General features: G+C 38.0%; 6 protein-coding genes and 1 pseudogene across 6 annotated transcripts; 6 read left to right on the top strand and 1 right to left on the bottom strand.

The window, feature by feature from the left end:
* The first annotated feature begins 9720 nt into the window (after positions 1-9720).
* LOC130462375 (eukaryotic translation initiation factor 3 subunit F-like) lies at positions 9721-12683 on the top strand. Its single transcript, XM_056830509.1, has 4 exons — positions 9721-9793; positions 10270-10499; positions 10608-10664; positions 12635-12683. The coding sequence occupies exons 1-3, from the start codon at positions 9744-9746 to the stop codon at positions 10610-10612; spliced, it is 285 nt and encodes a 94-aa protein (XP_056686487.1). The 5' UTR covers positions 9721-9743; the 3' UTR covers positions 10613-10664; positions 12635-12683.
* A 670-nt stretch (positions 12684-13353) lies between these two features.
* Positions 13354-14925, top strand: LOC130463526 (uncharacterized). Its single transcript, XM_056832681.1, has 2 exons — positions 13354-14261; positions 14388-14925. Exons 1-2 carry the CDS (start codon positions 13354-13356, stop codon positions 14923-14925), a joined length of 1446 nt encoding a protein of 481 aa, XP_056688659.1.
* A 17154-nt stretch (positions 14926-32079) lies between these two features.
* LOC110802783 (probable LRR receptor-like serine/threonine-protein kinase At3g47570) lies at positions 32080-36000 on the top strand (annotated as a pseudogene).
* A 3184-nt stretch (positions 36001-39184) lies between these two features.
* Positions 39185-40789, top strand: LOC130463852 (protein bfr2-like). The gene is made up of 3 exons (XM_056833117.1): positions 39185-39297; positions 39957-39999; positions 40109-40789. Exons 2-3 carry the CDS (start codon positions 39958-39960, stop codon positions 40772-40774), a joined length of 708 nt encoding a protein of 235 aa, XP_056689095.1. The 5' UTR covers positions 39185-39297; position 39957; the 3' UTR covers positions 40775-40789.
* Positions 40790-40834: 45 nt separating this feature from the next.
* LOC130463851 (uncharacterized) lies at positions 40835-41726 on the top strand. Its single transcript, XM_056833116.1, has 2 exons — positions 40835-40914; positions 41010-41726. Exons 1-2 carry the CDS (start codon positions 40843-40845, stop codon positions 41709-41711), a joined length of 774 nt encoding a protein of 257 aa, XP_056689094.1. The 5' UTR covers positions 40835-40842; the 3' UTR covers positions 41712-41726.
* A 136-nt stretch (positions 41727-41862) lies between these two features.
* LOC110802789 (uncharacterized) lies at positions 41863-45462 on the top strand. The gene is made up of 11 exons (XM_056832682.1): positions 41863-41961; positions 42051-42194; positions 42454-43382; positions 43493-43676; positions 43762-43854; positions 44402-44526; positions 44602-44674; positions 44760-44864; positions 44984-45038; positions 45126-45206; positions 45389-45462. The coding sequence occupies exons 1-11, from the start codon at positions 41863-41865 to the stop codon at positions 45460-45462; spliced, it is 1962 nt and encodes a 653-aa protein (XP_056688660.1).
* Positions 45463-59468: 14006 nt separating this feature from the next.
* Positions 59469-62083, bottom strand: LOC130463528 (protein FAR-RED IMPAIRED RESPONSE 1-like). Its single transcript, XM_056832683.1, has 6 exons — positions 61792-62083; positions 61304-61540; positions 60682-61193; positions 60389-60529; positions 60149-60253; positions 59469-60047 (listed from the first exon to the last, which is right to left on the bottom strand). Exons 1-6 carry the CDS (start codon positions 62081-62083, stop codon positions 59469-59471), a joined length of 1866 nt encoding a protein of 621 aa, XP_056688661.1.
* Positions 62084-71815: the final 9732 nt, after the last annotated feature.

The raw sequence follows: 71815 nt of genomic DNA on the forward strand, positions 1-71815 counted from the left end.
CCCACTATGTCTGCAAGGAACCACCGATCCCGACTTTCCCGGAATTTCACATCAACAACATGAGGTTCACTCTCAGACTCTCGTCGCAATGGATAGACGCCAACCCATCGGCGATACGCCAATTCATGCTGGAACCACATTGGCTAGACTTCCCATACCAGGATATGGAAATGTAGCCAAAAAAGGAGGTATGATGATACCTGTCCATCTGCCGGATCTCAAAACGATCAAATCTCTATCCCCTGTTTTGGAGAAATTCTTGCGCTGGTGGATGCTAAGCAAGGAGGCACAGAAGGGGCAGTTCATAGTCCCACCAGAATTGGAATTTCTATGCGACCAAATTCCAGTACTACCTCAAGTCAGGAGGACTTGGCCATTGTCAGCAAGGAATCCGATCAAATGAACCTTTGGGGAGACAACAAATGCACTAATGGTACTTGCGACAACGGAGAAGTTCAACCAAGTGGAAATCAAAGCGATAATAGTAAAGGAGGTGGAAGAAGGGATTGCGAGATGGAACTGGAGTTCATGGCAAGGAAGGAGATCCTATGGAGCAGGAGGAACAAGGAGTTCATACACAAGATAGACCCTTTGACCAACAGGAAGTTCAAGGAGTTCTCTAGAACTCGAAAAACACCTGACCCCATGATAATAGTTGCTTGGAATTGCAGAGGAATTGCCCGCTGGGGATTCCAATCAAATACTCGCCATCTCTTCAAGGAACACCTCCCCCAAATCTTAATCCTAACTGAAACCAAAACCAACCCCAAAAACACTGAAAGAATTATGAAGAAAACCCCCCTCGAGAAGTATGTGCTAGCTGAACCTTATGGCCTCTCTGGTGGGATCATAGTTATGTGGAACCCTGACTTCATCAATTTCCAGATGATTGGAAGGGATCTACACACTATTCATGGTATTGTGGAAGTAAACACTTCCCCCCCTTTTAATTTTTGCTCGTCTGCTGTGTATGCTAGTACTAAATATAAAAGTAGGTTAGAAACTTGGCATGACCTAGTAGATATGTCTAAACAGATAACAATTCCCTGGGTAGTAATGAGGGATTTTAATGAAGTTACTTGTCAATAAGAGAAATTGGGTGGAAATTTGATCGAACAACATAGGGCAGATAGATTTTCTGATGCCATGAATGAATGTGGGTTAGTTGATGTTGGCTGTGTGGGTAGCAGGTTTACCTGGTTTAATAAACAGAAAGATAAACCCATTTACCAAAGACTTGGTAGGGCATGGATAAATATGCACTGGCTTAATCTGTTTCCTAACTCTACTGTAACAACATTGCCTAGAGAAGTTTCTGACCATAACCCAATCAAACTGGTAACTGAAAAAATTGGTTTTCAAAATCATGCTCATCAAAATGTTTTCAAAATGGAACCATTATGGTATTCTGAACGAGGTTTCTCAACCATGGTGGATGTTAATCTAAATGCTGATAAATCTGACTTGGTCAATAAACTCAATAATATCTCCAAAACCATGTCTTCTTGGGTTAAGGATAATATTGGAAACATTTTCAAAAAAAGGAAAGTCTTATGTGCTAGAATCATGGGTATCCAAAGAGCACTAGAACACAGGCCAACCAATAAGCACCTCTTGGACCTAAATGAGGATCTATCTCTCTAATGAGCTAAGCCTCATTTATGAGCAAGAGGAGGCTTTCTAGATGGCTAGAGCTAGAACTAGTTGGATTGAGAGTGGGGACAAAAACACTAGTTTCTTCCATAAGTCTGTCATTATAAGAAGAAGAAGGAATAAAATCTCTAGCCTTAAGTCAGAAGTGGGTCTGGAAATCCAAGGAGAAGACCTAGTGCCTCACATTGTTAGTTACTTTTCAATACTTTTCACCTCTGAACAGACCATTTGTGAAAACCACCATTACTCTAATGAGATTAGTATTGACCATGCCACTAATATTGAAGAAATTGGGAGAGCTGTGTTTGAGTTAGGACCTCTTAAGGCTCCAGGTATAGGTGGGCTACATGCACACTTCTACCAACAACACTGGGGTGCACTGTGGAAAGACCTGTATAACTATGTGGATAATGTGTTTCAGACAAAGTCTTTCCCTCAGTCCATTAATGATACCACTATCTGCATCATACCTAAGACTGCCCTCCCAGAAACCATCAAACAGTTTAGACCCATAAGCCTGTGTAATGTCAGCTATAAAATTGTGTCTAAAATCTTAGTCAACAGGATCAGACCCCACTTAAAAGACCTCATCTCCCCAAATCAGAACAGTTTCCTCCCTGGAAGGGGTTGTGAAGTTAACTACATTGCAGCTTCTGAAATCTTACACTCTATGAAAACTAAAAAAGGGAAATTTGGGTGGTTTGCTCTTAAGATAGATCTTGAAAAGGCTTATGATAGACTGGAGTGGAACTTCATTAGGTTTTGTTTAGCAAGGAAAGGTTTTGATAGGAATTCCACAGATCTTATCCTTAACTGTATTGCCTCTCCTGCCACCTCTGTCATTGTGAATGGAAAGCCTTCCCCCTCCTTCAAAACCTCTAGAGGAATCAGACAAGGAGACCCAATATCCCCATATATTTTCATTATTTGTATGGAGTATTTAGCTATGATTAGTGAGGCTGCCTCTAAGGATAATTGGAAACCCTTCTATTTGAAGAGAAATGGCATCCCCATCACCCACTTAATGTTTGCAGATGACCTGCTCTTGTTTGGAGATACCTCTGCCAAAACTCTCAATGGTATGAAGGATGTTCTTAGGAATTTTTGGGATTGCTCTGGCCAAAAGATGAATAACTCTAAGAGCAAGATCTACTTTTCCAAACACACTCCCCAGAACCAGAAAGAACTTTTGTGTAATACACTAGAGGTCCAACCAAGCCCTGACTTAGGAACATATCTAGGCTTTCCCTTGACAGAAAAAAGGCCAACCAAGAACCAAACTCTAGACATTTGCAGAAAAATTAAAAACAAGTTAGCTTCCTGGAAGGCTAAATGTCTTAGCAAAGCTGGTAGATTAGTCCTTATAAAGTCCACCTTGACTGCCATAGCTAATTACTTCATGCAAGTTCTGTATTTACCTAAGAAAACCCTCCAGAACGTTGACCAGACTTGTGCAAATTTCCTATAGGATTCAGAACCTCAGAAAAAGAAAACTCATCTTGTAGCTTGGCTCAAAGCCTGTGGACCTTTAGAAGTAGGAGGTCTTAGTGTTAGATCTGCTGTGATGATGAATAAAATGCTAATGACCAAACTCTGCTGGAAATTCAACACAGGCAAAAACTTAGCCAGTAGCCTAGTTAAGGAAAAGTATGTTAACAATAGGCCTTATCCTGCCCCCTTCTCAAAAGTGTCCCATGTCTAGCAAAATGTTGGAAAGGGTGGGACATGTACAAGAATCTCACTGCTTGGTGTATAGGGGATGGAACTCATATAAACCTTTGGTTAGATAACTGGACAGGAAAAGGTTCCCTTAGATCTATAATACAAGGACCTCTAACCAGAGAAGAAGATGCCCACACTGTAAGTGACATTAGGAGGGATGGCCACTGGAACTTAAGCTGTATCTCTTTCATCCTCCCTACTGACCTAATCCAATGGATTCAGGCTATTCCCATCCCTCAATTTGGTGAGGATGCCCCTTTCTGCTCCCTTTCAAAAGGACTTCACTTTGACTCAAAAACAACATATAACACCATTTGGAACACACAGTTCCCTTACACACACTCAAATGAAAAGTGGAGTTGCATTTGGAAAGCTAGATGTCCCCCTAAACTGAAAGTATTCCTTTGGCTTATTCTTTGGGGAAGACTCCCAACTGCATCCCATTTATTCAGTAGACAGATTATCCCTAATGGAAATTACCAGTTTTGTCCAACTACCCAAGAAGATATGGCACATGTGTTCTTGCACTGCCCTAGAGCTACTGAATTTTGGAATAATATTGAGTTTAAACTTTAGTCATCTTCATTCTGATTTTGAAAAATGGTTCTTAAATAATCTAAATAATAATGATTTATCCCTGATTTTGAACACCACATACCAAACAGTGTTCACTTTTTGTCTTTGGAGAATATGGAATAGAAGAAATTTATGGATTTTCCAAAAAGAAAACAAAAGCATTGAACCTTGGTGTCACTAAACAATATGGTTAGCTAAAGAGCATGGAAATATAGAGAGTAAAGGAACACAATAGATTAAACCAGTGCATTTGGACTCCCCTAGTCCTTCAAACTACTCTGTTAAATGCGATGCATCTTTCTGTTCCTCCACTCTCCTTGCCTCCTATGCAGTAATTTGCAAGAATGAAGAACACACATTCATGGCTGGAACAGCTGGCACCTTCACCACAACATCAGCTGCTGCTGCAGAAACTCAATCCATCCTTATAGCTAGCTCCTCGATCATCAACAAGACATGGCAAAATGTTACTATATTCACAGATTGCAAATCAACAGTAGAACACTTAAACAATGACAACCCTCCTATTTCTTGGCTGTCTAACCTGTATGCTAAATGTAGGGAGTTGCAAAGAATCCACGGGAGCCTCTGGGTGAAATTCAGAAGAAGGGAGCACATCATGGAAGCGGATTACGTGGCAAAGAAGGCCAAGGACCGGATGAGTCTGTTGGATCAAGGCATTGAATTAGAACCCCCCCCTGTTTAGCTACTGATATCTCAACAAACAATGATACTAATTTTTTGAAAGCATGCTTGCTTCGAAGTAATTGGGCGATATGTGCCTGTATTTTGACCTCCACAAGGAGTGGAGTTAGCTGAACAAACTTATTATGTATGCGCACTCTTTAAGTAATTAAGTCACTCATTTTCACCAAAAAAAAAAAGAGTAATTGAGTTTTAGAGTTCTGAAAATTTTATTTTAACCGCCCAAATATTTTGGGCAACTTTTCATATACTGTAGCGTTATGTTCCGTTAACTTTGGACAGTTAACGTTCCGTTAACGCTTTTATCTTTCCATCCATTCAATGTTACTTTTTTACCCTTATTTTTGCTTAAAATAACAGCGCTGCTCCCAGATTAAGGCTCTTGGTTAATCGGGTGGATTGTTTAGGAATTATTCCGCTTTCTATATACCAGGAGTTTTAATAATAGTATAGATTAAAACTTTAAGAGCACATAATTAATTATTTAATCATTAAAATTTTAATGAGGTAAGATAAATTATGGTTCGATTAATGATTATATTTAGTAGTGATATATTCTTCAAAGTCTTCTTATATTGGGGAAACAATATATTATACATAAACTCAAGAAAAGTACGGAGTATGTATTTTCTTTCAACGAAATTGTCAAAACACGTGCACATAAATGTCTAAAAATGTCTGTGTTTTTTCATACAAGTGTTAAACGTTAAAAAAGAAAAAAAAAAGATTACAATCAGCATGGCAATATAGTAATAATAAACAAAGTAAAGGGGGTATAATGGGCAACAAAAATGACGCGAAACCTAAAAGGCCGCAACAAAAATGACATAAAACCTAAGAGGACTTGCGGCCTTTTTAGTATAAGAAGATTTTTTTTAAAAAAATTTTTTTTAATCACTTCAAATCTTTTGAATATATATGCTTACATAACCTGTATTTTTGTTAATATTCTTAACGTTGTATATAAATCTAATACAGTTTCAGTTTGCCACGTTATTAATTTATGTATCGGTTTATGTAGACTAAATCTGAATACTTTTTTTTTTTTGGTGTTAACATCCGTTCATCCTAAGAGTTAATCCGAATTCGACATGAGTTTTGGGTAAATAGGTTCCAGTCTATTTCCAAATGTTGAGTCCGATATCTATTTTTATCAATTAAATTAATTGACAACCAATTACCCATTTAAACCGGGTAATAAATGGTGTAGTAATTTGTAATGTAAACAAATATTTATTTTTATGGTAATTTCAGTGCACTACCAAATTGTTTCATTTTCTTCTTACATTTTCAATACCATCCATTACGTAGGGCGTGTTCAGTGGTTGCGTTTGAGGTAGTGGATAGCAGCTTCGGCTGAAGCAATTATAGTAGCTCCTACACCTATTTGACTTAGTCAAGACGCTATCAGTAAAATCTGTAAGTGATGTGGCCTAAAAGAACGCCACCTGGCTGTACCATGAAAGCCTAGAAAGAAGGCCCAAAGGCCCATCAGCAGGCACACTCAAATTGTCTCATAAACCCGCATGCACACACAGGGCCAAGACCCATCAGTAGGTCATGAGACCCACTTGCTCAGGAGGAGCCCATTCCGCTATTTCCCAAGAAAGCCCAAAACGCTTAAGAGGCCCACCAGGTCTAAATCAAGTCCCCGAAACTTAGCGGGACACGTGTCCTGATCTTGCAGAACATCCAATCATGCAGGACCAGTTCCCAAGAAACTCTAGCACTATAAATAGTGCAGATCCCTAGGTAAAAGGGGCAATCAAATCATTCTCACCTACCTTAAACCATTTTTTGCTCTGCCTTCTCTCTATAATTACTTCTCTCTCTAGCCTATACTTACTTAGGCATCGGAGGGAATATTCCTACGGGAATATTCTTGTTTTGCAGGTTTCCAGAAGTTCGTGCCAGGTCATACTTGATACCTCCGAGGAACGCTTGACACGTCATCACCGTAAAAGATCCCACAATATTTGGCGCCGTCTGTGGGGAGGTATAGTATCATGGCCGAACCACACTCTGACAGAGAGTATACTGGTGAGGAAGAAGAGAGACGGCCTCTCGAGAGGAGTCAACGTCATATAGAAGAAGCCAATCGAATCGCAAATGCAGGAAGCACACCACGTCGGGTGCAGGAAGCTGAGGTGGTCGTAGAGGAAGAACCAATTGTGGAAGCGTCTCCGCCGGGTGGCCACCTAAGCCCCAGCGTCCGAGATGTCGTGCTGGATGAGAATTTGGACTTGCCAGTCTCGGTGGGGTCGCTGCGCGAGATCTTAGCAGGATTCCAACAGCAAATGAATCAAACCTTTCGACAGCAGATGAGCACCACATTACAAGATGAAATTCGGAAAAACATGCTAATCTACAGCACTGAGAGGACGGCTCCACAGAGGCCCCTCAACCTGGGCGTCAATCGGATAAACAGAATGCCACTTAGATCCAATGTATGGAGAGCTGGAGAAAGCTCCCGTCCGCAGGCTAGCCATGGAATCAGCCCTGTGCCTGAGTGCTCGGGGATTGACCGCGGCCTCCCAACTTCTCTACTTCGAAGGGACCAAGTCATACGACCACGATCTAGGGAAAACCCACCAGCCGTCTTACAGTCCGCCTCGAGGCGTCAAGAATATTATGAAGCTGAATCTGAACTATCGGACACTGGGTCCACCCCTGTGATGGAAGATCCGTCATTTTACCCCTCTACTCGAGGACAGACCCAGATAACGCCCAACAGGGTAAGCCTGCGTCCCCGCCTGCTCTCCTGCCGCCGTGAACCAACTTACCACATTCAGCAAGGGTTTAATAATCTGACGCTAAGGCACATGAGTACTCCCTTCTCCGAGGATATCATGAACGCCCCGAAAGAGCCCAAGGTAAAAACTCCTACCATTGAAGCCTACACTAGTAGAAAAAATCCCTGTTGCAGCGTACATGGATAAATACCCTGCAACAAGGAATCGGTCAAACCATTTAAAAGGTTGTTGCAGCGTACAATTATAATGTTCGCTGCGATACCTGTTTTTGCAGGGGGCTTTTTCGTGTTCGCTGCGATAGCCTATTACGTGTTGCAGCGTACATGTATTTGTTCGGTGCAACAGGTCTGGATAAATTTTTTGTTTGATTATAATTCATTAACACCAAGCCAGTCGCGTTTCACTTTGAAAAATTTTAGCAAGCTTTCACCTTCTTCCTCCCTTCTTCGATCTTCAATGGGATGCCAAAGAAAAATTTCGATCTTCGATCTTCTTCGATGGACTACCAGTAATCTTGTCCCGCTCCTCAGCTCTCTTCTTTATTCACCTTCCCCCTTCTTCTTCCCCTCTGTGTTTTGGAACCTGGTCCGACTACCAGCCTGCCGTAATTTTTGCAGACCTAGCTTGCCGGGATTTTACAAGCAGACCTAGCACGACGGCGCCGTTCCCTTCTCTTGTCAAGATTTTTAGAATTACGTTTAGGAAATTAGGGTTTGTGAATTTGAATTTGGGGATTTTGGAGTTAGGGCTTTTCGTATTGGCGGCAGAGCACCACTCGGAACCACTCCACAGCAGCGGCATGAGTGACTGACGACAGCCCGCAGTGGTGGTCGACGGAGCAAGCTAGGTCTATTACAGGTACGCCTTTCACGTTGATTAGATGTTATTTACTCTGCAGCTCTATTGTTGACTTGGTGATGAGGGACTATATTAAAATTGATTGCATTTACTAAATAAGTAATACACCGTCTGATTTAAAGTAGCACAGCCTAATTAGAAGTTTTCTTAAATTTCTCATAGCTTGTACGTTTCAGAGTGTAGGGTATACTAATTAAGTAATTGTTGGTCAGTTTTTAGATTCCTAAACCTTTCATTTAACTTTGAGAATCATTTGAGTAATACAATTGTTTGTGCAAATTGCATTTCAATATGATTTAAAGCAATGTAAAAACTATCATGGGTCCTATGCCTGATGTTTCGTATCTGTGTTAAGTTGAAAACTAGCGGTATATGATTGATACCCAGTGTTGGATGCCTTTAAGGAAAGACTTATGTTAAGAAGTGAAGCGAGCTCTAGACGAGGAGCTCTCATTCCTCTTTAATGTTGTTTTCCTAAAGAGGACTTATCAAGTTGTACTGTGCTGAGTGCAAAACAATATTTTCCTATTTCTAATCTTTCCTGGTCTAAAAGTATATCAGCAGGATTAGACATTAGAATAGCATGTATCTAATGTCAATGAAAAATGAAATCTATGTGGACTGTTTAGTTTAATCCTATCTCCATAGCTGCTTGAATATCTCTAGCAAGGACTTACTCCACCCACTTTGCAGCGATTACATCCTCAATTCGAAAACAAAAGCAAAATTAGTATTTAGCTGTTCTTGTCGTTAAAGATAAATTTGAGGATATGCTAGTATTCGGAGATAGATCAATCTCATACACATAAATAGTAAAATTGTTAGAGTTTGTGTTTTTAGTGTTTTTTTTACAAAACGTTTTGTTGTTAGTTTTCAATATTAACATGATTAGTATGCGTTTATGTACATTATACAAACTACATTATGTAAAAGAACGGAAAATTGGCAAATGGGCTGTGTGTGATTGAGTTATTCCATTTCCTATATGTGGTCTTAGATTTCACGCATGTGAGATTGATCAATCTTGGATATTAACATAGACTTTCACTGGAAATAATAGTCATATAAACTAATTGGGGTGTTTAGAAAAATCTGTCAATTTTTCTTAAGATGGTTTTGGTTTATGAATGATTTCCTGTAACACATTCCCCGTTTTGATTCTGAGCATGAAGCAAAGTGGTTGTGCGTCAAAGAGACCAGCTATAGTTTTCCTCCACAGCACGCACAAGTGCAAAGAATGGTTACGGCCTTTGCTTGAGGTGGCTATGACTATTAAATGGTGTATTTTACTTGAATTAATCTTGCATTGTTGAGCGCAAGCGTTTTGACTGTTCTCATATATTCCAGGCATACGCCTCACGCGGATATATTGTTGTTGCTATTGATTCACGTTATCATGGTGAACGCACATATAGTCTAACTATATATTCCCCCCCCCCCCTCCATGTTGCATTGCACATTGAGTACCACCACAATATGTTGACATCACACCAGAAAGGGAACCCAAAGGAAGTAATTGTTGGATGGTATGCTCTAACTCAACTCCTGTATTATCTCGGATCCTTCCATTAGGTTGTCATGTCATGTCATATATCTGAAGTAGGGTGGCTATCTATCTGAATATTGCTACATTGTACAGTTTCTAGTTTGCACACAGTGTAAAAGCTGCTTCTGCTGTTAAAGCATCCGATTACGCATATGCTTTTTATGTGGTTTTGACTGTTGGATGGATTTGGAGGATAAGCCTTGCACTTTAATTACTTTGCTGGATAGATTTGGAGGATATGCTTCTTAATCCTTTTGCGTTGGAACTTATACAATCTAAATATATCTTGTTACTTCATGAGTTCTGGTAAATTTTGAATCATAAAAACCTTCAAATTTTGGAATAAATAGTGCTGCCAAGGTCGTGATATTCACAAGCTGGTACATAGCTAATACACGCTTTCCTACCAATTTACTTTGATCTTGGTGTCTCATCTCCCCAATTTTTGTGCTGCAGGTATTCAACCGGATTTGGTGTTACGAGAGGTTCTGCTTTGATCCATGAATTCTACTCTAGAGAGGTTGCAAATCCTTTCCATGTACCAGTGGACACTACATTCAGAAATGGAGAGGCAACCATAAAAGCCTTTGTCTCTGTTAATTTATCTCTTGGAGACCAGTCACTTGCTGCTCAATTTCAGAAAATTCCTGCAGAACTTCGAATGTCAGAAGCAGAGAGGGTTGAATGTAGGCACTTAACCCTAGTTCTCTTGATTAATTAACCCTGCTACATTTGAAAAATACTCCAGTAGTCTTGTGGGTCCTATATTTTAAGCTCTCAATTGCTTCTTGCAGGTTAGATTGTTGCATCTACATGGGTCTTATCAACTTGATCAACTCATCATGTGTGAGGTAGGACTTTGGTCTGTTGCTCTTCTCTAATATCAGGCCCACTGATCTTATTAATGTTCTCTTATGCTGCTGTAGTGCTTTCCTCAGTTAATTCTTTGGCTCAATGTCTCTATAGTCTTCCTTAATTGTGTTCACTCGATTCAAACTCTTTTTTTTTTACTATTGTTGTTATGGCAATAGCTATTATTTGAGATTCATGGCTTGCTGGAAGGACTGATTCATATGATTAGTTTTAAGTTTCCAAGACTCAATCCAGTCTATTTATGCACATTTGAGACTTGTTTGGTCGTTATAGGTCATATTTAGGCTAAAATAAGGCATTTTCGCTCCCAACTTTGAAATAAAGAACCTAAGGACTCATTTTAAGCATTTTACATGATTAATATGATTAGTTTTAGTTAAAATACTCATTCCAATCTATCTTTGCACTTTTAAGGCTCATTAGGCCGTTATAGGTCATATTTAGGCTAAAATGACATTTTCGCTCCCAACTTTGAACTAATGAACCTAAAAACTCATTTAAAACTTTAATAAATGATTCATATCATTAGTTTTAACTTTCCAAGACTTAATCCAATCTATTTATGCACATTCGAGACTTCTTTGGCCGTTATAGGTCATATTTAGGCTAAAATGACATTTTCGCTCCCAACTTTGAACTAACGAAATTAACAACTCATTTCTAACTTATTAAATGATTCAAATGAATATTTTTAACTTTTCAAGACTCAATCCGATCTATTTATGCACATTTGAGACTTGTTTGGTCGTTATAGGTCGTATTTAGGCTAAAATATGGCATTTTCGCTCCAAACTTTGAACTAAAGAACCTAAGGACTCATTTTAAGCATTTTACATGATTAATATGATTAGTTTTAAGGTTAAAATACTCATTCCAATATGTCTTTGCACTTTTAAGGCTCATTAGGCCGTTATAGGTCATATTTAGGCTAAAATGACATTTTCGCTCCCAACTTTGAACTAACGAACCTAAACACTCATTTCAAACTTTAATACATGACATTCTTGGTGTTGGGGTCTGTTTATTAGAAAAGAGTAATATGCATAGTTTTAACTTTCTTAAACTAATATGCATAGTTTTAATATGCATAGGTTTAACTTTCTTAAACTAATTCAAATCTATTTATGCACATTTAAGGCTCATTAGATCGCTATTAGGTCATATTTAGAGCTTAAATGACATTTACGCTCCCAACTTTGAACTAAAGAACCTAAGGACTCATTTTATTCTTATTACATGATTAATATACATAGTATTAACTTTCTAAAACACATTCCAAACTATTTATGCACATTTAAGGCTCATTGGATCGTTATAGGTCATATTTAGAGCTAAAATGACATTTACGCTCCCAACTTTGAACTAAAAAACCTAAGGACTCATTTGATTCTTATTAAATGATTAATATGCATATTTTTAACTTTCTAAAACTCATTCCAATCTATGTATGCACATTTAAGGCTCATTGGGTCGTTATTGGTCATATTTAGAGCTAGAATGACATTTCCGCTCCCAACTTTGAACTAAAGAACCTAAGGACTCATTTGATTCTTATAAAATGATTAATATGCATTATTTAACTTTATAAAAATCATTCTAATCTGTGTATGTACATTTAAGGATCATTGGGTCGTTATAGGTCATATTTAGAGCAAAAATGATATTTACGCTCCCAACTTTGAACTAAAGAACCTATGGACTCATTTTATTCTTATTACATGATTAATATGCATAGTTTGAACTTTATTAAACTCATTCCAATATATTTATGCACATTTAAGGGTCATTGGATCGTTATAGGCCATATTTAGGCTAAAATGACATTTTCCTTACTCTTGACTCGTATTCTAGACTATTAGGACATTGTCAATAGTTGCTTGAATGTTAAAATGTTATATTTAATTTGCATTTAATCTGATGCTTGATTGAAATTTTTGTTTTTGTAAAGGTCTATACTCTCAGGAATGCGCCTTATGCTAGTGAGGAAATTGATGTGGTTCGTGAGCAATGGGCTAGTTTTTTACCAGCAAATATTTATTATTGGCCTGAGCGCGCTTGATCGAGTTGGTTTAGAAGTTATAGAACAATCTTTTATATTAAAATGTATGCGTACGTTGAAATTGGAACATATATTTAAATGTACGTGCACTTTGGTTTCATGTATACAAAACAACAATTATTGTTTTTATATTTGTTATACAGGTTGCGATATTCTATTATTGTTGTGACAGGTTTCTATATTTGGTGCAAGGCACTCTAGGTATCCCTAAACAAAATTAAAATTTTCCCGCCAAAAGTGCTTTATTGCAGCGTACATATATATGTGTACGCTGCAACAAGGGTGTAAAATTTGGCAAAATTTCAGACTTGTTGCAGCGTACAAATAAATGTACCCTGCAAAAAGTGTAGTTTTTTGCAGCGTACACGACTATGTACGCTGCAACAAGTCGAAAATTTTGCCAATTTTTTGACACTTGTTGCAGCGTACATATATATGTACGCTGCAAAAAACCACTTTTTGCAGCGAACATTGTACGCTGCAACAAGTTCAGACTTGTTGCAGGGCCCCCAGTTGCAGCATACAATGTACGCTGCAACAGGGGTCTAAAAGCCCGCTGCAAAAAGGGTTTTTTCTACTAGTGCTATGACGGTACCACCGATCCCGATATGCACTTAGTTGCATACCGCCATCATATGAATGTTCAAGGAACCAACGAAGCCACTTGGTGCAAATATTTCCCGGCCACTCTCAAAGGAGTAGCGTCTAAGTGGTTTGAGCGATTGCCCCCAGGGTCAATTGCCTCTTTCAACGAACTGCAAACTCTGTTCTCCACTAGGTTCATGGCACACAAGGAAGAAAGGAAAACAAGTATGCACTTGGGACGAATTCAACAGGGGAAAGATGAATCACTAAGAAGCTATGTGAAACGTTTCAACCTAGAGGCCAGACAGATCCCAGATTTGCCTGACGACGTCTCCTTCGATAATTTTATCAGGGGATTGAAGAAGGGATCCTTTAAGTTTGACCTAGTCAAGAAAATTTTGCGGACTATGGCCGAAGATTTGGACGAGGCCGAAGCATTTATCCATGCAACAGAAATATGCAGCTTGTCAAAAGATGGAAGGACTGGAGAAGCAACAGATTCCTCAGGGAAGAAAGACAAAATAGACCGAAAAGCCCCACGAGTAAATGGTACTTGGGCACTCTCAAAAGAGCATGATACCAATTCTCCTGGACACAAGAGAGAACGTCCACAAGAAAGGGAATACTTCGAGTATAACACAGATCTCCTCACGATACTGAAAGACGTCGGAACCAGGTTTGACCTTGAACGACCTTTCCCCATGAAGTCTCCTGCTGAGAGTCGAGACCCTAAGTTGTATTGCCACTTCCATGAAGACATAGGGTATGAAACCAAGAACTGTAGAATCTTGAAGAGAGCTCTAGACGGCCTAGCCTCTAAAGGACACCTCAAGAACTACTTACAGAGGAATGCTCACGGCTCTGGAAAAAACCAGTACAAAAAGAACAAGTCACTTGTCTCACCTACAGAGGGAAATCACAGCGAAGGAGGGTTTGTAGCCGTCATATCTGGGGGACCAGCCGCTGGAGGACCCACCATGAGGGGGCAGAAAGATTATGCTCGCCGCCTGGGGCAGGTAATGCTGTCAGGAAAGTCACCTCTTGACCCATTCCCAAGGATCGAGGTATGTGAGTCGGATGGTGGACGAATAGCCACTCCGCATGATGATCCTCTTGTGGTCGAGTTCAAAATATCCAATATGAGGGTGAAGCGCATCCTAATAGACACGGGGAGCTCGTCAGACATAATGAGCGCGGAATGCCTCAACCGCCTAGCACATGACCCCAAAACTATGGATAGAATACACTATCCCATCATTGGTTTTGGAGGAAGCATTATACATCCTGTAGGCGTCATCACTTTGCCGGTTCGAATTGGGGATAGAAAAAATGGACGAAAGATGGAAGTGAACTTCCTAATTGTTAAGGACTTGACAGCATACAACGTCATCTTGGGACGACCCACCCTGAACAAGATTAAAGCAGTAGTCGTTACTCATCTGATGCTTTTGAAGTTTGTATGTGATGATGGGGCAATAGGAACCATACATGGAGACCAACAACAAGCAAGAGACTGTTACCTCACCACCCTCAACCCGTCAGCGTGGAGCGTGGAAGAAAGATTCGACCGAAGCCAGAAGCAAAAGAAAGCATGAAGAAGAACTTCCAGCCGCCAATGAGAGTAAACCAGCCAAAGCTGAACCAGTCAAGATAGAGAAAAGTGGATGAAAATAGAATGTCATTAGGATAACTCATGTAACTTAAGCCTACAAAAAGGCCTAACTATCGTACTAGAGCCTACAAAACGGCCTAATTATCGTACTAGAGCCTACGAAACGGCCTGTAAATGCCCGCCTACAGAGCGGTGAATTTAGTTTTGCTACTTAGTAAATTAATGAATGTTTTCTTATCTGACGAATACAAGGCTCAATAAATCCCCTTAAGACGCTAAGAGGTGGAGAAATCCACAAAAAACAAACGGTGACGTCACTATTTACCAAATGAATGACGACCCTAAAAGTACCATGTACTAACAAAAACGCAAAAGTAAGACTCAACAAGAGCAGACACTCAATATGACGCCTCCTCCTTGGAAGGCGTCCCAAAAAGACTAATCGGTTGACGGCCTGAGAAGTGGCCTAGATTAGCGCCTCAAATTAGGCTGATCACCTAAAACACTGGGGTACCCGTCCATCAAATGGACCAAAAAGAAAGTTCCTAAGAAATCAGTAATAAACTGAAATGGAATAAAAAACAAGTGCACAGGAGGCACAAAATATTCATACATGCGCACAAGGTGCAAACAAACCAAAAAAATGAATGCCAAAAGGCACCAAAGTTAATACAAGCGCCCACGGCGCCATCCAAACTAATTAAACAAAGGCCACCTAGGGATGAGGGGCGGTGGAGCTCTCGTCCTGAACGTCTTGGCCTTCGGGGGAATTCACTTCTTCCTTCTCCACATCCTCATCTTCCCCCTCGCTAAAAAACTCAGGGGGATCCAGGCCAAGGCGTCTAGCTGTCGAGACGGCCATCTGGTAGGAGATACGACGTTTAAACCAGGAGAAGTCCTTCCCGTCCATAGACTGATCCCACGGCCGCCGAGAAATCTCCAAAATAGATTCTTCGCCAGACTTGAAAGAGCTAGCGGCCTCTCTGCGCACGGCCTCAATCTCGTCTTGGGTAGCCTTAAGCTGACCTTCCAAGGCGTCCACTTTGGAAGAGAAATTGGTCACCCGCTCCGAGACGGAGGAATACTCCTTTCTCAGCACGACCAACCTCTCCTCATGCTCCAGCAATTTCTTTTCATAGTTCTAGCATCCTCCTCAGCCTTCTTCAGAGCGTCTGTCTCGGACTTAATCTTCTTGTCCGTGTCCACATTGATCAATCTGGCTGTCCTCTCAGCATACTTCACATGATTCTCATCTGGTCCTTATGCTTGAGCATCTCTTTATGCATATCAAATCGGTAGTGCCTACTCTCGGCATAACGGATGAAGAGCTGCCGAGACCAAAATAGATTTAAAAAATATATATATATATATATATATAAATAAAAATAAAATAAAGTATCTCACATCAAGTACGAGGGACTTAATAGACCCAAAGTACCCCAGGTCAATCCCGGGAAGCGACCTCACATATTCCTCAGGAATGGCAGCATAGACGTCCGAAAGGATCTTATCCTTTTCCTCTGAGCTGAAACCGCCTGACGGGGGGATGTTCGCCACTTCAGTACGTCGCATCCGTTTGAACATATCAACTGCATCAATGTCAAAACATCAAATACCATAAAACAATACCAAGTTGTCATGACAACCTAAAGGTACAGAGACACTAACCACTTGACGGAGCCGGAGGAGGCATGGGAGCATCACCAGCAGGAGAATCTTCGGCCTCCTTGCCCTTACCCTTACTCTCCCTAGACGAAGTAGTAGCTCCAGCAGCATCAGCCTGGTCGGCCGCTACCTCGTCAACGGCCGCCCTGGCCGCGGAATCTCCTTCGGTGCCCACCTGGGGAGAGGCTTCCCTGTGCTCAGGAAGAGGAGTGGAGGCCTGAGAGAAGGGAACTTCTCCCCCAGTCAGAGGAGCAGACGGTTTCACCAGCGACGGCTTCGTTGCAGCGTTGGTGGTACTCAGCTTCTTGAAAAAGGGCCGTTTAGGCTTGGGAGCCACCGTCGAAGGCGCAGGACGCTTCTTCGTAGCTGACGAAGTGGGCTCCTGAAAAATGCAACAAGTAAGCAACCAAGCCTAGACCTTGGAAGAATACAGAAGCATATTAAACGTAAACAAGAGCATACCTTGGCAACATCACCAGAGGCACCCTCGTCGGACTTTTTGGAGGAGTCCTTTTTCTTGGCTTCCACGGCCTTAAGAATGTCCTCAGCGTACACCTCGGACAACCAAGTAGGTACATCCACTAAAACCTTGTCTTCAGGGGATAAACGATCCATGGCAGAATCTACACAAAACCGAGAGAGTTAGTAGAAGAAAAAAAGCAAGGCTTTGATAAAAGTCTATGAGAAACTACCTCTACTCAAATAGGGGCAGAGACCGACGGCCGCGAGGAAAACTATGTTGGTGAACTGACCCACATGGGGAAGCCAAGCATTTGGCACCCATGCATGACTCTTTGAAGACAGCCGATACATCTCGGCCTGAAATAAGGGCTTTATGAGCCTCCAATCTCTTGACAAAAGGCGGGGGATGGCGTCACCCCTAGACAAATAGCGGGGACGCTGGTTCCACCTAGAAAGACGCCTCGAAAGGGAGAGGTCCTCCATTCGAATAACAGACCACTTCTTCCTCCACCAAACCCAGCTAGAGGTCTTACCAACTACCGTCTTATATCCCCGACGGCTATAGAGGGTGAACCATCCCTGGGGAGAGCGAGAGGAAGGGGAAATATCTACAAGTCTGAGGAAAGCAGGAAAAGAAGGAGTGATGCCGCTCAAAGCACACTTGGCAAGAAACCCAAAGACATTTGCCCAAGAGTTTGGGGTCAGCTGAGCAAGGCCAATATCATATCCCTCCAAGACGTCCATCACAAAAGGATGCAAAGGAATCCTAAGACCCAATCTAAAAGGAGCCGTGTAGACAGCGACTTCTCCCAGAGAGAGTTGGTCTACAGAATTATGGGTCTAGGGTTCCTAAAACTAAAGCCTTGAGGCAGAAGTAAAAAACGCTCAAAGTCACGTCCCTGCTCCCTCGGATACCTCAGCCATTTCTGAAGGAAATAATGCCCTTGGTCCAAGTATGCATATAATGTTAAGTCTAATAAATGCGGTTCAGTATTAATTGACAAGTTAATAAATTCAGTGAGATCAAGTGAGCTGAATGCCTAGCTAGAGGCCGCTTCAGTTCAAGTGGAATTAATGATATTAATCCACAGCTTACTCTTGACTGAACCCGTAGGGTCACACAAATAGTACGTAAACGGATCAAGTATTTAATGGCATTAAGTACTCCATCTATGGATATTCAGAATCGACGGATCTTGGTTTCAGTGGGAGCTGAGATTGTCAAAGGCAAGCAAATGAATACTCCGGAAACGATGATATTGCTGGAAACGGAAATATGGATCGTATAGGAAATATAAATATTATCCAAGTCGTAGATGTTGCCGGAAACGGAAACATGGTACGTATCGGAAAATATCATTGGAAATGGAAATATTGCCGGAATCGGAAATATTGCTGGAAACAGAAATATTGTCAGAATCGGAAATATTATCGAAATCGGAAAATAATTCCGGAAACGGGAATATTAAATATTTGTTCGAAACGGAAATTAATTCCGGAATCGGAAATATTAAATATTGTTTGTATCGGAAATAAATTCCGGAATAGAGAATTTAATCGGAAGCGCGTCGTACGAATTAGCATCGGACGAGACTTGCTAGACGAAGGCCCAGCGCGAAGCCAGGCCTACGCCCAACAAGCCCAAGTGCCCAAACACACGCTGCCAAGCCACGCCAGGCCCAGCGCAAGGCCAGGCCCAACAATGGCCTTGGCGCGCGCGCCGGGCTGCGACGAGTGGGCTGCGAGCAGCGCCAGCTCGTGTGGGCCACAAGGCCTGCGCGGGTTTGTGCGATGCTCGTGCTCGTGCAAAGTTTGTGTTTCAATACAAATCCTAAAGCTAATGGAATTTGTTCTATGATTAAATCCTAATCCTAATAAAGATAGAATTTGTTTAATAGAGTTTTAATAAGATTCTAATTAAATAAATTAGTATCCTAATAGGATTCCAAGTCCTTTTCCATAACTCTATAAATAGGTGCCTAGGGTCACATATTTACATCGAGAATTGAAGTATTCAAAGGTAAGATTTTCAAGCAAAAATCAGCCACAAACACTTGCCCTATTTAGCCGAAATTTATAGTACCTTAAGGGCCCTCTTATCTCTTCCTTCTACGAGCTCATGTTATGGAAGAAGGAGAAGAAGGAACCGAGAATAAGGTATTAGGAACAACAGGTTTTATTATGGGACAGCTCATAATGTTCATATCGATCTATTATACGCCTCTGCATCTAGCATTGGGTAGACCTCATACAATAACTGTCCTAGCTCTACCCTATCTTTTGTTTCATTTCTTCTGGAACAATCACAAACACTTTTTTGATTATGGATCCACTAGCAGAAATTCAATGCGTAATCTCAGCATTAATGTGTATTCCTGAATAATCTCATTTTTCAATTATTCAACTATTTCATTTTACCAAGTTCAATGTTAGCCAGATTAGTGAACATTTATATGTTTCGATGCAACAACAAGATGTTATTTGTAACAAGTAGTTTTGTTGGTTGGTTAATTGGTCACATTTTATTCATGAAATGGGTTGGATTGGTATTAGTCTGGATACAGCAAAATAATTCTATTAGATCTAATAAGTACCTTGTGTCAGAATTGAGAAATTCTATGGCTCGAATCTTTAGTATTCTCTTCTTTATTACCTGTGTCTACTATTTAGGCAGAATTCCGTCACCTATTTTTACTAACAAACTGAAACAAATGCTAGAAACGAACGAAATTGAGGAAGAAACAAATTTAGAAATAGAAAAAACTTCCGAAACGAAGGAGACTAAACAGGAAGAAGAGGGATTCACCGAAGAAGATCCTTCTCCTTCCCTTTTTTCGGAAGAAAAGGAGGATCCGGACAAAATCGATGAAACGGAAAAGATCCGAGTGAATGGAAAGGACAAAACAAAGGATGAATTCCACTTAAAAGAAGCATGCTATAAAAATAGCCCAACTTCTTATTATGGGAATCAAGATATTTCGAAGTTAGAAATACTTAAAAAAGAAAAGAAAATCCTATTTTGGTTTCAAAAACCCCTTATTTTTCTTCTTTTCGACTATAAACGTTGGAATCGTCCAATGCGATATATAAAAAACAATCGGTTTGAAAATGCGGTAAGAAATGAAATGTCACAATATTTTTTTTATACATGTCAAAATGATGGAAAACAAAGAATTTCTTTTACATATCCACCTAGTTTATCAATTTTCTGGGAAATGATACAAAGAAAGATTTCTTTGGCTACAACAGAAAAATTCTTATATGATGATGAACTATACAATTATTGGATTTATACGAATGAATAAAAAAAAACAGCTTAAGCAATGAATTTGCTAATAGAATTACAGTTCTAGACAAAGGACTTTTTTATATAGATGTACTTGATAAAAAAAACTAGATTATGTAAAAGTAAAAATGAATATTTACAAAAAGACCATGATCCTTTATTAAATGGATCCTATCGTGGTATAATAAAAAAAACTCTTTTACCTTTTATAAATAATGATGAAACTACAGTAAAAAAATTCTTAAGGCGGATCCGGACGTGCTGTGGACTATCTACAGAGGGACGACACTTGGAGTCCTAAAGACTTGTTCTTGTTCGGTTCGGGCGCAGCTAGGGAGGGCACGCTACAAAATGTATGCATCTGAATTATGCTAAATGATTATGTGTAAATAATATGTTTCCTGGCTTTATGGTTTTTCCGCATGATTTATGTTTATTCATATGTATCATAACCTAACAGTGGTATCACGAGCCTCTTATTAATTTCATAATCTAAATTGCATGAACATGGTTAAATTTTACAAATTTGCAAGGAATTAAAGGGGTGATTAGTTTTTGTAATTAATTGCAAATTGCGTTTATTTAATTATATGTACACAGTTTTTCGGCAGAATATTCGTTACTCAACCAAATCGAGTGATTTTTGTGTCAATTTCGCATGTAAAAGGCATTCTAAAAATTTGACAAAAAGAGCCTTTTTTGGCCGAACCCAGAATTCCCAAATTCAAAGCCTAACTATGACTTTTCGGAGGTTTAAGTTTTTCGAACGCAAAAGTTTGTAAATTTAAGATATTAAATTAAGTATTTGCGATTCTTGTTGATAAATCTTGAGTTTTTGATTGACCTACAGTATATGTTTAACAATTATGAATGCCTAGACTTGTTAATTATACAACCTAATTTGTAATTATGATTAATTTGTTGAAATTCGAATAATTTAGAATTGATTTGTTTTTCATAATTAATTAATTATTTAATTAGGTATCCATGATTAAAATCCACCATAAAGATTGTTAATTTATGTTAAATTTTAAATTTTTATGACCTAGATCTGAATCCATGTTAATCGGAAATTAATTGAATAATAAATTTTCGATTTTTCGCCCTAAAATTATGAAATTAATATGATTTATTAATTTGTCGTTAATTTTAAATTAAAAATTTTAATTTTTTTTTTGAAAACGCCCATAAAAGTTGCACACACAAAGCAATGGAAGCTACGTGTTACCCTTAAAGCGGTGTTGTATAGTGCGGGCACGCGACGACGAGCAAGGGAGCTCGTCGCCCGTGCGGTACGAAGGCAGCGAGCAACCTAGCGCATGGCGCGCGCACGAGGCAAGGGAGCCTGTGCGTGTGTGCTGTGTGCTATGGGCGATGGCGTGGCACATGGAGAGGCGCGCGCGCGAGGCCTGAGATGGGTCGCTCAGCGATCGTTGTTCAGCGCACCAACATGCGATGCCTCGAGGGCTTGCTTGCGCGCGAGCGAGCGAGCGCTCCTACCGTAGCTGCTGCGATGCATGCGGGCAAGCAGGCTGCGCGCAAGCGTGGCTTGGCTTGCTGCGTTTGCGCATGGCTGCTGCTGCGATGTGCCATGGGCCAGCGATTGGTCGTGCGCATGATGGGGCTTGGGCGCAAGCCCAAGTGCTCGTCGTGTTACGACTGAATCGTTTTTGAATTTTAATTTGAGATTTTCAGTTCGGAAATAACTTTAATTAATTTTAAAATTAATAATTTAAATTTTTTTCTCGGATTTTAATTTTGAATATTATAATTATTATAAATTTTTTTTTTTACTAATTATTTTACTAAAATTAAACCTTGAATTAATTTAAATTCATTTAATTCAACTGAAAAATAAATTAAATAAAATGGATTCAATTATAAATTTATATGAGCTTTAAATTTTAATTAAATTTGTATGTTTCCAGTTAGACTAGAGATACATTTTTATGTTTAAAATTAGTAAAGCATATGAATTTATTGGTTTAAGTGGGAGCAATTTTAGTCATAAACTCTTGATTAGGTCTACAAATCCTTTAAGGTTAAACAACTTGATTAGAATTAATAAGGACTGAATAATTGGTAGATTATTGGTGCCCTTGATTAATTGCTGCAAATATTTATGTGATGCATACAATGTGTTTTTACTAACCAATTATGTGGGCCATTCATGATAATGAATGGGTGAATGGTACATATTGTATATGTACTATTTTGCAGGTTATGAAGTGACTAGTATGGCCCAAATAGGATAGAAAATATGGTCTGCGTACCATTAATTTGAATGTAATTGGTCTAATGCACCAAATTTGTTTTTCAATTCAAATATGGTCTGCGTACCATCAAATAGTTGTAATTAGTTTAATTATAGTTGATCCTGTTTGAAGAAAATGGAGCCTCCCACGGTGAAATTCAAGACGGAGTTTCCAATCCATTTTCAAGACGGACTTTGAAGTTGAAGCTTCAAGATGAAGTCGGGCCACACTAGATCACATTTATCTTATGCATGCTTTAAGTTATTTATTGCTTTTAAATATGTCTTAAATATGCATGAGATTGAAGCTTTGATTATGTTGCATGATTAAGGATTTTAGTTCACTTAAAATCTAACCAACATAGTAAGAGCCTTAAGTTCCAAACTTAAAAATTGAGTTAAAAGGTGCCATGCCAAAATAACACTTACTTGGATAACCTTTACATCAATCAAGTAATAGATTACGCTCAGCGAGGTATTACTTATTGATCCTAAAGGGGTAAGGTACACAAATAATTGTGAGTACATGTTAGTTTTGGTGAAACTCAACGATATAAGTAAGGAATCCTTTTATGTCGTGGCAAATTCGATAGGATTACCTAATAAGTTCTTAGACGTACCTATCAACCAAGAGTAGTTTCTAGACTATTAGCAAAAGACTTTTGCTTACCTAAAATATTTTAGAATTGAGTCTAAATACATAGTGTGCTTAATTCTTCAATGATTTAAGGATCTTGGAATCATTTTATTCACACTTGCCGGAACAATAAATTCGAATAAAATGCTAATAACTTGTTTAAATTGCATGAATGCTTTAATTTTCAAGTTATTACTCATGATAAATGTTTAGACTTGCCTGCTTCAATGTATGTTTTAATTATTGTTTATAATTAAATATCTTGCACTGCAGTAAACCCTTTTAGAAAGGTAACAGTAAATTTCCTCGATTGGTAGTGAATCCAAGAACGATTCACGGAAATGAGAGAAAATGAGCAATTTAAAATGTACGTTTCTTATATCGACTTTTATGGTTGTTTTCGAGTATCAAAGTCGAATGGCAAACCGATTGGTGCTTGTGAATTCAAAATACAATGTAGTTTTGAGATCATAAAGCATTGAGTTTAAACGCTAAGCTTTACCAATGGTTAACAACCTTATATCTTTGTCCATTTAATTCTCGAATGAGTCTAATCCCTAGACATTCGAATAGATCGATGCTTAGAGAACTTTAGAAGCTTCTGGTAAGATCATCTAGTTGAAACAAAACATTCAACATAAATTAAATGATAAGAACTTTCTTTGGAATGACATTGGACATGTCTAACAAAGTATAAAAGTCAACACTAGAGAATTCAATTCTTAAGACTATAAGAAAGGGTACAAGAAATAGGAAAACAAGGAACAAATTAAAGGAATTTACGATTTCGTTTCTACCTATAAGTTTATGTTTAAAGAGAAGTAACCTAACAATCAAACTTCCTTGGTATCATATACCGCTTGAGGTTCTTACTTCGGTAATAACTCAAACAATGGAATCTAGGATACACTAATGACCTACAAGTGGGAAATGAAGCATGGCAATGCTACATTAGTTGTAGGGTCATCTAGTTTGTTTTAAGTCCTTTCAAAGGCTGGAACTTAATGGCTATTTTGTTCCATAATCAGCATACCTAAATTTCTGTTTTCAAACACAGAAAGACTCACATTCAAGAAAAACCAAAACAATGTTTGTTTGTTTATTTGAATGAAATGGTCAATTACGGATTGAGTCAATATGCTTGATTAAAACAAACAACTCTTTAACAATAAGAACTTTACTAGGTTCAAATCAACCCCTTGATTTGAGTTCCACTAATCTTTGGCATTGTTGCTTAGACCATATCAACAAGTTAACATTCATAAGCTCTATTTCGATTGACTTTGAAAGTTGATTGATTTCAAGATCAATTCAAGACAAGCTAGTCTTACTTGTTGAAAGTAACAAAAGATATGAACTATTTTTAGAACACCTAGACAATAGAGTTCAAAGCTAAAGACAGATTTTATGACTTTATTATTTCACCTAAATTTGAGTGAATATTGGTTTATTTACTCAATGTGATATAAGTTTGAATCTGTTTGGCTAGTTCAAAGATTCAGAAGTATAAAATCCACTTGGCAAGAAATCATAAAGATCTAGGTTAGATCATGTTGATGATTACTTAAGACCAAGAATGATCATCAAAGATTGTGTGTTGTAATTTTACGATCTAGCTCCATAAGATATTACATATCTAAGTTGGAATGATCGAAGTCAATTAGTACTTGATTCGATCAATGATGAATCATAAAGACTTTTCCTATAATTTCTAAAACAAAATGCTAAGCTACCACAAAACTAAACCAAATTCGTCAAAGCTATTGAAAAGTAATTTCAGAATATCTTTTCATAATTATATATCTAAAGAGTTTCTAAACTCAGTGGGAGCTTAGTGTTTGTTATTCAACAAACTAAGGCCCAAGTATAGATATATGTTTCATTGTGATTTATTCAAATGAGACACAAGGGTATTGTTTCTACCACGAATGTTGAGAACATTATGTTTGTTTGCTCGAAATGATGTCCTTTTGGAGATTCGTTTCCAAAATGACAAGTGGGAGAAAATAGACCTCGAAAGTCTTCGAGGAGAACAACAAACATAAACGGACATTCCGGAGGCTTTTCGAAGTTCTTTAGAAAATACGAACACGTATTCTATAAGGACTTTAGAAATGGCTTTTAAAGAATAGACATATCTTAGAAGACTTTACAAGTGCTTCAAGGAGAACAGAATATTCAAAGGACTTTCAAGTGGCTGTTGATATTCTATTCTTTGATCCATGTTCTATACCCAAGTAGGCATAGAGTTCAAGTCACTGAAACTATGAGATTCTTCTATTAGATAGTGAAGAATCATGGAGTTTCAGGTCACTGAAGCTATGCGATTCTTCTATTAGATAGTGAAGAAACCTACAACTTGTAGTCAAACTATTATCATGTTGATTAATGAGTTTGTGACTTGTAAGAAAGGTATGACGAAACCCAGATTCCCTAAAATGGTTAGAGGCCATATATAGACTCAAATGTTTTAAATGGTTAAAGGCCATAAAACATACTCAATGTTTTGATGACAAAATTGAAATTTTGTTGATTTACAAGAATAGTTTCACACCTATTGGTTGCAAGTTTGGTTTAAGGATAAAAACCATCAAACATGAAATTGTGTTCACACACAAAGCTAGATTAGTTGCTAAAGGTTACAAGCAAATTCACGGTGTGGATTGTGTTGAAACCTCATGCAAAATCGTAATGCTTAAGTCTATAATTCAAGCAATGATTGCATACTGGTACATATGGCAGTTGGATGACAAAACATCTTCCTCAGTCAAATGTTGGAAGAAACTATGTACATGGTATGTCATAGGATTTGTGGATCCAAATAAATACTTGAAAAGGAAAGCTAGCTTATGAAATCTAAGTACAGATTTAAGCAAGCAATTGGGAATTAGAAATGTATTTTGGTGAAGCTAATAAGTAATTTAGTTTCATAAAATGTACATGACTCTTATAGATATATAAGAAGTTTAGTGGGAGTACATAAAAACTTAATTGGTCCTATGTGTATCACACACATATCTCTCTATTGTGAAATAACATTCAAATGCTAATAACTTAGGTTTGAAATTATTCATCAATGATGGACCAAGGCGAAACTTAGTACATACTGGGTATTAAGATCTATTTACAAAGATCTTATGATATTGTTTTGGATTAAGTAATGGCATTTACTAAATCAAACACGAAAGACTCCATTGGAGATATTCGATCCATATGAATAAATCTAAGTAATGAATGTTTGAACTATGTATAAGCATTTACTAAGTTAAACATCAAAGGATCTAAGTGAGATTCTTAACCTATATTATATGTCAAAGAATTTAGCTGGATTTAGTATCTACTGAAACTACAATAAGCCAAAGTTACATGAATAGAATTCAATTGGGAATTATTCTGCAAAAGAATTTATCATGTATGATATAATATGAGGATCGCCAAAAATGTATCGTATGACTTTAGGCATGACGAACATATACCAATCTCTATTGATCTAAGTAAAGATTAACTAGATTGAGATCAAGAAAAACTTATGGTACTTGAAAAGGTACATAGGAATAGTTCTTGATTCAAGGAAATAAAGATATGCTAAATATTGATGCTACACGCATAAACACTGGCAAAGGATCAAGCAAGGTTCCTTTGGAGTTAACCATTGACAAAGACGAGCTAAAGAGCATCGTGTTTTGAAATGGCAACATGGATTGGAGACCATGGGTTGTTGCGTGGGAAATTAAATATTAATTTCTATGTTCTAAGATATAGTTGGAAAGTCTTCCGCATATCTATGAACTACTTGGATAAGTAAATCCAAACAAAGAATCACTAGCAACCTAAACAGTTGAAGTAAAAGTACTTATTGCCTAAGAAGCAATAAAACAGAGTTGTTTATATTAATGAGTTCTTCATTGAACTTGGGAAGATCACATGTCTGTTGACTTAATGGTTCTTCATTGCAAAATGCGTAGAACCACTAATGTAGTAAGAAAGACTAGATCATATAATAAACAAACTCAAAAGATCTTATCATCCTATCTCGAAAAACATTCGATGAAAAGGATATTAAGATTGGCAAAGCATGATAACTAAACCTATGCAACAAGTGAGAAACAACACTCACATTGTGGCACTGGAAATCAAGCATAGCTTTGAATTCCATGAACTGTTTTAAAGATGGGTTTGAGGCCCATGGTTGTAAAACATTGGGGTTGAACATTTATCATATATGAAATGTATTTTCATATTCCATTTAATCTTGGTTTAGTATTAAATGATGAGTCCCTTCAATTTGACGATATATTCAAGATAGACTGTCAGGACTAGTCCTGTGACTAAGAAATGTCTATCAAGTGAACTTGAATGTCAAAAGTTGAAAATGGTCCCTGGTCGGAGTTTTCTATAAAGATGGACGCATAGAAAACGTTAGACGACTAGAATGCAAGATGACTAGTAGTTCTGTTTCTTGAACTATGTGGACATGGCAATGTCATAATCATTTGAATAGATACTTACTTTGGGAAGACTAGTATCGGACAGACCTATGAAACTTTACTGTAAGAGATGAAAATCTGTCATAAGTAAATTTCATTAAAATTATTAGACACTAAATCCTCAATACCTGAGTGATTTGAGATTACTTGTTTGAGAACTGCTTACTTTGACGTTGACCAACCGTCGCACCGTAAAAGGAGGCTATAAAAGCAACGCTCAGGTAATCACCTATCAAACGAAGTCTAATCTCAAGATCGCAAGATTGGGATTGTCCTCCCATAAATCGGGATGAGATGCTGAAAGTTGTACAAGGCCACTCGGAGAGCTAGAAACTGTAAAATGCATGGTCGTGCTCAGATGAATCATAGGTTATGATTATCTGTTTATTTGATCAGTTGAACTCTGAAATTGAGAAACACCTCTGGACGTAATAAGGATGACAACTCTTACCTTATGTTCAAGAGCAAGCATCGAGCGACAAAGGAATTAGGAAATGCACACTTGTCCCTAAGGACAAGTGGGAGACTGAAGGAAATAATGCCCTTGGTCCAAGTATGCATATAATGTTAAGTCTAATAAATGCGGTTCAGTATTAATTGACAAGTTAATAAATTCAGTGAGATCAAGTGAGCTGAATGCCTAGCTAGAGGCCGCTTCAGTTCAAGTGGAATTAATGATATTAATCCACAACTTACTCTTGACTGAACCCGTAGGGTCACACAAATAGTACGTAAACGGATCAAGTATTTAATGGCATTAAATACTCCATCTATGGATATTCGGAATCGACGGGTCTTGGTTTCAGTGGGAGCTGAGATCGTCAAAGGCAAGCAAATGAATACTCCGGAAACGATGATATTGCCGGAAACGGAAATATGGATCGTATCGGAAATATAAATATTATCCAAGTCGTAGATGTTGCCGGAAACGGAAACATGGTACGTATCAGAAAATATCATTGGAAATGGAAATATTGTCGGAATCGGAAATATTGCCGGAAACGGAAATATTGTCAGAATCAGAAATATTATCGAAATCGGAAAATAATTCCGGAAACGGAAATATTAAATATTTGTTCGAAACGGAAATTAATTCTGGAATCGGAAATATTAAATATTGTTCGTATCGGAAATAAATTCTGGAATCGGGAATTTAATCGGAAGCGCGTCGTACGAATTAGCATCGGACGAGACTTGCTAGACGAAGGCCCAGCACGAAGCCAGGCCTACGCCCAGCAAGCCCAAGCGCCCAAACACACGCTGCCAAGCCACGCCAGGCCCAGCGCAAGGCCAGGCCCAGCAATGGCCTAGGCGCGCGCGCGAGGCTGCGACGAGTGGGCTGCGAGCAACGCCAGCTCGTGTGGGCCGCAAGGCCTATGCGGGTTTGTGCGATGCTCGTGCTCGTGCAACGTTTGTGTTTCAATACAAATCCTAAAGCTAATGGAATTTGTTCTATGATTAAATCCTAATCCTAATAAAGATAGAATTTGTTTAATAGATTTTAATAAGATTCTAATTAAATAAATTAGTATCCTAATAGGATTCCAAGTCCTTTTCCATAACTCTATAAATAGGTGCCTATGGTCACATATTTACATCGAGAATTGAAGTATTCAAAGGTAATATTTTCAAGCAAAAATCAGCCACAAACACTTGCCCTATTTAGCCGAAATTTATAGTACCTTAAGGGCGATTCTAGTTGGTCAATCTTAAGGCGGATCCGGACGTGCTGTGGACTATCTACGGAGGAACGACACTTGGAGTCCTAAAGACTTGTTCTTGTTCGGTTCGGGCGCAGCTAGGGAGGGCACGCTACAAAATGTATGCATCTGAATTATGCTAAATGATTATGTGTAAATAATATGTTTCCTGGCTTTATGGTTTTTCCGCATGATTTATGTTTATTCATATGTATCATAACCTAACAATTTCATGCTGGGAAAGATGTCAGAAGGAACCAAATCGACATCTTCTCTCCCCCGAACCATAGGAGGAAGGTTTCTTGCAAACTCCTCGTCAGAGGAACTAGAGGAGTCATCCTCAAAATCCTCACGCGGAACGCGACGACGGCAAGCCACGCTTTTTCTTCTCCTTGAAGAATGTGCCGCCCTTACAGCCCCGTCTCCTGAATGACGAGAGGAGCTGACTCCACCCCTATTTCCCTGGGACGGGCTCGAAAAGGGAACCATGTTGTCCCTTTCTCGCGGCGTTGCCCATGCACCCACATTAGTTGTTTGCCTAATTCGAGCCATGCCGTCCTGCATAGGGAACAGGACGTCTGACTTTAGCAAAAAGAAAGAAAGAGCGTCGTATTAAACAAGACGCCTCCCTAAGATACTATAACAACAAGAAAAGAAAATCCATAAGCATGCAGAAAACAAGAGTTTGATAAAGAACTTACCAAAAAATGATCAATCTGATGCGAAGTCTAGGCAAATAGTCCAAAGCCTCAAGAACACTGAACAAGAATCCAAGAACACCGAATGCAAGCACAGACAGATCTTTGACAAACACAATTCGCTTTCTCTCTCTACAAAAAATCGCTCTAAAATAACAAAAGGAAAATGAGAGATTTTCTGAAGGTTTTAAAGGGGGAAACCAAGCTCTGAAAAGCAACCCCACGTGGCACTCCCTTCGATCAAGCAGCCTACCCCACAGGGGCGAGGGGCATCTTCCTTGAGGGGAAAATTATGTGGCCTAAAAGAACGCCACCTGGCTGTACCATGAAAGCCTAGAAAGAAGGCCCAAAGGCCCATCAGCAGGCACACCTCAAATTGTCTCATAAACCCGCATGCACACGCAGGGCCAAGACCCATCAGTAGGTCATGAGACCCACTTGCTCAGGAGGATCCCATTCCGCTATTTCCCAAGAAAGCCCAAAACGCTTAAGAGGCCCACCAGGTCTAAATCAAGTCCCCAAAACTTAGCGGGACACGTGTCCTGATCTTGCAGAACATCCAATCATGCAGGACCAGTTCCCAAGAAACCCTAGCACTATAAATAGTGCAGATCCCTAGGTAAAAGGGGCAATCAATTCATTCTCACCTACCTTAAACCATTTCTTGCTCTGCCTTCTCTCTAGAATTACTTCTCTCTCTAGCCTATACTTACTTAGGCATCGGAGGGAATATTTCTACGGGAATATTCTTGTTTTGCAGGTTGCCAGAAGTTCGTGCCAGGTCATACTTGATACCTTCGAGGAACGCGTGACACGTCATCACCGTAAAATATCCCACAACAGTAAGTATATGGCAAAGTAGCGATTTAGGTAGTGGTTAGCGTCAGAGGTAGCGGTTAGGTAACTTTTGTCAAATGTTAAAATTAGTAACGTTTAAGGTAGCGGGTAGCATTTGACAAATTTATAGTAAAGTTTTAAACAATATTTTAGCTTTTATTTTATTCTAAAATATTAGCTGCTACTTTTACCGAACACTTACGTTAGTTACCCGCTACTTTGACAGTTAATCGTTACCCGCTACTTTGACATTTAATCGTTACCCGCTATTCAACCGCTAAGAGCATCTCTAATGGTAAGCAAATTGGTAAGTTGCTTTCATATACCACATTAGATTTTCAAGCTACTATTTTTTCATGTGTATTTTGCTCCAATGGTAAGCAAGTTGCTTGAAATTTTTTAACAATTTTTTAAAATTTATTTTTATTATTCAATTCACATATTTATCAAATAAACATATTTTTCCGTTCTTTTTTTCCCAAGCTAATTAGCTTTGTAGAGCTAATTTGCTTAACTTGGCTAATTGTTCATATGTACTCCAATGGTTGGCTAGTAGCTAAAAATTTTATAAAAATTGCAAGCTAGTCCTTATATGTAACCATTGGAGATGCTCTAACCGCTATCCTCTACCGCTATTTTTCTCGAACGAGGCCTTAGATTACTATTGGGGTGGTGGTGGTGGTAAAGATATTTGAAGAAGAAAAACACAAGTTTCTAATAAGATTTTATTACTCCCTCCGTCCCAGATTAGTTGTTACAATTTGTTTTTTCGTCCGTCCCAGATTAATTGTTACACTTCTAATATATTGTCTCTCTCTTCCCATTATCTCTTTTTGTCCCTACACCCTCTCTCATTCGATTAAAAAAATATCTCACTAACTCTTATCACATCTACTTTTTCAATAAAATAACAATTGATAATCAAACAATCACTTATCACTAAAACTTTGTGCAAAGGCAAGTGTAACAACTAATTTGGGACGGAGGGAGTACTACGAAAATGATCCATTCATATTCCTACGATTTATTATCGACTATCAGTTGACGCTAGTGTTATAACTATAAGCGACGTATAAAATATAAATCGTATGCCGTACTAGTTCTATCTTACGAAGATGTGTGTTTCCAAAGTTGAAAGTTCTACGAAAATGCTTACATTACATGTCCCTACCCTTACTGGTTCAAAATAATAGTGGTTGTAGCCTGCAGGCGACCTTTCTTCGGAAAACGAAAATTGCCTTGTTTATTTACAACTATTACAAAGAGTTTTCCTTCTCAATCTATCCCAACTCTTTTTTGAGCAAAAAATTTACAAGATGTCAAGCTCAATCTATATGTTGTATTGTATGATTTTTTGTTTTCATCTTTCGGCATCACAGAACAACGAAACAGAGAGGTTGTCGTTGCTGGAAATCAAAGGCGAAATAAGGAATGATCCATTGGGTGTGATAAGGTCATGGAACGACAGCTACCACTTTTGTGAGTGGTATGGTGTTACTTGTGGCCGTACGTACGAGCAAGTGATGGAACTTGACCTAAATTCCTTAGAGCTAGCAGGTACACTCTCATCCCATGTTGGAAATTTAAGCTTCCTTAGGGTGTTACGCCTTGATAACAATAACTTTGTTGGGATGATCCCTAATAGTCTAGGTAAACTCAGGAGTCTTACCATTTTGTTCTTAGAAGACAATATGCTTTATGGAATAGTCCCACCTTCAATCTTTAACCTCTCATCATTGACACAATTATCTTTACGGCAAAATGATTTGGAAGGAAACCTTCCTTCAGACTTAGGTAATACACTTCCCGGTCTAACTTTTTTGTCGTTGGGATCCAATCGATTTACTGGTCTTATTCCAGCTTCGATATCGAATTTGTCAAACCTCCAAATCCTACAATTGGGTCGAAACCATCTTCGAGGACAAGTTCCTTCTCTGCACAACTTATTAAGGCTTATTCGCCTTTCCCTTTCTGATAACTCTCTTGGAAATGGCCAACGCGGAGACTTGAATTTTGTTTCTTCCATACCTAATGTCACTCATTTAGATTGGTTACAGATAGACCAAAATAACTTCAGAGGAATTTTTCCTACAGCCATTTGCAATTTCTCATCACTTACTAGATTGGTACTATACAGGAACAATATAGCAGGAGAAATTCCATCATGTATTGGAAACTTAGCCAGATTGCAAAATTTTGTGGCGAATGACAACGCACTCTCTGGTGTCATTCCCTCTAGCATAGGAAATCTTCGAGATCTATATTTACTATATTTGAATGGTAACCAATTATCCGGCAACATTCCATCCTCAATTGGCAACTTAACTAGATTGTCTATGTTTTCTCTGTCTCATAACAGAGTTACAGGCCAAATACCTTCATCTCTTGGAAGTTGTACATCGCTATCAGCAATATATTTTGCTAATAACAGCCTTACCGGTAGGATACCCTTACACCTTTTTAATCTCCCTGCCTTGTCAACCATGCTCGATTTATCTGAAAACCGACTAACAGGACCCCTCCCAGAACAAGTTGGGCGACTTAGTAATCTTCAAACCATTTTACTTAATGGTAATATGTTATCAGGTTCCATACCAAGCTCTCTTAGTAGTTGCATTTCACTAGAGTACTTGTACTTAGGGAACAATAGTTTTCAGAACTCTATTCCTGATTCATTGCGATTGTTAAGAGGTCTCATTGAGATTGATTTGTCATACAACAGTTTATCTGGTCAAATCCCACAATTCCTAGCGACCCTACAGTTAAGATTGCTAAATCTTTCACACAATAATCTTCAAGGTCAAGTACCCATTCATGGAGTTTTTGCTAATGAAACGGCTGTTTTAGTAGGCGGAAATACTAGGCTCTGCGGAGGCATAGTGGAATTAATGTTGCCTCCTTGCAATGTCAGCACTAACAGTAACACCCCGAACAGCAATCAGAGGAGATTGATTATTATAATTCTTTCTACCTTCGCCGGAGTTATTCTTCTGTTGGCTTTTGTATTTCTGTTACTACACATTTTCTGTAAGAAAAAAAAGTCTGAGGAACCAATGCCATTTGGCTATTCAGAAAACTTTCCAAGTTTGTCTTACCAAACTCTTCTGAAGGCCACCAATGGGTTTTCACCGGAAAATTTGATTGGCAGTGGTACATTTGGAGTTGTGTACAAAGGAATCCTTGAAGAAAATGGATCAACTGTTGCCATTAAGATATTTAACTTAGAGTATCATGGTGCTTTGAAGGGTTTTGTAGCTGAGTGTGAGGTTCTCCGAAGCATCAGACACCGAAATCTTCTCAAGGTTATTACAGCTTGCTCAAGTATTGATTACCAAGGGAAAGTTTCAAGGCACTGGTTTGTGAGTACATGGTTAATGGGAGTTTGGATAATTGGTTGCATTCACCACTTGAAATTACTGAAATTGAGGGTACATATGAAACCTCAAGGTACTTAAATCTTCGCCAAAGACTTGATATTGCAGTTGATATTGCATTTTCTTTGGATTATCTACACAATCAATATGGTGCCCCAATAGTTCATTGTGACCTGAAGCCCAGCAATATTCTCCTTGATCATGAATTGGTTGCACATGTAGGCGACTTTGGGCTAGCCAAGATACTCATACAAGGCATAAACAATAGCTATGCTGATCAATCTACTTCAATTGGAGTTAGAGGAACTATTGGTTACACTCCTCCAGGTAACTTCATCCACGTTTTCATCATAAAAATATTGATATTTTGATATTACATTTTAAGTTTCAGGTTTTTGTATTTTACTACTTTATAAATTTTAATTTCATATTTACGACCTTAATTTTATGAATTATTTTATATTCTCAATCTCTTAATGAATTTCATCTTAGAGAAGCTGGTTAAGGGAAGTCCATATGGACCGGAAATTAAATTGGATGTGTTAAAAAGTGGTGAATACAAAATGTTGCATAAATTAAACTTATAAATATAAAATTACATTTGATAAGGCGGTAACTACAAAAACCTGCAACTTAAAATGTGGTAATTATGAAAAAGCCTAAAAATAATAACATGATATGAATGCAGAATATGGTTTGGGAAATGAGGTGTCTACAACAGGCGATGTCTATAGTTTTGGAATCCTTTTACTAGAAATGTTTACCGGAAAGAGGCCGACTAATGACATGTTTAAGGGGAGCCTTAGCCTGCATAGCTTTGCGAAAAAAGCTATACCCAACGAGATCACGACAATTGTAGATAAAACTCTTATGGAAGACATAGACAAAGAGGACAAGACAACTAAGAATGTGATGTTGGAGGTCTTAATTTTAATACTTGGAGTAGCAATTTCCTGCTCAACAGATGTACCACAAGAAAGGTTAGACATGAGTGATGTTGCGGCTAATCTGTCATTAATCAGAAGCAAGTTTCTTGACAACGACGGAGATTTCAAGCAGGTAATAATGAATCAAAGACTGGTCATTTAAAAATAAAGTAGATGATTTTTATTTGAAGGTAAATGTGGTTTTTATTTTAATTCGGTTATAGGTGTAGGAACACATCAGGACAAGTTGAAACATCAAGTGGATAGATTTCGAAGATTTGTTGTTATAAGAATTAAGAGCATTTAGGATTTGGGCCCCCGCAAATGCAACACCTTGTCACTGATGAAATGTGGTACATGTTGTCACTATTTCCTCTACGATGCTTGAGTGACCGGGTTATGAGATAGATGAAGATGAGAGTATCACCTTCTGTTAGAAAAAATTAAGACATGATAGAAATCATAGAATACTTCTTCCTTCATGTTTATTTTTTTTTGTTTCTCAATGGATCTCAAAGACTCAAATGTAATGTAATTATATATGTAATGTGAAATCTTACTTTATCTTTCCTCAACAATTAAAACATTTTTCGTATATTGCTTATTACTCTTATCATTGCAACAACTAATAAAAGAACATTAATTTCTCTCTCTTAAAAAATGATAGAGAGAGAAGCTCTTAATAAAGGAGGATTTCTTCCTAAGTTCCTCCACCTTTATTCATGTCAAAAATGAACCTCCCTTCTATCTTTGTTTATGTGCCTCTTATGAGCTATTGTTCCTTTGAATAATCATGTCATATTGTTCCGAATTTAAGCAAGCTTGTTCTTGCTTTTTGGCCCTGCATTGCAAGATGCCTATGACAAATTTAAGCATTGTTCATAATTTTCATCATTATTTCATTGAACATTGTTTTTGGATTTGGTACTTCTTATTGTTTATGTCTCTGCCTATTGCTTGGATAATAATTTGAGTAAAGAAATAATTAATCTATATCATTGGATCTTTAATGTTTTGAAAGGATTTTATATCCCTGTCCATGGCTTTTGAGGCTTAAATGAAACTTTGTGGATATTTTGTCTATGTCATCTGAAAGGCTTTAGTTGATTTTTTTTCTCCAGGAAATTTGTTGTTTTGGATTTATGTTTGGATCGTTAAATCAGGGTTTTAGTCAAGCTTTTTACTTTGTGTTTTTTACTTGACCATTTAATTTTTGTGGGTGATGTTCAAAGTCCTTGGATCTTGGTCATCTTGCTCTATCTTTCTCGCCGATGGTGGGTCGTCACTCTACCCCTCCAGCTTCGCCGGCCAACCCCGTGCCTCTTCGACACAAGTCGTCGTTGATTTGTCTCCGCCGCGTCCTCGTCTCCAATTGTTGTGTGTGCTCTTTCAATTCGTTCTCGCCTGGTGGTTTTTGTCTAACAGAGATGAATAATTTTGGATGTCATATTTGTTATCAGTCGAAATTTTATAAGCTTCCTTTTCCTAGAAGTGACAACAAAGCCAAACATAATTTTCATTTAGTGCAGATTGAACTATGGAGACCTTTTAGAGTTGCTGCTCTCAATGGTGCTTCGTATTTTTTTACCATCCTAGATGATAATAGTAGAACCACATGACTTTTTTGTTACATAAAGAGTCAAGTATACTGGTGAGCTAATACAGTTTTGATGATGACAAACAAAAGTAATCAACTAACATGATTTTCAAGTTTATGTGTGCAAGGATCATTAATGAAAGGTTGTGCTAACATCATCAATAATAGATCTTATTGGAGGTTAATGATAGTGAGATGCTAATAGAAAAGAAGCATATAATCCCGAGCTGGATTTGCAGAGAAGTTCCTAATAATTATGAACTCTAGACAAACTAAAAATTACAAAGTTCATGCGGAGGAACTGGAACTCCAGACGAGGTAGAGGAACTCCTAAAGAGAAGGAGCTGTTCCCGAGAGAGAACTCAAAGAAAAGAAATCTGAATGTATGAGTTTACATTCCAGGCTTCAATGTGAGAAAACAAGAACTGAGTGTTGCAGAACTCGTGTCAGTGGAACTCGTGCTGCAGAACTCGTGCCAGTGGAACTCAATCTAGAAATTTAGTCTGCATCCTAAAATCTAAGAGTCAAAAACGTTAATATTTATTCATCTAGTTGTCAGTTAGTTTATGATATAAACATGCATTTTGGATTTATTTGAGAGTTTTACTTTGATTAAAAGTTTTATAATAAATAGTAATTGACTAAATCTAGGATTCTTTATAAGATAAAATTAGATTTAGATTTTAGAATAAATTCATTAAATTAATTAGTTAATTAGAGTCCTATAAATTTGGGAATTCTAGGTAGTCAAAGCTTAATATAGGTAATTAAGTAAATCAATCAGTTAGGTTCCTAATTGCTTGGGAATCCTATTGAGTCATTAATTAATTCATGTTGCACTTAACTGACATATTAGTGGGTTGGTTTTAGGAACATGGAGATCATGCTTAGAGATTTTCTTGTATCACATGTAGTGGTTAAAATCATGGAGTAATGACCAGTTTCATTCATTCCAAATTGTATGACGTCACAGTCATTCCACAAAGGGTATGATTCACGTGAAAGGTCTTTTAAAAAATATATGTGTTACACGAGTCACAACATTGAAAGTTTCACGTTCCACTGAAAGTTTCAGTTCCTTATGTTCTTGTGCGTTTCACATATTGTATCAAGTTTGGGGTGAGTGAGCTCCTGTTGTATTTGGAAAAACATGGAGATAAGTCTTGCGAGAGTTTTAGGTTCAACTGAGCGTGAAGGGTATAACTTAGGTTGATCGAGTTTCTATTAAGTTGTAACAAGGTCGTTAGCTTGATGAATGGAACTCATCGTTAAAATCTCATTTGGACGTGGTTTTATCTTCTTGATAATTTTCAAGAATATTTCCACGCTAAAATTTCTTTTGCATTACATTCCTTTGGAGATTTTTTTTTAACGGAGTATTATGCTTTTTTGGGGGAATTATTAATTAGGTTTAAAATATATTTATGACATCATCATCCGATTGTTTTAGCCGAAATACGATATCGGGTTGTAATTTAAAGTACAGGATTAAGTTTGAAGTTGTAATTCGTAAAAGTTTGAGGTTGTAATTCGTCAAGTAAAAACTTTATTAGGTTGTAATTGGCAAATTTTACTTTACTTATTGATAAATCAAATATATTAATGTTTGGAGATGGGGTTTGTCAAACGCAATAAAAGAAAATTGTGAATTACTAGTGTTGTTGTCTTGTATAGTTGTATGGTTGTATTGAAATAAATGATAAATAGTGTTGTTATCTTGTACGGTTGTAGTGATAATGTTGAAAACCTGTATTTCACTTCCTTTCATTTACTTTGTTTTGCATCAAATTTGAAGGAGTCAATTCTTATTGTGTGGTTGGAAATGCGAGATGTCATATCTAAATATGGCTCAGCTAGTCAAGTCGTCTCTAAGACTCAGCTAGTCAAGTCGTCTCTAAGACTCTACCTGCTCGAAACAACATCAGTTATTTGTAGGGTTTGTGCCGAGGTTGTCTAAATCGATACTGGGTATACCATAACAATGGTATACTAGGGACATGTTGGTAATTTTAAGTGGAGTAAAGGTGGGTGGCCCACCATTAAGTACAACTTCTGATTTTTTCAACTTCTCTCTCTAAAAATCTGTTCCAAAATTTGAATTTCAAATTTTTGTTAATTTCAGTTTTTCTTTTATTTCAATTTTATAATTTACTGATTATTAATTTAATGTAATGTAAAAAATCAGGTGGGTTTCATTTTTACAGTTTATTTCCAAAATACGGTTCTTTCGTCTTCTTCCTCCTTGCGTGCTCTCCCGCTCAATTGTTCTCCCTTCAAATTCTCCGGCAAGAACTTCCCAAATTGTCAGTCTCTCGTTAGAAGGTTAGCCACTTCGTGACCGGTTTCCAATTCATACCTTCCAAAAAGGGTGTTTGCCAGGGCGATTATAATCGGTGATATTTGTTAACTAACGAACTGCTCAACTTTTCCAGGTGAAGTTAATTTTTTTCTGTATGAATTGATGTTTAGTTCTTGTTTTGGTAATATTTTATGTTTTCACAGTTTTTTGGGGCTGATTTCAACTTGAGTTTTTCCATTTCCTTTTTCTTTTTCTAATGTTTCACCATTTTGTTTGACAATTGTGTTGCTGATGAATTGAAAGTGAATTTTTTTCACAATTATGTTCTAATTACTTGAAGTAGCTCTTGTTATGGAAATTTAAGTGTGTATCTTTAATTTAGTGATGAAGTAGCTATTTTTATGGACTTTTCATATTTTGGGGTTAATTAGTGGTTAATTTGTGGTTATTATGCGAATTTTATACTGTGATGTTTGTTGTTGAATTACTTTCCTAGTCGAATTAAGTAATTTGATAAGCCTTCGTTTAGGTAAAGTTAAACTGATATGAAGCGGTGCCTGATTAATGTTTAATTCGTGTGATGGCATGCTTTTAAAACTACCTTTGTTTGTTTTATTGTTGTTTGATACTTGATCTGGTACCAAATGGAAAATATTACATATTTTGGTACATTTAGGTAAAGGATATATGATTTGGTATTTTCTTTGGTACCAAACCTAAATTACCAATGTGTTTTCTACTGTTATATCGAAGGTATGCATGGTATAATGATTGGTTAAATTGTATTTGTAGGATGGTTATCAAGGGACAAAGTGGTAGCAGCAGCAAACCTAGGGTGAGTGTCACTGCTCATTTTATGAGTGTATCGTATTTGATGATAATTGATAGTATGTATATTGTTATACGTTTATTAACAAGATATGTATTTCAATATTGTTTTTAAGGAAAAACGCGTGGAAGTTGCTCGGAATAGTAAGCTAAAGGGCAAAGACCCTGTCGTCGATGAAGAAATGGAAGAAGATGAGGAAGGGCGATCGCTGTCTGGGGATGACAGTGAAGAATCTATTTTTGACGGGGATGCATATGAAGATGTTGAAGATGATGAATATGAGGATGAGATATATGAGGACGAAGAATTCGAGGATGAATTATGCCAGAGAACAGTGAAACGTGCGCCAAAGAAAAGGCAATTTGCTAAAAGTAGGAGGGTTATTGAAGTAGAGGAGGAAGAAGATATAGAAGACGAAGACGGTGAATATATGGATGGTGGGTATGAAGATGAAGGAGAGGATGTTGTTGTTCGCGTTCAGAAAAGAGGGAAGAGTTGGAAGGAGGTCGGGCAGAATGCTTTGAAGAAGAAGGCACATCTGCAGATGATGCGGAAGAGGCGTAGAGAGGATTATGATGATGTTGACGAGGGAAGGAGACCTGTGAAGAAGACGATACTTCCTGCGATGAAGCAGATGGGTAGGAAGTTTGATGAAACAGGGGTAGCAAAAGGAAAGCCCCCTACAAAACAGAAGGCAATCAGAGGGAATAACAGGAGGATGTTTGTGCGGGTATATAATTTTGAAATTTATTCATTGTTTTTAAGGATTTTTATGGTATAATAATGTTTTTTCTACGTAGTTGATGCTAATGTTTTTTTCATATTTAGGTATCAATTCCCAAACATCCTATGTCTAGGGGTGAGTATGTGAAGTTTCACGGCGTGGTAGTTGCTACTCAGCGGGCTAATTGTGGCCGGAAGGTACTATTGATCCTTTATTTAAAGATGAATTGTGTATTTTGATTAGGTTTTGTCAGTTGATAATTTCAATTTTTCACTTAAACTATTATGTGTAGCAACCAAGCGTTATCTGTCGCACGGATGCATTTTCTAAGATTATTGCTGCTTTTGATGAGTCAAGGAGAAGTTGCGTTAGGAAAATGGGTTTCGGGGGGATGTTGGATTTGAAAATATCCAAGCTACCTAGGCAGCTGTGCTACTGGCTGATGTCCCGGTTGGATGGGGGTAACAGTTACCTTGTTGGAGGGGACGGCCATGTGTTGCCGATAACTGCTTCCCATTGGGAATATGTATTCGGATTCCAGAACAGCGGTCTTCCGGTGCCAGTGAAGGAGTCTGATCTTCCTCCAGGCACCCTTAAAGCGATGGCCCTCAAGTATGGTGAAAAGAATACATCAACCTCAAAGAGCACAATAATCATAGCAAAATCTGTAAAGGAATTGGCAGGGCCGGTTGACGGTGAAGGAAAGATAAAGCCCCTGGCTAATCAGCGTGATAGGGCCTCGTTCATGGAAAATTTCATGATTGTGTTGCTGGGGCAGATTTTATGTCCTTCTACCGATGGGGGTAACATGTCTTTAAAATTGCTAGGTGCAGTTTCCGTGGCAAAGAATGCATCACTGTACAATTGGTGTGAGTTTTGTCACACATGGCTTTTAGACTACGGAGACGCTTGTCAGCGGAAGATAGACCATCAGGGGTATGCCGCTGGGACTGGTGGTTGTGTGTTGTTTTTGCTGGTGCGTCTATCTTACTGAAATATTTAATGTTTTAAATTATATAAAAGGTTAATACTGTTATTGTTGTGGTGTTAGTATCCTGTCTTATATTACAGTGCCTTACCTGAAAGTGGATTTGTTTTACAGATTTTCTACCTAGACCATTTATGCAGGCATCCTGTGAGATGGGATGAGTTTCCCAGGATCAAAGTCTGGACACAAGACGAAGTGGATGAGGCCAAGAATCGGGATAGGAAAGCGAGTGAAGATTATGGAAGGATTACGGTGGGTAACTGGTTGTTAGTCGGTCGTATTTGTCATATTAAATTTTGTATTATCTAATCTGACTGAAATCTATTCCTTTTATAATCTTTCCAGACTGTTGATGTTGTGTACGAGGATCCTCATCCCCTTTACGGCAGGGAGGGTAGACGGTCTCCCGCAGTAGAGGTTGCTGAGATGGTAGCACAGATGACTTCTTCAGAATGGAGACGCACCCTAGCTCAGGAGGTCACAGAGATGGTATGGGAAGTTAAACGCTTTCCTCAATTTTATGTTGATGTTAGTGATTAATAGCCATAAATGTTTTAGGGTTTCAAATAGTACTCATAAATGTCTTTAGGTGTACCATATGAATGATATTGATGTTGTTTGGTACTCTCTGTAGTGGGATAATTTTCAAATATTGAGTGTTAGTGATAAACAGGCATACATGTTTAACTAGTAAAAAATAGTACTCATGTCTGTGTGTATGAATTACTTTACCTTTTTTTCTGTTTAGGTTATGGGGCAGCTTGCTCCATTATTGCAAGATCGCCGGGGCGTATCCCGTGAAAGAGGAATGAGGTCATATCATGCTACCGATCATTTGACGATAGATGTTGATGGTGTGGCTATGCCGTTGGACAAGTCTGTCAATAAGGTGCTTACAGAGTTGGATGCCGATGACGATTTCGATGTGGAGTTGCAACCGTCTGATGGGGGACGTGTATTTGTGGGCCCTCATGGGAGTGTGCCAGTTATGAATCCCCTAGACCCGGTCAGCCACGGTGATGTACCTTTGGTCCACACTGCTGTCAGCCACGGTGATGTACCTTTGGTCCACACTGCTGTCAGCCACGGTGATGTACCTTTGGTCCACACTGCTGATGATGTTGGTGTAGTAGCAACTGAGCCAGAAACAAGCAAGCACCCGGTCGACCAAACACATCAGCACGGACAAGTTCAAGCTGGTGACGGGCCACCTTCAGATGGAATGTCATCGGAGAAGGTGGGACAGCTGGGTGTAGTTGAAGACAAAGAGGATGATGAAGACAAAGGTGAGGAGAATGTTGAGGAGCCGGAAGAGCAGGATGGTGGCGTCAAGGATGGGGGGCCGAATAACAGGGATGATGACGATGATGAGGGACCGGCTAATGGTCCTGTGCAAGGAACGGTTGCAGCATCGCCCTTGGAGAACATCGCTCAAGAGAACCCCTCTGAAGATAAGAACAGTGAAGAGAACACCAGTCAAGATAACCCCACTGAAGGGAAGACCACTGATGAGAATCTCCAAACTGATGACCAAGAACGACCACGGGAGAAATTGATCCTAAGGATTCCGAGAACAAACCCAAAAACACGCTATCGGCAGACGCGAGTACGAATGACAAAACTTGAGAGTGACGTAGTAGCTTATGTGGAGTCATACAATCCTAAAGGGAAAGAGCAGTACGTTCTACAACTTTTACTCATGTAACACTTCAGTACGTTGTATACACTAATGTACGTTGTACATTTATGTAATGATAATCACTTGTATCTGTATTTTATGTTTGCAGGGGGGCCATGCTTATCGAGTGTGATGGTAATGATGCAAATCGGATGATGTGCTACTCGGTTGTGCGTCCTAGGGAGTACGTGCATTCCCAGTACGTTCGGGCCGTTGCAAACATATACAACAGGGAATGGGCTCTGGAATACCCAACGAATTCTCGCAGAATCATGCTGGACTCCTCATTTGCGGTATGTTCTCCTAATATTCACCATTAATGAAATCAATAAAGTAAGCGTACGAGGTTTCTTAGTTTTTGGTTGTTGTGCTTTACAGTATCAGAAATTAAAGACGAGGGAAACATATGCTGGTCTGCTGAAGAAGTGGTTCACCCCTCTCCAGAAGATTGTGTCAGCTGATATATCCGTGGTAAGTCTAATTAGTCTTTTTACTCCATGTTTAGATGTCTGATTATACGCCAACAACATGTGTCTGACTATTTTCGGACTAATAACTGAGTGATGAGGCCGTATTTTAAGGATTTGGAAATAAGTTCCTACATGCCTTTTACGTTGAATGATTGCTCTCTATTTGGTCAGTTCGGGATTTGTCTTCTTTTTGAGGAACGTCCTTGTACAATTTGTTATTTTAGTTTTTGGTGTATTAATTGTCCGCGACACACAGGTATGCGATTTGTAAGAATTTGTAATTATCATGTCCAGGTCTATGTTCCAGTTGTGGACAACGGACATTGGTGGTGAGTTGCTTTTGCACTGAAAGAACAGAAGATATGGTTCATTGACAGCATGTATACTAATCCTGCTTCCGAGCATTCTGGGGATGTTAAAAAATTGGTATCTAATCATGTGATATGTAGTTTTTACTTAGTTTTTACTTAACCTGGTTTGGTGGGAGTTTAAGAACATTGACTTCACTCATTTTATTGTACTCACATAATACGGTCTCCTCATTCCAGATAGCAGCTGTGGAGTACGTTCTACATTGGAGGGACACGCAGTATAATACAGCTCCTGTTTGGAAGTTGAAGCAAATGCATACTTGGCCCTTGGACTCCATTAGCTTCCCTGACTACAACGACAAGTACTGTTTATGCTACCTTTTCATCGTCGAGTAACCACCTTAAGTCTTACTGATATGTTTTGTTTGGCTTTGTAGTCATGCGTGTGGAATAGTAATGCTTATGGCTATCCAGGAAAGTGCAAGGGCATTTACAAAGATGATGCAAGTGGTAAGTCCTCTACTACTGTAACTGTAAGTGCTATACCCCCACACTATAAACTTACAGTTGTCTTTTCAAACTTGTTTTGGGACAGGGGGACATCAATGTAGCTCGGAAGGCACTGTTTTTGTCTCACTTGAATTCAGATTTCAACTCCTGCCGCCCGCTTCTTCCCCAAATCGTTGCAACCCACTGCCCAGTTCGTTGATGTTTGGTCGTGCTTCATCTGCTAACGTTTAGGGTTTTTAACTGAGAAAACAATTGCACACTTATCTGGTCATTTTTTGAAATGTGATTAACGCGTGAACTAAATCATAGTTGTTGTCTTTTGATACTCACGTTATTCCTAGGAGATGGGATTCATTGCTTGCAGGTATGTTTTGTAAGTTTTGTGGTATGCTTTGTATCGTGCATTAAAGATTTACAATACGAGTTTGGTACGTGTTGTGGTACTTAATAGGTTGTTTGGTACCGTTATTAGAAAAGTTTGGGTACAATCTACGAGTTTGGTACAGCCTGAACTTTGTTCCGGCTTTGCATGGTACCAAGCATAAATTGAGTACCAAACAAGATCAGATATGTACCACACGAACATTAGTAATTGTTGCTACAAAAGTTGGATGATTAAGAGTTAGACAAAATAGTACGAAAACACGGTGACCTCAGTAATCAAAATTTGCGGTGTTTATGAATTTAGTCAATAACTATTTTTCATTTCAGCAGTGTTTATTGTTATAAAGGATAAAAATGTTATATCAGGTCCTAAGTCAGGTCCGATCCGTTCGACAGGCTGGTAATTTTGTATCGAAATACAATTTTGACACATTAGTTTTTTTAGATACATAAGTACTGGCACACGAGTTGAGATATTAAGAGTGAAATTAACGGTTGCTACAAAACATTAAGTACTGGCACACGAGTTGAGATACATAAGTACTGGCGCACGAATTTCTACATTTTGTATAATTCATCCTGAAATCCATCCAAAAAAACAAGAGCATTATATATATGTTTATGCAGATCGTGTGAAGTAGTTTCCATTATTAAGTAGTTTCCATTATTTAAAGCGAAGAGGGTAATACGAATCATGGATTACATTATCCCCCGTTACCATTGGGTAATATGATTCTGGACGGTTCTTTGTAAATGAACTATTTAATTTTCGGTAATATTAATCATATGTTATAAGGGTTACAGTTTGGTATACCTCTTCTATTTGATTCGGACTCATCTGATTACTAATATGAGATAAAAACGTACAATACCTTGGTTTGGTACATTATCAGCCGTAAATTATCACCCGTTTGGTATCAAGTTCGGTAGTTGGGTTTTTATTGTGGTTAATTCTCGTTAATTTGAATTTGAAAATTGAAAAATGTGATCTTTTGTATGGTTTGTAGAGTAATCTGGAATCAACACATAAACATATGTTTAAACTAACCAAATCACACTTTTACATTCACACTAACCAAATCAAAGGAAATATTATGCTGAAGGAGGATGTCAAACACACAGGGTAATTAAAAAAATAACTAAAGCAATACATTTGTGAAATATGAAACAATCACCCAGCTAACACTATGGCATTGAAATAATAGTATGCAAATGGCCAGACTTCCAGGACATTACATGCCACCACACTGAATCCTCCAACTGTAGTTTGCATTCCCCACACTTGTGTCGAAATTATTGAAATCAATGTCACTCGGTACATTAAGTAGTGGTTCCCTAGGGTTCAAGGTATTTGACCCTTCCCTCCACAGGTCACAGACGCACTTATATTTAAACCTTGTGTAAGTGCCATTTGTTTCTTTGTACTCTAGGGTTTCATAGTATCGAAAATTAAGGGTACGTACTCTTTCGGAGAATTTCCAATCAAAGTCGGGGCGGTAGTATTGATTGATCAATTCCATGGCCCACTTCTTGCATGCGAACACTGAATTAGCCCTAGTTGGCTTGTCCATCTTAGACCATATAACACCCATTATATTAGCATCTCCGGCAACAATTTCGACGCTCTTGGACTTCGCACATCCGTGTTGGTCTGGTTCAACATCCGCATAGCCATACTTTTCCGCGAGGTCGATCTCGAATTGTTGTATGAGGTCGTGTTTGCGAGCAGTTTTGTGTTGTTCCGTATAATCGAAACGGTAACGGTGGTTAGGACAGACTCTGGGGTAATAATTGGGCGGAATTTCCATTTTCTCGAATGAAATGGTTTGTGAAGACAATGAAGTTTATGGAAATGCTTTGTGAAGACAATGAAGTTTATGGAAATAACCCTCACATGAAGTGTTATTTATAAAGCGCCTGTTTTAACCGTCACATAACTGCCACCTTATCCATTTAATAACAAAAAACACCCATATTTCGTTATGCTAACCTTACACTATTCCTTTAATTTGAAAAAATTATACCGTTGGTACCTCTGTCGCAATATAAACAGTACCAAACATGTGTTGTTCATTGGTTTGGTACTACTTTACTCAATGGTACCATATGCCTACGGAATAAGGGTGATCGTAGACCATTCGACGAAATTATAACATGACCTTAGAAACTGTTAGTGTTATTTGTCGTTCGTTATTGAAAACCTAATTACCATTATACAAATTTTAAAAAAATACTTCATTTTAGCAATCATAGTTATTAAACCAAATCACACCTTTACATTACAATAACATAATCTAAAGGAGGATGACAAACACACCAAATCACACTTCACACTAGGGCATTTAAATAAAATTAAGCAAAACATAAGATGAAAAGAAAACAATCACACACCTAAAACTATGACATTAAATAACATAACGAAAATGGGTAGAGAATTCCAATTCCAAGACATTACATGGCACCACACTGAATCCTCCAATTGTAGTTTGCATTGTTCCCACTTTGATCGAAATTATTGAAATCAATGTCACTCGGTACATTGAGCAGCGTTTCCCTAGGGTTGAAGAGATTTGATGATTCCTTCCACAGGTCATAGACGCACTTATATTTAATCCTTGTGTAAGTGCCATTTGTTTCTTTGTACTCTAGGATCTCATAGTATCGAAAATTAACGGTACGTACTCTTTCGGAGAATCTGCAATCGAAGTTGGGGCGGTAGTATTGATTGATCAGTTCCATGGCCCACTTCTTGCATGCGAACACTGAATTAGCCCTAGTTGGCTTGTCCATCTTAGACCATATGATAGCCATTACATTATCATCTCCTGCAACAACATCGACGCTCGTGGGCTGTTCATCACCGTGTTGGTCTGGTGCAACCACCGCATGGCCGTACTTTTCCGCGAGGTCGATCTCGAATTCTTGTATGAGATCTGGTTTGCGAGCAGTTTTGTGTTGTGCGACATGATCATAACGGTAATGGTGGTTAGGGCAGACGTTGGGGTATGCATTTGGTGGAATTTCCATTTTGCAAATGAAATGCTTTGTTGTGAAGAGATGTGAAGAGAGAATAAAGTTTTTGAATATCTCCCTCATACTAAGTGTTATTTATAGAGGATTTGATGTAACGGTCACAAAACTGCCACCTCTTCGGTTTTATATTATTTAGATAATCAACCGTCACAATATACTCACACTTATTGACGCCAACATTTACACTTAAGAAACCTTATATCTTCTTCAAACTTTATATCTTCTTCAAACTGCTGACCTTTGTTGTCAGTTATGATATTCAATTCGCGCGATTTTCAACCTAATACGCTTTAATATTTCAGCTTTATTAAAGACCCCCAAAGAAATTACCAGACAGCGTCCCTTCGTTACACTAAATGTTGACGAAAAAATAGGATTGTCGAGTATTAAGTAGCCCGTATGAAAATTTAGCGTAGTCGAGTACAAAGGCGTTATCGAAAATTACAATAAAATTACCCACAAATGGTAATTACACAATATGGTTCATTAAATAGTTGCAAACACTTAACATACTTGCAATCACTTATCATAAGACACACTTACACACATATGCAAAGCCTAATTTCATAAACAAAAAGACGCACTAACATTACACAGTTGTACACAATGACATCAATTTTTAAAATAACATTTACAACTTACACTGCGTCACACTAACTTACTATTAATATGTACTACTTATAATGCTTCACACCTTACTTTAGCAAACATACGGAATTGCGTTAACGAAGGGAATAATCAGTCTCACGGAGCAAGCGTAGGGGACTTGATACGCTCAATTCCTATATTAAGATCAATCACCCTTTGTTCTGCGTCGTCATATTGCTCAATGATTTCTTTCATATGGTCACAAAGATCCCCATGACCACCGATACGCAACGCCTGGTGTAGCGATGTAAAGAAATGACGTTGCATGGATTTGAGTCGATGTATATGTTCTTTGCAATTTCGTATCCCATTCTCCATTACCTTGTTCATTTCATCAACGCCTTGCTCCACATCGTCATACCTCTGTAGCAAATCCTTGAAAAGGGTCTCAGCCCGATTATTCCCTTCCCACCTCATTCTTATCATTGTTGATTTTATGCAGTCACGTTGAGTTATTTTCGCTTCCTTGATTTGTTGCACCTTTGCATTAATTTCTTCCATGGCACGTTCTTCCGCCGTGGGTCTATGAGGGACGCCACACCATCTTGAGTTTGCGGACGATGCCATTTTATTATCGTATTTCTCCAATACATGCACTCTATAAACGTGAATGTGTTCTCCTTTTTATAGAAGACGATCCCTGGGTCCGTCCTTATCCAAATAATGTGGAAATGAATAACTACCTTTATTATTATAATGAAACTTCCTTTCTATATGTAACTACCCATCGGGGGTATGGTGCGCAATACCCGCCTACCAAACTTAAAAACTACCACGTCAAGTTTGTCATTGTTTTATCCCCATAAAGTACCATTCCCAAAGTTATGCTGTCTCAACCTCCTAAATACAGAGTCCCAAACAATCCACACTCTCAACGATTGTTTATTAACTAAACCTTTTGTATAACACATATATGTTTCATGTATTTATGGTCCAGGTGTGATACGGAGTATTTGTAAGTGTGTATATAAATAAGTTATACCGGTTTAAAAAGTATACGGGAATAAATCATCGTATAACAAACCTAGTTAATTGGTAGTTTGGGGTTCCAAACGTAAAGATTTGAAGTTCATTTACTAACTTATGTAAAAACGTTGGGAAATGTGAGTCACATTAATTACTTTCAACCACTGTAAGTAATGGCTATCAACTACCTGTTCTAGTATAACTTCATTTAATCTTCTCCCTTTATACAAACTTATAGCCATAAGTATTTTCCCCCTCACTCAAAAGCCAACTTGTCATTACTACCTTTTAGCATGAAGAAACTGAAGTCGATTTCCAGTAGGGTTGCGCAAAACCAGGTCTCTGGGACTTGCCAAAATTACCTTTCACATCCAAATTGTGTTTTTTATTTCCATCCACCAAAATCAACAAACGTCCCTGAGTTGGACTACAACAACACCTCGTACTACGTCGGCATAGAAGACTTAGAAATGCTTTTTCCGTTAGATGAAGCAATTAAGACGGACTTGAATTTTCAAGTTACTGCTGTCATGGACAAATTGTCGTACACCCATGAAAATTTCCCTTGTGCCATCATGGCAACAACTGAAGGGAATGCTGCTGCAGCTCACCGTCCTTTAATCAGAGACCAACCGCACATGCATTGAGGGAACAACTTGACTGGAAGTTGTACCCAACGGAGCTTCTTGCACTCGTTGACCACGTCCCATACATAGATGTCCAGGATCTACCAATTTATAACATCCCCGCCTTTGACGCACACATTTTCATTGCATCCTACTCAGACACTATTCACATTATGAGGGCGGAGGACTTTTTCTATAGCCTAAATGTCAGAGTGAGCCGGCGATTTTTTTGGGGCATGTCTCGTGCCTACACAGAAATTTCTGTTGAGGGACAAAAGAAATTTGAGGGGGTACCAAATACGATCCCGCGCGGTTTGATTGTGTCAATATGGAACGCTAAGTCCATGACAAGGCCATCATTCAAGGCGACATTCTTGGAACTGTTTGCAACCCACCACCCGGCTCTCTTGATTGTCACTTAAGCCAGGATAAGCGACGAACACTGTCAGGAACTGATAACTACCCTACCAGGAAAGTACGAGAGTGCAGTGTTCGATAACATAGATCAGTGTGGAGGGGTGGTTCTTATGTGGCGCGTTAACGATCTATTCGTATCTTACAAAGAAGATGATTCCACGGCAGAAAGCGGCTTGTTCAACTTCACATTTGAGGTAAAAAGCGTACAACACCCCTCTTTCTACATACTCTACTTAGATTAAATGCCCTTTGAAACGACATTGATTACTTTTACATGAAATTTGACCTTCATTTGAGAGTTTAGTACCGTAATAAGGTCGAAAAGGGTTCCATTCCCGTGCATGTAGTTGTACCTTTCTACTACTTTTCTTAATAACTTTTACGAATGTGGTACCAAACACAAACTACACTAGTATCATCTTTGCAATCCACCTTAATATTTCTGGACACTTTTAGATTGTGCGATGGCCTCTCCAAATTAATGTTGTGGGTAGGTAGCTAAGTAAGTACAAGAGTATATAAGTTCAAATGAGGACGCACCCAATTATATTCAATACGTTTCCTAATTCGACGTCTACTATGTAACTCATACTTACAATTTTGTGTACAGCCGGTGGTTTACGTGTCAAGAAAGAAAAAAGTAGCCCGTACGTCGGAGTTGGGTCTATGAAGATGGCAAGGATTGAGGGTGAGTCAACTACAACAATTATAAACAACTAGGGTTCATATTATATTGGTTTGTATTCGTAGTCGGCTATATTCTTATAATCAGTGTTGTGTAAGCTGAAGAAATAAATTCCTTAAGTGTTGTATTATGATATATAATGTTAGAATTTGTATTAAATTGAACATGGTTTATTTATTAGTAATGCTAGACTATCATGACAAATGTAATGTTAATAACATATTAATTGTGAACTCATATAAATTCACATAAAGTACGAATTGGCTATTTGGTACTACCGTGTGTACCAAATACCGATTACATAGTACAAATACAGTCCTAGGGCCTTACTGAAAACGACCAAAAAATACAAGCTTTTGGGAGAATTTTGCAAACCTCCTAGGGCTAAAATAATAACACTTTCAGAATAAAAAAAACATAAACTTACCGAGGACACACCGATTACGTAATGTTTGTGTATCCCAAACCGCATCATTTGGTACCCATATTAGCGAAGTGTAGGTACCAATTAGCATCAAATTTCTTCACTTGCGTCGCTGTTAGAACTATCGTACTCATCAGCTGAGTCAGGGTGAAAGTACACCATGTCCTCGTCGTGATAATATATCTTAGAACATCTCGAAGCGTAGGCCAGTTCCATCTGCTGATCGTAATGAGCAGGGTAGTTATGCGTAGAGTAAAAAGGGTTTTCAAGGAGTAAATCCAACTCACTCATCGTCTCCAACCCATTCAGATCTATCATTTCGTTCTTGAAATGGAGGTAGTTGTCTTCATCGTAAGAGATCGAGGTAGTAAAAAAGATCCTCGTTTCCGAAATTCATCCACTCGAACGTGGTCTCCCTTTCTTTGAAACCCATGTATTTCCGACCAAGCACTAGTAGGCCGAATGGACCCGACTCTGTCTCATGTACCTGTAACCTGTAATTGACCTCATCCAACCACCCTTTCAAGGGCTTGAACATCTCAAAGAATTTGACAAGATAGCGGTAGAAAAGATCATTTTCCATGCACTTAAGGATGATTTTTTTAAGTTTGTTCAGGTTAAAACTAAAAGCCATCTTATACGAATCTAGTAATTAATATAAAAAACAGTATGCCTCTTTCCTGAAGCGTCTTGCACTAACTATCTTGAGAGGTGTGAGGTACGGCCATTTAGGGTTGAAGTCTATTCCACCTATGGCTTCATCCCCGTTCCTGGACACAGCTGCCAGAAGGTGGGGGAAGACAAGGCTTTCAGCCCTTTTACGTACCGTGTGGATCCTGACGACGTCCTTTACGTCGCGTTGGCTGGAATCAGCCATGACCTTTAACACTTCGTCACTATCCATTACCTTGGCCTTTCCCTTCTCCCTGGCTGTATACCTCCTAGTCCTTGGTGTTTCTTCCTGTTCAGCTGCCTTGCCTTTTCCATGACTGCAAATATATTTACACAAATGTACCATACCAAGAGATTTAGTACACACTCCGTATTAGTAAAGTACGATCGACATTAATAAACTAAAATAAATAGATGTCAATGGTGTAATATAAACATAAACACACAAAAAAGCGGTATTTATCACATATTTGTCTTTAACAGAACAAGGTCATACATTAGCAGAAGTTACCTTTTATTTTCTTTCCGAGTAGGACCACCCGCCATGACTGGAAGTAGTTTCTTGTTAAATCTCTATAGAAAGTTGGATGCAAAATGAAATAAAACCTAGGAATGCCTCATTTTAATTATAGAAGTACAGGATAAGGAATGCAACAATGAATGATTACCTTTGTTGGTGGTTGGGGTTTAAGTCCAAGTACAACTTTAGTAAAGGGTAGTTGGCGTAACTATAGTATATTAATGAAAAGACATAAAATAAACTTACTTGTGTAATGTACTATTCACAAAAAATACGAGGAAAAAATACAAGGTCAAAGTATCTGAATTTGTATTGTTTATGTATTATAAAATTTTAAGGGGAAATGCAATAACTACAACGTACTTTAACACCAACGTCCGTAATTAAAGTTACCAGTTGCCCTATTTATCACTAACGACTGACTGACTTGAGGTCCTCCCCTACAATCAAACCCGAAGTCCCCCTATACTGTTAATCAAAGGAAGCCTAATGCCAAAATCACCAACACAAAACGTTTTAAAACAATGTGTAAGCAATGAAACGTCCCCAACCAGGAACCTCCTATACCATCCTCGCGAAGCAATGTACTTCTCCCCGGCTGCGGGTATGCGATATGAGTTGGATATAAATCGGACCTTTTACTTTCAGACCTATGACGAAATCATAGGGGAAGAGGAGTGGAACCCCGTTGATAGGGACACTATCGTACGGGCAATATTTTCAAAAACATCGGACAGAGAAGGATTTCTCGGTAGATTCATGGTAACGGAGAACAACCGTGTATTACCATTCCACCTCCCCACTCCCGAAGACTCGGGTGGTCGTATTCCAGCTGGTTTGTTAGCTTACATAGAGTGGGAAGCTAGGAGTAGGGCCGAGTTTGAGGCGTTTGAGGTAATCCCTTATAATTACTTACCTTTCATTGATCCCATTCCAGTACTACATATTGACCAAACACCGGTATACACTGTACCAATCAAAAAAACCCCTATATTTTTTGGTTCTTACACCGTTGGACTTCATGTCATGAAAAACTCTAACTACATTCACTCAATTGACGTTGATGTCTTCTACTGTGAAGGGAACCTGTATAAAAAGGGTTACAACCATATTCACCTGGGATCAACAGAACAATACGTCGGTCATACAACACCGACACTACTGGCAAAGGGAATGTTAGTGGTCATTTGGAATGCTAGAGGTGTAACCAGGCCTTCGTTCAAGGAACACTTCTATCGCATATTTTCCCAACTTACACCGTCCATTATCATCGTGACCGAGTCAAGAATAAATGAACCTCAACTACTGCTTATCGCACAAGCACTGCCTGGGACGTACCAACATGACTTATTCGGTCCCGAAGGACGAGCCGGGGGTGTTGTTATGTTTTGGTCTGTCAACCAAGTCCAGCCATCGATTACGTACCGGCATGATCCCGTTTGTCAAATGGGGGGAGCAAAACCTAAACACCTTGCGTCGTTACAATTTCATGTAAGTGTCTTCCGTTTTACATAGACATATAGTATGAGATAAGGTTCCAAACGACGGTTTGGTACACAAACAATAACTACATGGTGTACCAAACCATTCAGTTTCGGCCATGCATTTTCGATCCATATAAAACTGATTTGACCGAGAAAACACGTATTTTCGGGTATTACTATACCAAACGAGGGCATATAAAACACCAAATGTTTGATAGTGTACAAATGGGGGTTACAAGGGATGAATGAATGTATGTTTTTGGTTCATTGTAGCTCAATAATGTTTGATAAAACATATAACAATTTGTTCCTTTTATTCGTACGTAGGCTGTGATCCCGGGAACGACTTTCCGAGCAAAACGGCGTCTATTGATGTGCTAAGCGTTGCAGATGGACAGACCCAATGAAAGGTAATATTAGCTTTCCCTAATCCATAATAACTAAAAACAGCCCCCCAATTAACGCGAACAAAACTTACGGGAATACGACACACAGATGTAATTTACATACGAAAGATATTGATGAAATAGTCCAACTCTTAAAATACGCTTTTTATTGATTATTACGATCTATTACAAAGGAAACGTCGATTTACTTTGGGAGGAGAAAATACACAAAAACTATAAGACAAACGACGAATAATTTATACAACATCCAAATGCATGATTCAATCTTGTCGAGGCGGTGGAGGACGCGGTCCAGCCCAACATCAACAAGACGCGATGGCAGCATGTTTTCCTCTGTTATTAAATTGTGATCTTCAACCCACCGGAACCACCCACAAAATCGACATTTAAAATATAATTTATGTGGATTTGTGGTTGTTTGTGAAATCCTTAGTTCAGTTATGCAAGTGATGCATGTTGGACAACTAATCGTCTCGCACCAGAGCATCTTCCGGCCATCTACGCATCCCACGTTTGCCGGCGGTGACCTTAGGGAATTAGAACTATGAGACATTAGCCTGAGTTATTTGATTTTAAATTATTTAAAATGAGCTAGGAAGTGGCCAATTACTTGTGGCTTATATAGCTGTGGTGGTCAAAGTCAAAGATTCTTTGACAAGCTTCCAACACTTTTGAATTTTTACTGAGGGAGGCGGGAAAATTCCCGCTCAATGTTTCAAATTAAGTTTGGAATTCTCCTATTACTACGTTGTTTGGGATAGGCCATTTCGTACGTTTGGGACCTTAATTTAAATTTAGTTTTTAATGTATCGTATTTGTTATTGGTTAATTAATCGTATTGGTTAATTAATCGTATCGGTTAATTAATCGTATTGGTAAATTATTCGTATTGGTTAAGGGACTGAATGTGTACCCGGTCGAGAAGTCGCCCCAATCTCATTTGGGTCTAGGGTTGAAAATCTAACCAATGACGGTATAAATCCGACCACGCTCACAAACCTTAGTAGTGTTAAGAACCCGATAGTTGATTTCAAAAACCCATTCAATCCGATTACCTTAGATTTACCTAATTCATTCACGTAGGAGGTAATTATCATTTTATAACCACATATGTATATAATTATGTAGTAATAGTCTTACTAAGTGTAATGTATGGTCGTATGCGTACAGATCGTGGTCATCATGAAATCATAAAATTTCAATTTTCGTATTTGCATAAATTAATAACACTTGATATTTTGAATATAAATATCAGGATAACATCATCGAACATCATAACATACGTAAATTAAGACCACCATGTAATCTTACATTGTTATATTGTTACGTAAACACATTTTATTCTAAGACGTGAGAATTTTCAATTTTAAACACATATTGTAAGACATAAACACATTATATTGTAAGACGTAAACAACCTATTAATGAGGTACTAATACTAATAAAAGTTCACAAATGTAATCATTACATTTTATTACTAATATTGGGTTTGGAGTCATTTCAAATATGAGTTAACAATGATCGGACACCCTAGTGTCGAATAGGTCACGGCAAATTACAGACCTATAATATCCGACTTTTAACACATTAAAGTACCCTACACCCTTTACCTTCAAACATATCACTAACTATTACATAACCCTAAATTCCGATTCTTAGTAGTCTACTGTTCCATACCGACAATATGAGTGTGCCAAACTACTTATGATAACGAAACCACATTTCCCTAAAATCCAATTCTTAGTGGTCTACTTTTACATACCGACAATATTAGTGTCCTACAAGTCATAGTAACTAACCCTAAAATCCGATTCTTAGTAGTCTGTTGTTCCATACCGACAATATTAGTGTCCCAAACTACTTATGATAACGAAACCACATTTCCCTAAAATCCAATTCTTAGTGGTCTACTGTTACATACCGACAATAATAGTGTCCTATACAAGTCATAGTAACGACAACACATAACCCTAAAATCCGATTCTTAGTAGTCTGTTGTTCCATACCGACAATATTAGTGTCCCAAACTACTGAATCAAACGAAAACATCACCAAAGTCGGATAAATTGTGTTCAACATTCAACTATTGATTTCACTCAACAATAAGAACAATTATGCAGATAACGTTAAATTGCAGTAGTTTGCATTTACAGGAAAAGTACTCTGGAGCGGTACCAAGTAATAAGATCAGTAAACCTGGTGGTACCAAACGACGTAATAACTTTTTAACCCACCTAGGTTGTTAGGAATTTATTTCACTACGTTTTTCCACCTACAACTTTAGTGTAGTATTCACTTCCCTTTATAGTTGACAACCTCCTTCCAGTGGGGACTCCTCAAACCAACCTACTTGTTTCTCCTTCTAGCTGTTCAAACCCTAATTGTTTCCAAATTCTCCACCGGCAAACCTGCCAAAAATGGACAAAGGCAAATCTATCCTTGTTTGTGATAGCAGCCGAACACTACTCTGCCACCCAAAAGCCATAATGTACTTCGAGCAGCCAAAATCTTCAAACGGTCCTGAATTGAACTACAACACCACTTACTACTCCATCGACGTCGAAGACGCAGAAAAGGGTCTCCGTGTGCCGCACGCAATCAAAACTGACCTGAATATCCAGCTTTATTGTGCCGTTAGTAAGTTGCCTTACCACCCTGTTATGTTCCCTTGCTCTGTGATGGTCACCTCTGCAGGTAAAATCCTGCCTGCACACCACCCTTTAATTACGGACCACCCTAATATGCATCTAGGGTTTTGGGCCTACTTAGATTGGTGTTCCAACCGGCTTGCTGCACAAGGGTCGTGGTTGTTGTACCCGAACAACCTCCTCGCTGTGGTAGACCCTAGACCAGCTGTAGTTGTGGACGACCTCCCTGTGTACAATTTCCCTGATTCCAGGAGCCACGTTTTCATTGCATCCAACGCTCATGCTATTCATGTTATGAGTGTGGAACATACGTTTACTGGGGTGGAAATTACTGTTGTTCCAAGGTATTTTCAGACCAAACGACGGGCTTACACTGAGGTGTGCTTAGAGGGAAAGACTATGGTTGGGACGGAGGTTTCCGCCTTCATACCACGAGGTACGGTGGTCGTTGCATGGAACGCCTTATCCATGACCAGACCCTCATTCAGAGCCACCTTCTTTGAGATGTTTGCAAGGCACCATCCATCACTCATGGTCGTTACTGAAGCCCGAATAAGTAACAACGACTGCAGGGAGCTAATTAGCAACTTACCAGGAGAATATCAATCCAAATGGTTTGAGAATCAATGCGGAGGGGTAGTCCTTATGTGGCGGGGAAACGACTTGTTACCAAACTACAATGAATCTGATTTGGGTTCGGCCAACCTCCTGTTTACTGTCTTATTTGAGGTACTTCATTTAATTTCTTATTTCGGTTCCCAACGCTTTGTTTTACACCGTCTGGTACTTCCAATAGGGTACCAAACATGTATGCTTAGTGCATTGGGTTGACTCCATAGTACCAAACAGGTGTACATAGTACTGCATTACAATGCATACCGGTATTTTATGGGTGAGTATGGTACCGTTATGGGTGAGTATGGTACCGCTACCGCTATTATTATGTCTCATACGAACTATGTGATGTAGAGAATTAGAAAACATTTAAGTTGATTGTAATCGTTTATTTGATTTATGCAGTCGGTGAAGCTCCAGAAGCAACCACTTGCGCTTAAACTGGAACTGTAAGCGCCAGAGTCTGGAGCTATTATACACAATTTTCCCCATCAGTGTGTGTGTAGTACTTATTATGTAGGGTGGTTTTTACCTATAGTATAAGAACTTAGTTAGGTACTAGCTTAACTACGGCGTAGTATTTTTCGGCATAGTATTCATCACCATGACGTATTTAGTTATTAGGTTTGGGTAGATTTTTCTATCCTACTTCTATGGCGTAATAGTAACAGGTAAGTTATTTGTTGTTGTTCAGACATTGCCTACCTTTAGCTCGTCGAAAATGTAATAGGTGTATTTTATAGTTTCAACCTAGGCGGCGCTGCCTTCCATGTAATATTTTGCGGATGATGCTTTTCGTATTACTAGTCTTATTCTTATTCTTCATACGTATTATTCGTCTTTATTTTTTTAAAAAAAGTGTTGGTGTTACGACAAGATGTAGTACCCCTATAACTTTAACAAATAGTCGTTCTATAACAGATACCGCAAAAACACTAACACAAATACTGTAAAACATAGCAAACACGAAGTAGGGTACCAAATTACCGAATTATACATGGTTTAGTACATAGCAAACACGAAGTAATTCAGAGTTCTGTGTCAATTATGAAAATTCAGTTTACGATAGTATCTAAAGAAACCTTATTTAAGTTACGACATCCTGTAAACCCCAAATTGGGTTACAAATTGAATCATATGCTTACAGAGGAATGCACATATGGTAACACGCCATAATTCAAACTTATTGGATGAAAGTCAATCAACTTCAAATAACGTACCACAAAGGTAGATTTATTGGGTGGATTTCACCATGGAAATCAATTCTAATTCTTCGTAAGGTCATGACAACCGAGCAGGTCTTGAGTGAATACTGGATTACCACTGGCGCCATGTATAGAATGCGTTCCACACCCACCCTCATTGACTAAAAAACCCGGATTGGACTGCAACAAGTGTTTAGTAGTTGGTTGATAACTACGGTGATCCCCATGGGGGGTTTCGTTCACAACCTGGAAACTATGCCGGTGCTGGTTATGATTTGCAGGCATACAATGAGTCCCGGCCTCTTGATAATTTCCACCTCTGCTGCTGCTGTTACTGGTGAAGTAACGAATGGAACCAGCATTCTGGGACATTTGCGACATCTGAGATATTTGCACTACACTCAAGTTTTGCGACATTTGCACACCATTAATGTTCTGGGACATGTGTAAACCGGATATGTTTTGGGAAATTGGACCACCAGATATGTTTTGTGACATTGATATACCACAACGGTCTTGGGACAAAAGTACGTCACCACCCTCCGGGGTCATACGAATCCCACCCATAGACATGCGAATTTCTGTCTGTCCTGAGGGAAACAAATTTGTGGCAACAACTCCACTTACTCTTCCAGATGACTGTATACATGTCAAACGCTAATAAATACAAGCTAAATGTTGTTGACGGTTAATAAACATTTAATAACATGAGTGGTACAAAAGGACACGAAAAAAATCACCTGAAACTGTTGATCAGATACCCCATTGTTGTAGTTCTGCTGAGGGTATACCATAGTCCCCCTTACTTGCCCAGCCATTTGAGGCGGGTAATCAGCACTATACCCCTGGAAATATCACAAACTCAAATCAATATTTGTTTAAATAGAATATCACAAACTCACAAACTCACATCAATATTTGTTTAAGTTTAATTTGTAGCGTATGTGATTCACTCACATATTGATCGTGGGATCTCCAACCAGGATGGAAGGTGTTTGGCGGCTACACGTAGTTGTGTTGAGGAAGGCAAGTGTTCTGACAATTGCTGGTTTCTGGAAAGTCTTGTGGTACAACACTCTTGTTTTTCCAGACTTGCTTCCTTGCGGGGTTTTTATTCTCACCTGGTTGTAAAAATCTTTTTTCACGAGTCCTGTGAGCCTTTAAACCACCGCGCGGAACAGGATATTTAACCATAACAGGGGGTAAGTGTGGTAGTATCATCCCCAACGCTGTTTGGAGGTTTGTTAACGGAGCCTGGTGTCGTAGGACCAACAATCGCCATCCTGTTCCCCCCGGAAGTCAGTGCACCAGCTTCGTTATCACCAACTGCTGAAAGAGCATCACTCTCATCAAGACGTAACACAATATTCATAATACCTTCTATGACCAAATCCAACTTCTGCTCGGAAAGTGATCCACGGAGGGCAGCAGGTTCCACCGCATTCATAATCCGGTCATAGCGCTTAACTTCTTCTGATTTCTCGAGATCATGATAAGCAACCTTCACAAAAGTGTGCTTGCGTTGTATATCTTTCCTCCATCGGTCAACTATATATCCAGCAGGCACATTTTCCACATCCTCCACGTCCAACACCTTAATGATGTGCCTACACATAATGCCGTGGCACTCGAAATCTTTGCGGTCACACTTTACAAACGAGGTCTCCTTGTTGAACATCACGACGTATATACGCTTCCGGCCTGCCAAAGATATTTCCTTTCTCAAGAACTTGGACCATACCCATACTTTGTCAGACACCGTATGCTCAACCTCCACATCAGAAACTACTTTCGAAGTAATAGGTGTTACGTAACATACCCGCATACATTGGATCTGGACTTCAACGAACTTCGCATCCGTATATAGTTTCTGGAACTTCCTCTCCACAGCAAACTCTCCAACCAAGACCGAGTAAAACGACAGCAGTTCACATCAGCAGCTTTTTCATCATTGGCCCTACTTTCCATGGCCTTGCAGTACCTAGGAGCAAACTGATATAATCTCGTATTCTTCTTCAAGTACCCGTCGAAGAAACTGTTAATACTCTCAACCCTCTGAGTCGTCTGCATCCCCGCCCAAAAAATATGCTTCACATATGCAGATATCCACATTTCTCGCTGATTATACAACCCTATACATTTAAAATAGGTCATTAGGTAAATTAACAACAAAGGAATTGAACATGAAAGACATTCTCACCAAAGACAATGCCATATATGAAATACCTACCACATTGCACATGTAAATCAAATATTTATTGCAGTTTGGTACATAATTAAATGAAAACGTGTACCAATCCAAAATGTTATCGCGGTTTCGTATGATGTATACTTTACCATATCACGATTAGAATTAAAAGTAGTACCAAACCATGATAAATACCTACTAGCCACTTGTAGCTTTCCTTAGCCTCCTTCAGCTTGAAAGTTTCCACCACTTCAGCCCAACCTTCTTCGAATTCAACAGGGGTCAAACTGTTGTATATGACATTCTGTAGGGCAACTTTTATTTGGGGAAAATCAGTCATCGAACCCAATTTTCGGCTGAACTTCTGCATAATATGCCACATACACCAACGATGTCTGGTTTTAGGCATTGGCATTGCTATTCTAATTGCCTTCCTCATAGCCGCATCCTGGTCGGTCATAATAGCAGCGGGAGCTTTACCCCCCATACAAGACAACCATGCCCTAAAGAGCCAAACGAACGTTTCCGCGGTTTCATGAGACACTAATGCACATCCAAGCAAAATTGTTTGCCCATGGTGATTCACCCCAACAAAGTTCGAAAATGGCAACTCATACTTGTTTGTCAAGTACGTGGAGTTAAAACAAACCACATCCCCAAAATACTCATACGCGGTCTGCTACGAGCATCAACCCACATTACATCCTGCAACTTCCCTGTTTTATCAAGCCGGTGGAGATGGAAATTTTTTTTATTATCCTTTGTCATTTTATCTAAATAATTTATCATTGCAACAGCATCCCCATCTCGTAGCCTCAATCGCATCCTCCTATTCAAAATATTATGCACGTCTTTCTTCGTAAAACCAATATTTTCTACACCATTCCTTCTTCCCGCTAAGTTATTGAAAATCTGAGCCACAGGTGCACCTGAATCGTGATCATTTTCAATCTGTTTCAGGATTGTCTGAGTTATTTTCCTAACCCGGAACATGGAAATATGGTTGGACTTGGTAGGAGTGGAATGTGGTTCAAATGTTCAGTAACAACACTCTTCACAACCCATAAATTCTCTTTGGTCCGAGCCCCATATAGCATAACAGGGCAACTACACTTCTTCGTCTTCCTCTTAAGAATTGGTTCCTCTGCGCAGGTAACTACCCTGCCATTCACCATCCGCCGGTATTTTGGCCTTCCATGACACTCACACCTCCAAACATAGGTCCTCAGGGAATTCGATTTGCCCGTTTCACTGTCTTTCACCCCGCTCTTATTCCCTCCCATACACACTACACCAAAACCTTGTTGCTCCCCATAGGATCGAAAATAATTATTCAATGCTTCCCAATTAGCAAAAGACATTCCAATAGAAGGGGTCGGTAGAACGGGACCTTTGTTCCGCTTCGTAGGAGTTGTATACATATCTGCGTTAATGGTTGAAACCCCATCTCCATCACCAGGGCCGCCAATGTCTCCATCCTCCATACAAGTAGTGTTTCGCCCCACTCCCATTTCTCCGGATTCATCATAATTATCATCATTAACCTCATTCAGGTCATCATCATTTTCAATACACAATTCTTCATCTAATTCATCTCCTTCATCTAATGCTTCATCATAATCATCCACAACATCATCCTCGTCATCTTCCCAACGTTCTTCACCAACTTCTACCTCCCCAACTCCCCCATCTTCAGACTCTACACCATCACCTACTCCATCATCTTCGTCAAACCCATCATCACTACAATATTCCCCTACATAATCCAACAACTCTTCCTCCCCATCCAATTCAAGATCCTACATAATGAAATTTATTGTGTTTAATTTGGAGTATGGTACAGGCTTCCGATACCAAACCTTAAAAATGTTTACCAATGAGTTCGTGTTCCCCATTGCCTTTTCCTCTTTTAACAAAATGTTTTCCGTAATTTCACAATTTATCAATAACAATACCCTAAATTTTATTCCAATCATCGTTGAGATCCTAATTATTATCCCAATCATCTTTATCCTAATTTTTTCCCCCATATTTCGTAACCAAATTCAAACCGTAATTTCAACATTACTCAAATTTATAACATGGATAATAAAAAAATTCATACCATAACTAATTCTCAGTCTCTACTCACTGAATTGAATGACCTCGTTTTAATAAATATTTCGAAATTATTTTCCAACAATAATTGTTGAATGCATTTATTGTATGAAAAAATGAAATATTTGGTTTATTTACAACTAATTACGGAAACTTGGAAACATACCTGGTTTAATTGCAACCTACTTTTGCTTCCAACCACTCCTTCACCCTCCTTAGAAGTTCTCATTTCCGGCGCCTACCAATTTTTGGCCAACTTATCCACGCCTACTTCATGACAAACACCATACACAAGGTGAGCCCAGCTTCCACATTCGAGGGCTTCATTCAAACTGATTTCAAAAATTTAATCAAACAAACCAGATCTGAAAGATAATTATGAAATTGGGGGAAGAAATTGGGGGAAGAAATTAAACAGAATAGAAATTAAAGTTTACGGGAAAAAAATTATGCAAATAATTTCACCATTTTTGCCGCCTAAAATTTCAGCATTAACATTGGCGCAATTGGGGAAATTTTCACTCTCTCTCTACAATTTCACCAAAATTCCATGGCGCTAAGAATTAACCCCCATTTCCTTTTTCTTTTCTAACTAAAATGACCCCACTTCTGATTTTAGTATTATTCTATTGCTAGTATACCATTTAAATGGTATACCTAGTATACACAAAGACTTCCTCGTTTGTGCCATATTTATTTCAACTAGTGTTTCTGTAGCGTGCAGTTTTCCAGGTTAGTAAAAAAAATTTGTTGAAATGAATAAATTATTATTATTATAATTGTAATAGTCGGATAGTTTCCTAGGTCTGCTAGTTCAAAGGTTCAAAAGTTCGGTGGATCCGGAATCAGAGGCTAGCAAATCGGAGTTGGAAGAGTAGTCGGACTCTAATATTGGGTTCATTTATTGATTGGTTCGGATGCAGATCTTGTTAGGTCTGACCCGTTGTCATCCCCAGTGGCAAGGGAGGTGTCTAAACATAGGACTAAATTAGTAAATTGTACCCCGTACACTACAAGATTTTGATTCTTTAACGACAACCTAATTACGACGGGTCAAAAATCCCGCCGCAAAAGCCTTTTGCGACGGGGCTAACAACCAAACAATGACGAATTAACCGTCGCAAATGTCTTTTACAACGGGTTTACGACGGGATTTTCTATTAACGAAGGCCCCATTTTATGACGGGTTCGCGATAGGAAATCCCGTCGTTAATCAATGATTATTGGCCTTTCGCTACGGGATTTCCCGTCGTTAATAGTACAATTTCTTGTAGTGGTAATTGAAGTGTGTAAGGGGAAATCCGATAATACACTATTGTTCTTAAGAGAATTTTGAATCTTTCAAAGAAAGTTTTTTTTTTGGCAAATTTTTTCAGAGAAAGTTTTTAGGGGTAAGGCTGTCAATTCATTGTCGCAAAGAGCAACTTCTTTCTTTTTGAAGGGTTTATGATACATTCGCAAATCAACTTCCATATAAATTATTAGAAGCACTTTTCTAAACTATGGAGCATAAAATTGTATATAACAATGAGTACAGATGAAAATATTGAAATTACTATATTACTTATTTTCAAGAAAATTTTAAGTTGAAGTTATTATTAGATTGACCCGTTACTTTATTACAGTCTTACTCGAAAAGTAAATTTTGTATAAGACCGTAAGTTTGGGATGAAGAAAATTATATCACCTGAAATTTGATTTGTGATGTTATTGTGCACGTAAAAAAATGAAAATTGATTCTATTCAAATTCGAACAACTTTTAAGTTATTGGGCCGACGTCAATCCTTTTTTTTACCAGACCCATCTAAATACCGTGACTGCTATGAATAATTTGGTATGCAGTAAATATAATGAGAATTATTAAAATCTTAGCTTGTATCAGTTGTATACTTGAGGCATGAGAAAATTTAATTAGGTGGCAAGTGACAAGGAAAAAGGCGGGCAAACATACTTGGCATGGAAAAAAATAAATTTGGCAAGGAACGGGGGGTTAAAGTGTAATTGAAGTATGTACGGATAATTCAATAAAAATACTATTCTTAAGAGAAAATGGAATTTTTCAAAGTAGGATTTGAGGGGTTAAACGTAATTCCACTGTTACAAAACGTATGTCCTTGCTTTTAAAAGGATTAAGGATAAAGGGCCCGAAGTATATTTTAAATCAAAAAGAATTAACAATCGAGAAAAAATAATTCCCCTAGCTCGAATTAAAGGGCGATGAATGACTACCTTGGAAAAAAGGTAACCCTACCGCCTCCTGTGGTCGAATTTCCGATAAGTATGGCAGAGATATACTCTTGAAGACGAATACTCAAATTTGAACCTGAGGAGAATGACGTGGTGGATTTCGGAAGGCTGCATGTATCAAAAACTGTAGACACCTAAAAAATGCGTGTCTCCCCAAAAGTGTCCTATGATCGGACTTAATTTAAGATTGTTTACATGGTCTGACTTTAATCATGTGGGTCTGCACCCAAGAAAAGGGTTGAAATGTCATTTCACTTCTTCATTAATAATCAAACAATTTTCATAAAAAATTCAAAAAGCTTACGTGCTCGATATGTACCTAAAGCCCTAAACCCAACACTTTAGTAACCAGATATATTAAACCTAATTTCATCCACCGTTATTAATATTCTGCAAAATCTTCAAATTATTTCGAATAAGTTCTAGCGGCTTGCATTGGGTTCCAGCGAAAATCACTAGAATCCGACAGCTACCGCTGGACCCATCAGTCAGACAGTCACTGGCTCACTGCTGTGAGTCTTGAAGGAAAATTCATTTTAACCTAATTCTACTATTTTCCTATACTGAGAATTGACCCATCTCCAGCCCAGACTTGATATTTTTTATGGAATGTTGAATTAGAAGAAAAGAAAAAGGAGCAGAAGTAGGGAAGTTATGGAGTCATATGAAATTGAGAAGTTAGTTTTGTAAGATAATTGACAATTACTGAAAAGAACATTTTTATTTTTTCTGTAAAACAATAAGTTTAATAAAAGATTCTATATTTAATCCGTTGATCGGAAAATAGAAAAATTAACTTTAAGCTACCTTGAAGTAATTATGGAAACGTGAGACCACCTCTGTGTAATCTCTATTATATAAAGGAAGAGGGGAGGGACATTTTAGTAACACTACTTTTCGTGTCCCCCTAAGAATATACCACAATACCCCTATCCCTCATCTAAACCCCTACCTGTCATTCCAAACCCTAAAAATCACTGAGTTTGAGTGCACAAACCCTCTTCCTCTCAATTCAACCGCTCTTCATCCTCTCCCTTTCTCTCTCCTTTGTTCTGATTCATTTTTATTTCATTTTTCTCCCATTCTCCCTCATCAAATTATGATTTCATTAAAAAGCTCTCCCTCTATCTCCTATTTCTTCTCGCTCGAATTCTTCGTATCGATCTTGGCTATTGATTTCGATCTCAAATCCTAGCTATGGGCGACCGCATTTACGATTTCGATCTGAACTCACGAAGGTAAATCCTAGCATTTATCTCTTTTTTCGTCTTTAATCTTCATTTTCCTCCATTTTTATTTCCAAAACCCTAATTGTTGATTCTTTGTAACAGAATACGAGGTGTCTGCGGTGGTTTCGGTAGGAGAGATAAATCTGATGGTGGTTAGGCTCTCCCTCTCTTCGAAATCGTCGCCGCCGTCATGAATGAAGGGAAAAAATCTGCAATTTGAAGGAGCTGTAAATGAAGGAAATCGAGGGCAAAAAATCTCCAGACTCCCAGGTATTAATATTTTTAATTATTAGTAAGAATAATAATTAATTTGTTAATTTTAACGTTATTAGGATATTATGAATATAATTGCTTCATTAATTTGTTGATTTTGATTAAATTGAAGCATTAAGTAGTGTTCTTTTTTCGTTTGAGCGGTAGTATTTTAATTTCTTAATTTTGATTAAGTAGTATTATTATGTAGCACAGTTGATTAATCTGTTATTTTATTAAATTTAAGGGAGGATATTGGATTATAGCGATGCGGATGTAGCTGTTGATCAATACCATATATTCAGGGTAAATTTTGTCAAATTTGGGATTGTTTCGTTTTTTTATGTTTAAATTTAGTTTTCTTTGTTAAAAACAGAGTACCCCCATCGTAATGTTTCATTGTCGCCGCCATCCTTGAGTAAGTCCTGAATTGAAACCTAACATCAGTACTCGAAAGATAGTAGTAGCTATGGGGTCCTGAATTGAAACCTAACATTAGTACTCGAAAGATAGTAGTAGCTTTGTTTCTTTTTCTGCTTTATGGTAGCTTTGTTTACGATTTCTGATTTAATGGGTATAAACGACAGGTTTTGAATTCAAATGGGGTCGTTTTGGTGGAATTTTATGCGCCATGGTGTGGTCATTGTCAATCTTTAACACCAGTATGGGAGAAGGCGGCATCGATCTTGAAAGGCGTGGCTACGGTGTACGGTTGCAACACTTGATGCTGATGCCCACAAATCCCTGACTCATGTTTGTCTTTAGATAATTATCTCAAGTTATTGCCATTTGTGGTTGTTTCTGCGGCTGATAGTAATTCAGTGTCTAATAGTTCAACTGTGGAATTTGCTCTCCAACAGGTTATTAATTTTCCTTAGTAGTTGCTTTGTGTACATCCAGTTGTATGGCTCTTTAATTGTGTATTAAGTGCTAATGGAAATCAGACAAACAGTCAAACCAAAACCCTTTGTAATTGGATATATTTTGTGTGGGATGTGGATCAATTGTGGGATGGAAATATGGGAGCTATATTATGCAAGCTGAAATTCTATTATTTCTCATGTAAAGTACGGTTGGGCAAATTGTATGCCAGTTTAGTTACTGTTGTGGGATGTCATTCTTTTAGGAGAATGCCCATGAAAAGAGCCAGAAGTACAAAGAAGAGAAATCCGTTTTATTAATCATATTTGTATCATTCTTAGCAAATTGATTTTTTTTTTTTTTTTGTACTAAGATTTATATTTTTTCATGTAAAGGCACGATTACTCTGTTTCACTATTTAGATGTGTGATTGTATAGTATAACCTTGATTTTTTTAAAATATGAATTTTGTGAACAGTTTTTTTATCTAATATTTATATTTAGTGCTAATAGTACAATTTTAAGTTTTTATGTAATCGCTAAGACTAGTTTCTTAATATCTCAAGTCACCTAAGTGATTATTACCCTAAATAAATTATAATAAAATGATATTTGAAAATAATATACTATGTACATTGATATGAATCAAACAATATAACACATGACTACATTTTTCTTTGGAGTTTTGGTAAAAAAGAACCTTTAAAGTCCAAAAATTGTGACAAAGGACCTTATAAAAAAATTACTGTGAAATGGGAACTAAAGTTGATTTGTTGTTGTGAATTGAGACCTTTACCCAATTTTCGGTAGTTTACTCCAATTTTATTAGGAGTCACATGTTGACCGGCACGCGTATTAAGGAGGGAGAGTTGCATCTAATAAAAATAATAAGCAAGTGGGAGAGGGAGTAATAAACAAATAGAAAAAGATGATGAGAAATGTTACAAAGTAAAGAGAAACTTTATTGTAGTGGAGGTTCCTAGAGGAAATTAGATACTCATTAGAAGGTGATGTAAAAAAGTTAATAAAAATAGAAGGTGATGTAAAAAAGTTACTAAAAATAAAAGTATAACTCCTAATAAAATACAGCCAGGAATGATAAGTCATAAGTGTGACTCCTCAAAAAAGTATTTCCTCCGTTTCTTTTTGTTTGTTACGTTTGGACTTTTGCACGTTTATTAACGTATAATAAAACTTCTTTTTCTGTTTTATTTTAAATGCTTTAGATTCCATCATTAATCCTGATTTCATTTTCCCAAAATCTGACATTTATCATCTCTTTGAATATAGCTTTTATTTTTTATTAAAAAGAAATAAACCCAGGTAAAACTTGGGAAATTGTAAAGAAATTTAATGAGTTAAAAAAATTGGACCAATTAAAATTAAGAGTTGACACAAAAAATGACAGTATAATAAGTTTATAAAAGGAAAGATTTTCTCACGAAAAGAACATTGTGAAACACCCTTAAAGGAAAACGCAACAAACAAAAAGAAATTGAAGGAGTAATAGAGTAAAAATTCAAATGTTGCAATATTTGGCCGGAGAACAAGGAATGTATATCATTTCAACAAACTTTATTACTCCCTCCGTCCCGGAATACTTGAACTGGTTTGACCAGCACAGAGTTTAATACAAAATAATTGACTTATAACGGATTATTTAATTAGATCGTACGGAGTAGTTGATAGTGAGATTTTTTTTAATATATATAGGAATATGTGTCAACTTTTTAAATGAGGTAAGGGAGTAGGGGGAGGGGGCATGGGACCACAAAATGACATGTGAAGGGGATATTTGATATAATATTAATAAAAATTTACCATTTATAGAAACGTTGCAAGTAATTCGGGACGACTTTATAAGGAAATTGGTTCAAGTATTCCGGGTATGGGGGGAGTATTGTAATACGATAAGGGGAAAGACTCAATGACCCTGATTGTTTATTAGTCTTGTATTCGTGGTCCATAGATTTAAAAGCAGAGGGTGAAAGTTTAGAAAGATTCAAACATCAAACCTTTGAGATGTGCGATAAAAACATTACCATGTGGCGTTCTCTCTCAACCACACAGGAGGCTATAAGTATATGTTTGTCTCTTGGCATTCTCATCGAACTTAAAATCAAAATAAAAATACTTAAAGATGGCCTCTTCAAAAGCTTTAGTTCTTATTGGCATTATTTTTGCAATTACTCTTCTTATTTCCTCCGGTGTTTCAGGCTCAGCTAGATTCCTAGTTGACTCTAACTCAACTCAAACCACGGGTGAGTTATTTTTATACTTTTATTTTCTATAATATTACGGATTGCCCCGTTTCAAATAACTTTTACACTTTCTGTTTTAATCTGTTTCATAATTACACTCTCAATTCCTTTATGTTCTTCCCGATTGGAATCGAAGAGGGCATTAAGAAAAATGGAATTTTAATATTATTGAGTGTAAGAATAATGATTGTGTGTAAGATATTCTACTTTTTGGAATAAATGAAAGAGAGTGAAAATAATAAAGAAAGGAAAGAAAGATGTTTTATTACAATAATCATAAAATAAGAAGGGTGAATGAATTGGTGGTTGTGAATGAATTAAATAATGTGGGTCGAGAAATCAATGAGAATAATGAGAATAATTGGGTAGGTGGATGTAATAAAAGTAAGATATGGTAGAAAATTAAATAGTAGAACGAGGGTATTTTGGGAAAAAAATGTGGCCAAAAATAATATAGATTTCAACTGGTAACAACATTTAGGGAGAAACTTTTGTGTGAGACCGCCTCACAGGAAAGACCGCTTGTTGGCAGTCTTGCTGGCAGCCCCGTTGGCAGCCATGTTGGCGCATGTGCTGACGTCAGCATGTAAAATTTTCAAAAAAAAATAATTCAAAAATTTTTTTGAAATTTTTTTTTTCGAAATTTTTTTTTCGATTTTTGTTTTCAGGCTTAACTAATTGGATTTCAGACTTAACTAATTGGACTTCAAGCTTAACTAATTGGATTTCAGGCTTAACTAATTTGATTTCAGGCTTAAATTATTATTTTTTTATTCAAATTATTTTTTTTAAAAAAATTTGAATTTTTTTTTTCCAGGCTTAATTAATTGGATTCCAGGCTTAACTAATTGGACTTCAGGCTTAACTAATTGGACTTTAAGCTTAACTAATTGGACTTTAAGCTTAACTAATTGTATTTCAGGCTTAACTAATTGTATTTCAGGATTAATTTTTTTTTTCGATTCCAATTTTTTTTTTCAAAATTAAAATTTGCAATTTTTTTTGGGGTACTAACTAAACTAGTGTAAAACATAACTAAAAGTAATAAAATCATAACTAATTGAATAACAAAATAGTTAAGGTATAAAAACAAATAGTTAAACTTATGAGTCGAATAGTTATTAAGTTTAAACAAACTTATTATTAACTAAAACTCATAAAATCTTAACTAATTAGTTGCAATGCTTAACTAATTGATTTCATTGCTTAACTAATTGGTTTCAGTGCTTAACTAATTGGTTCATTGCTTAACTAATTGGTTTCAGTGCTTC

Source organism: Spinacia oleracea, chromosome 6 (genome assembly GCF_020520425.1).
Source record: "Spinacia oleracea cultivar Varoflay chromosome 6, BTI_SOV_V1, whole genome shotgun sequence".
Classification (NCBI taxonomy): domain Eukaryota; kingdom Viridiplantae; phylum Streptophyta; class Magnoliopsida; order Caryophyllales; family Amaranthaceae; genus Spinacia; species Spinacia oleracea.

What these genes read in the sequence shown, in the direction of transcription:
- LOC130462375 (XM_056830509.1), top strand. Translation starts at nt 9,744, where the DNA reads ATGTTGACATCACACCAGAAAGGGAACCCAAAGGAAGTAATTGTTGGA. An exon ending in AAGGAAGTAATTGTTGGATG is followed by an intron (nt 9,794 to 10,269) that starts GTATGCTCTAAC and finishes TTTGTGCTGCAG; the next exon opens with GTATTCAACCGGATTTGGTG.
- LOC130463526 (XM_056832681.1), top strand. Translation starts at nt 13,354, where the DNA reads ATGCACTTAGTTGCATACCGCCATCATATGAATGTTCAAGGAACCAAC. An exon ending in GGAAATCACAGCGAAGGAGG is followed by an intron (nt 14,262 to 14,387) that starts GTTTGTAGCCGT and finishes CCCATTCCCAAG; the next exon opens with GATCGAGGTATGTGAGTCGG.
- LOC130463852 (XM_056833117.1), top strand. Translation starts at nt 39,958, where the DNA reads ATGGTTATCAAGGGACAAAGTGGTAGCAGCAGCAAACCTAGG. An exon ending in GTAGCAGCAGCAAACCTAGG is followed by an intron (nt 40,000 to 40,108) that starts GTGAGTGTCACT and finishes ATTGTTTTTAAG; the next exon opens with GAAAAACGCGTGGAAGTTGC.
- LOC130463851 (XM_056833116.1), top strand. Translation starts at nt 40,843, where the DNA reads ATGTCTAGGGGTGAGTATGTGAAGTTTCACGGCGTGGTAGTTGCTACT. An exon ending in GGGCTAATTGTGGCCGGAAG is followed by an intron (nt 40,915 to 41,009) that starts GTACTATTGATC and finishes TATTATGTGTAG; the next exon opens with CAACCAAGCGTTATCTGTCG.
- LOC110802789 (XM_056832682.1), top strand. Translation starts at nt 41,863, where the DNA reads ATGAGTTTCCCAGGATCAAAGTCTGGACACAAGACGAAGTGGATGAGG. An exon ending in TGTCAGCTGATATATCCGTG is followed by an intron (nt 43,855 to 44,401) that starts GTAAGTCTAATT and finishes TCCTCATTCCAG; the next exon opens with ATAGCAGCTGTGGAGTACGT. An exon ending in TTACAAAGATGATGCAAGTG is followed by an intron (nt 44,675 to 44,759) that starts GTAAGTCCTCTA and finishes GTTTTGGGACAG; the next exon opens with GGGGACATCAATGTAGCTCG.
- LOC130463528 (XM_056832683.1), bottom strand. Translation starts at nt 62,083, where the DNA reads ATGGGGGGTAAAGCTCCCGCTGCTATTATGACCGACCAGGATGCGGCT. An exon ending in TACTCGGTCTTGGTTGGAGA is followed by an intron (nt 61,194 to 61,303) that starts GTTTGCTGTGGA and finishes CTTCGAAAGTAG; the next exon opens with TTTCTGATGTGGAGGTTGAG. An exon ending in GGGGGAACAGGATGGCGATT is followed by an intron (nt 60,530 to 60,681) that starts GTTGGTCCTACG and finishes TTTTACAACCAG; the next exon opens with GTGAGAATAAAAACCCCGCA.